A 53092-nucleotide genomic window follows, 5' to 3' on the forward strand; every position below is an offset into this window, starting at 1 on the left:
AGACAGTTGGGGTTTTCATTTTTCCTCTATGTAGCTATCTATTCTTGATTGCTACAGTGAAATCATTTACTAAGTAGTTTAAAATGTGCTCTTTGAAAGGTTTCTTTATAATAACATCCATCCAGCTTTTAGAATTGAAGACTGGGAATAAATTTTTAACCTTGTTATATTTCTTTGCCTTAAAAAATTATCATGTGAATTTTGTATATATTTATATCTTAGTCTTGCACTGTTTTGGACTAATGTGTGTTCCCCAAACAAGGAAGCATGACAAGGTGATTGCCTGTTTTCTGAAGCATTTTTTGGTGTGGGTGGAGGAGGGTAAGCATTGCTTTACCCTTTATTTGGTTGTAGAGTCTATTTGGCTTCTATATATAAATTCAGATTTTTAGGACTCATTTCTATGCAAAATACAATTAATTTTAAAATTAAAAGGCATCTTTTTGTAAGTTCATTGAGATTGATAATACAAATGTTCTAAAGCCTCACCTACGAAAAGGGTTACCATTTTTACTAGTTTCAGGATTTAAAAATTGAGTGAAAGTCACAAGTGAGCAGAAGTAGTGTCTTTATTCTTATTACATGGCATAAAAAATGTACCTCCTTTTAAATACTACCTCGACTCAAATAAAGTAAAATTAATGGATAAAGAAAAGTATTTTTTATAATAGGTAGCAGTGACCTGTTCCAGTTATTACTGAAATTTATCAAATATGGTTCATAAATACTTAGGAATTTAAGTGAGCAAGTATCTAGTGTCCTAAGGTTGCTGCTGCTCACCATTGTTTGATATGCCAAGAATATTCTTTTTTTAGATCTTACCCAAATATTGGAAATTATTCATTCAGCAATTATTTCATTGAGTACCTATTGTGTTCTTAGAGCTTTGGTTACATAAGTCACTGAAATATAATAATTTTTCCTACCTTGGGACATTGTAAAGACTTTGGCATTGCTTTAAGTGAAATGGGAGCCATTGGCCAGTTTTTAACAAAAGAGTCATAAATCTTATTTACATTTTAAAAGGAATTGGAATACTTAGAAATCTGACTTTTAATTATTTGTGCTTGATTAAGTTTTAGGTTTTATATATATATTATTCATTTATATATATATAAAACCTAAAACATATATAATTTAGATAGGGTTCAATCATTTATTTGGATGATAGTCTATCCCCTCCTCTGTTGCTGTCCATTGTAGAGTATTATCTCTGAGCAGTGGAGCCAGTGAGACAGTGAAGATAGTAAAGGCAAGGCTCTGTACGTTCCTCTGAGAAGAAATACAGGAGGAAGAAGAGCTTTCTCTTCTTGGAGATGGGGAAAAGAGTACAGAAAGATATCAATTTAAGATATGTTTCACTGAGGTGTCTATAGCACATCCAGGAAGAGATATCAAACAGTTTAGATAAAATAGAACTGAAGCTCAGCAGAGAAGTCTATTTGGGAGAGAGAAATATTTGAAAATTATCAGTGGAAACTGATATTTTAAATTATCAGTTAAAACGTGTTTATGGATGACGTTACCTTGTTAACTTACCTAACTTAAACATAACTTAAACAGACAAAAAGACTCAAGATGAAACGAAGGGGACATATTAGTATTTAAATGAGTTAGTCCAGGAAGAGAAGCTCAGAAGGGTGTGATTATAAAATACTTGAGATGGTGGGCACATTTATTTGTGAATTGGTCGGGCAGGAAATGATCCAGAAGGGAACGGATAGACTGAACGAAAGAGGAAAGGTTAGGATCCTAGAATGCAGTTAAATAAGATTTAATAGATAATAACAAAATGATAGAATTATAGAGGCTAGATATTAAAACGTAAAACTTCAGAGTTCGAAAAAGGTGTAAATGTTCAATGTATAACCATGAGAATAGGTTATCATTGATTAGGTGATGTTTAAGATCCTTTCCACCTTCAGAAATTTAGGATTCTTAGAATGGAGCATTCATTTTTTTTGTTGTTGTTAAATATAAAAGAAATATTGATACTAGAAATCTTTCTTTTTAATTGACTTTTAACCTTCTCATATTTGATGTTTATTGAGTAGTAAAATTTTATCATTTTTATCATTTTTAAGCATACAGCTTTGGTACAGTATGACTTTCTGTCAATTATCATTCCATTAACTTTATTTAAAATTCCTATAAAACTTCAAACATATTTTGACTCTGATGAAAAGATTCTGTGTTCTCTGACTAATGGAATTAAACTAAAAATAAAAAATGGAAAGATCTCTGGAAAACCCCCAAATATCTAGAAATTAAATAACATACCTTAAAAATAATACATAGGTCAAAGAGGAAGCCACATGGAAAATTAGAAACTATTTTGAATTGAATGAAATATATCAGAATTTGTGGTATGCAGCTAAAGCAATGCTTAGAGGGAAATTTATAACATTAAATGCTTATATTAAAAAAGAGTAAAGTCAGTGACCTCAAGCTCTACATTAAGAAATGGAAGGACTTCCCTGGTGGCGCAGTGGTTAAGAATCCACCTGCCAATGCAGGGGACATGGGTTCGAGCCCTGGTCTGGGAAGATCCCACATGCCGTGGAGCAACTAAGCCCATGCATCACAACTACTGAGCCTGTTCTCTAGAGCCTGCGAGCCACAACTACTGAGCCCGCATGCCATAACTACTGAAACCCACGCACTTGGAGCCCATGCTCCGAAACAAGAGAAGCCATCACAGTGAGAAGCCCACACACCACAGTAAAGAACAGCCCCCACTCGACGCAACTAGAGAAAGTCCGCACGCAGCAATGAAGACCCAATGCAACCAGAAATAAATAAATAATTAATTAAAAATAAATTAAAAAAAAAAGAAATTGGAAAAAGAAGAGCAAATTAAACCAAAGCAGGCAGAATGCAAGCAATAATAAACCTAACAGTAGAATATAAATTAACAAAAATAAACATAACTAGAAATTAATGAAATTGAAAATAAAAACAACAAAGAAAATAAAACTGAAAGTTGGAAGTAGGTTCTTTGAAAGAATCATTAAAAGTGATTGAGAGAAAGAGAGAGAAAAGACAAGCTATCCCAGCCATATACATTAAAAGGTTAATAAGGGAGTGTTATGAATTACTTTGCCAGCTAATTTAACTTAGATGAAATGAACAATTCTGTGAAAAACGCAAAATATCAAATTTCACTCAAGATAAATAAATAACCAGAATAATATTATATCTAACAGAGAAATAGTATTTCTAATTAAAAACCCTCCAGCAAAGAAAACTCCACATCTGAATGGCTTCATCTGTGAATTATATGAAACATTAAAGGAAGACATAATTCAAATTCTGCAGAAACTTTTCCAGAAAATAGATGATGAGGAGTCACTTCCCAACTCATAAGACCTGCATTATTACCCTAATACCAAAACCCAAGCAAAGATATTATAAGAAAAGAAAATTATAGACCAATATGCAATGAACCTAGATGTAAAATCCTAACAAAATATTAGCAAACAGAATCTAGCAATATATAAACAAGATTATACATCATGAACAAATGGTGTATATTCTAGGAATGCAAAGTTGATTTAACATTTGCTAATCAATCAGTGTAATTCACTACATTTATATACTCAAGAAAAATTATTTTATAATCTCACTATATATACAGAAAGAATTTGGCAAAATTCAGCATGCATTGTTGAAAAAATTTTCAGCAAAATTTTCAGAGAATTCTTGTGTTTGCTGAGAATTTTTTTAACCTCATACAGGGTATTTATGAAAAACCTGGAACTAATGTCATACTTAATGGTGAGAATGAATGCTTTCCCCCTAAGGTTGAGAACAAGGCAGAGTTGCCCATTCTTATCATTCCTACTCAACATACTACTAGAGATCCTAGTCAGGTAATATTCAGCAATAAAAAGGAATGAACTGCTAACGCATGCTGTAGGGTGGATGAATCTTAAAGGCATTGTGCATTTGTGAAAGAAGCTGCACTCAAAACTCTGGATGATTCCATTTCATTCTGTGAAAGAGAAAATGAAAGTAACAGAAAACATGATTGCTAGGGGCAGAGAGTAGTGGTAAGAGATTGCCTATAAAGGAACAAGAGAAATTTTTGAATATAAGAACTATTGTCTATCTTGTTTTTGGTGGCAATTACGTAACTATATAGTTGTCAAAATTCACAGATTTCTACAACTAAAAATGGGTGAATATATTCGAAGTTATACTTCAATAAACCTGACTTTCAGAAAAATTTAATTGGATACAGAAGGAAAAAGAATGAAGGGAATGAATATAATATTCTGATTTTTCTTCTCTTGGGAAATCAAGCAGTTGCTTTAACTGAATCTTACAATGACTGATTTTGATGCCAAGACTTTTTTCATTCATTTAAAAATTATTGGGTTGCATGTGCATTTCAGACTGAATTACATATACCAGCAAGTTAATCCTATATACCTCAAAATAATACAAATTATTATGGTAGTCCCTTTGGAATTTTTGTTAGAAATATGGAAATAAGTAAGTTATTCTTGATATTTCTCTTTGAAGATCTAAAGGTTTTTTAAAAAATTATTTGCGAAGATTACACAATAGGAAATTACGTGGTCTTTTTTGTTGTTGTTGTTTTTAAAGGTAAGCAATATAGAAGGGTACAGACAAGTAAAAACGTAAAATTCTCTCATTGATTTCACTCTTTGATTACACTGTTAATCGCTTGGGTTTATATATCTTGAAATTTTTTGCTTGTGTTCTTGTACACATACATTTTGTTTTTAAAATCAACTTAAGCAGACACATACCACGCCTGCTTTACTGAGGCACTTTTCACCTGATGTAATGTTGATATCTTTCTACATCAGTATTCATGTATTTATTCAGGAAATATTTTTATGCTTACGGCTCTGTTCTAGTTGCAAAGGACAGAGCAAGGAACAAAATATGGTCCTTGCCTAAGTGAATTTTATTCAAGTAAGAAGAAGATAATAAACAAGTTGGGGGGAAAATGTCACTATATTGTTAAGTTTCATAAAGATAAATAATGAAGTGTAAAGGGATGAAAAGTGAAGGGACAGAATGAGCAGGATACGCACCTTAGATAGTCGTGGTGTAGGCTTTTATATGTAGACCTACTTTATTCTTTAGATGGTTATTTATTATTTCATAGTATAATTTATTTAACTTATTCTGTTGATGGGCATATGGATTACTTAGTTTTTTTTTGTTATAATCGATACTTTAATGAACATCCTTGTACATATTTTTTTGCTTACATGTACAAGTATTTCTGTACACTAAATTCTTAGAAGGAAAACTGCATTTTAAAATGTCGATTATAGATTCTGCCAAATCTCCAAAATAGGCATTATCTGTCAATGGATAAAAAGTAATACCACATTTTAATTTGTATTTACCTGATTCCCAGTGAAGTTGAGCATATCTATTGGTCATTTGTTATGTCTTGTATAAATTGCCTACTCATATCATTTTGCCCATTGCGGGATTTGCCTTTTTCTTACTGAAATTTTAGGATTTCTCTATAATTCTGTTTATAATATACTCATATTTTATAACATTTTCTCCTAACTTGTCAATTGTCTTACTTTATGGAATCTTTGGATTTTTCATTTTTATACTGTCAAAATCTATCAGTCTTTTCCTTCCTAGCTTCTAGGTTTTGTGTCTTTCCAGAAAAGCCTTCTTATAGTAATTTAGTCTCTTTTATTTTCTTCTACTACTTCTTAGTTTTATTTATGTTTCTAGTAGATTTTAATTCATCTGGAATTTTTAGAATATATATTCTGTGGTTGGGACCTAATTTTTTCAGTTTTGTAACCCTTCTCCCAAAATAATTCATTGAACAATATGTCTTTTTTTCCCACTGACTTGATATACAATCTCTATCATATTTTAAAAGTCCAAAATATATTTGTTCTGGATTTAATACTCCATTGTTTTGATGATTGTCATTTTATGTTTGACATCTGGTAGGGCACCCCTCCCCATTGTCTTTTTCCAAAAAATTTTGGCAATTTCTGTGTATTTTCTCTTCCAGATGAACTTTAGAATCAACATGTCAAGTTCCATTAAAAATCCCTTTGGGATTTTGATTGGAAGTGCATTGAATTTACAGATTAATTTGGGGAGAATTGACATCTTTACACTATTGAATCTTCCCATCCAGGAGCATGGTATGCCTCTCCATTTCTTCAGGTGTTCTTTTATGTCCTTTAGTAAAGTTTTATCGTTTTTTTTCATGTAGGTCTTACATTTTTCTTGTTAGGTTTACTCCTGAGTATTTTTTAGTTTGTTTTTTTTTTTTTTTTCTTTGCCGGGAGCGCCCGGGTGGCCTCGGGCCCTGGCGGGGGGCGGGGGCGGGCTGGGCCGGGCCGGGGCGGGCGCGGGGCGCTGTCCCTTTAAGGCGGGAGGCGCGGGCCGGCCGAGCGCGGCAGTGATTGGCGCCGCGGGATCACTGGCGGCCCGGACCCGGCCTGGGGGAGTCGGCTAGAGCCGGCTGCGCTTTGATAAGGTCTTGGCAACTCGGTAAACACCGGAGCGCCGGGAAATAAAAGTAACCCCTCCGGGCGTCGGAGGCGCCCGTCTGCCCCGGCGAAAGCTGTGCTGTAAAAGGTGGGGGCGGAGGTGCGGCCCCGGCCGAGCGGCTTCCGAGCCGGGTCCCCCGGGGCCGGGGGCAAGGTCGCGCCCAGCCGCGTCACGGGCGCAGGGCGCGGGAGGGGGTCCGGCCCGGCTGAGAGGCGGCCGGGAGGGCGGCCGCTAGCCGGACGGCCCCGGAGTGGGGCGGCCCGGAGCGCGGCGGGTGCGTACCTCCTTTTCAGGACAGTGCGCCGGCTCGCGCCTTTGAACTGCGCAGTGAAATCCACGGCGCAGTTTTTGTTGGAAGCGCCCGGAGGACGTTGGGTGCCCGGAGTGGCTGCTGGAAGCGGGGCCCGTGTCGAAAGCCGTGCCGGGCGGGGGCCGGAGGGGCCGAGGGCGGCCGCGGCGGGGGCGAGGCCCACTCGGATATTCCGCAGAAAGAGGGGCGGCGGGGCGCGCCTCTGCACACTCCCTCGCCGCCGGGTTCCCCGCACTCCCTCCCCGGCCGTGCGACTCCCGCATGTTCTCCGACGCCGGGACCGGCCCGGGGGGGGGGCCCGGGGCCGTGGCGGCGAGCCGATCCGGGGGCCGGGGCCGAGGCCCTGCCCGGGGCGCCCGCGAGGTCTGGGCGCGGAGCGCGCGCGCGGACCCCTGGTGAGTGCGAGGCAGAGGCGGCAGGCGGACCGCGCGCTTCGATGTGCCGGGCGGCCCTTTGAAGTGGGCAGGCCGGCTATTTCGGGGCGCGCTCCGGGCGGGCGCAGAGAGGGGCGGCGGGCGCGGCGCCCGGCGCTCCGGGGGTCTCGGCCGGGGTGGCGGGGGCCCGGGGGAGAGACTTGTGCGAGTGGCCGTCGCGGCGGGGGCGGAGCGGGAGCAGATCCCCTCCCCCGGGGGCGCCGCGCCGGAGCGGTGCTGGATGGGAGTCTGGGTGCGAGTGTGCGCCGGAATGCCTTTGGGAGGTGGGATAAAAGGGTGGCGGCGCCCCCCGCCCCCTCCCCTCCCCTCCCCCCGCCCCCTCTCGCCTCTGTCTCCTCTCCTCCAGTCCTCCCGTCCCAGCCCAGGTCCGCGCAGAGGGTCCCTGAGCGCCGGCCGGGGCTCAGTCTGCGCGCCCGAGCGGCCCGAGCCCGGGGCACCCGCGTCCTCCGCGTCTCTCCTGCCGCCCGGCCCCGCGCCCCCGGCCGCCCCGGCCCCTCGTGCGGAGAGGCCGAGCCTCCGCGCGTCGCCATTGCTGGACCGGCTGCCGCTTTCCGCGCTTCTCCTGCGAGCGCCTCCGACCAGGGCTCGGGGGCTGCGACCGCCCACCGGGGCTCTGGACGCGTCGGGGTGGATTGGGGCCCGGGGGCAGGCCGGGGGGGCTCGGCGGAGATGAGAGCCGGGCCTCGGGCCGCCCTGGTCCTCCAGGTAACGGGGCCGCCCCACCTCCCCTCCGCCCGGGGAACGCGGCGCTACCGGCGGCCTGAGGCCCCGCACGGGGGCCACGCGCGCCCACCCGGAGCCCAGGGTTCCCGCCCCCGGTTCGGGGTCGCGTCCCCCGCCCCGCCGGCCCGCCCCTGCCCTCTCCCGAGTTTGATCCTCCCCTTGCTGAGGAAAGCGGCTGGTTTACTGGTTAGATAAGACTTTTTGCTTTTGGGAAAAAGAGGCTTGAGGTCAGCCGAGTCTGGGATTCCTGGCACAGGCAGTGGTAGCGTGAGACGGTTTCTGATCCGGTTTTGTAGGGTTTGCGGCTCCAGGAGGCGGGGGGCGCGGAGGCGACGGGTCGTGAGGCTTCTCTGCTCCCTGGCAAAGTTGGAAGATCAAAGCCTTGTCTGAGTGAGTGGATTTCTGGTTTGGGGGAGCCCGGAAGACCGAGGTGTAGACTGAGCCGGATTCTTGGCAGGAGGCGGGGACGCAGCGAACGCTTCCATCTGGGTTGCGGGGCGGGGGCTGCAGCCAGGAGTCCGGGCGCCCGTTCCGCCCTGTGCTGGGCGGGCTTTCCTCCTCGGTGGAGGCTCTTCTGAATTTTTAAGGAGTAGGAAGGGGGGGCGCGGGGGGAAGGGGTGGGTGGGGGGAATGGGAACCAGATGCCGGGGCTATTTTGTAGTTTTTGTTGTTATTGTGAATTACATCTTTTCTTCCATTTTGCACTTTATTTTTCAATTGGTTATTGCTACTGTATAGGAAATCTATTGATTTTTGTATGTTGATCTTACCATTTACTTAGTTTTCAATTGAGTCTCTCGAAATTTCTAGAAGATTATTATGTTTTCTGCAAATGATGGCATTTTGTTGTTTCCTTTTTTCAGTATTTCTCTATTTTGTTTTTTTGTTTGTTTTATTTTGTTTTCTGGTCTTGTTGCATTGGTTAGGTTTCCAGATCTGTTCCCTTCTAGTTCTGATTTGGGCATCTTTTCTGATTTACATGGAATGCTTCTAATTTTTAAACTCCTACTTGATATATGCCTTAGATATCTGATAGAATACATTGTCAAGAACAAAAGTGTCCTTCTTGGCTTACCAGGTATTTCCATGGTGATAGATACTGTGTTTTATCATGTGTTTTTGTTGAGATGATACATATTCTTTTCACCTCTAACATTTTAATGTAGTGAATTACATGAATACATTGACCTAATATTGGTAATGGTGTTTCTCATTTTTAGTATTTATTCAGCGAGTATTTGGATACTTGCAATATCGGATATTGCATTGTGCCAGGAACTTTGCCACAAACTGGTGATAGTGCTAAGTCTGAATGGTTCCTCTCTTTTTTATATGGAGAAGAGAGATAATAAGCAAGTACCCAAGGACAAGATAATTTTAGACTGTGGTAGTACTGTGGAGGAAATAAAGAGAATGGTATGGTAGAGAGATGAGGAGAGTACCTCCTTTGGTATTATCATCTGAGAAGGTAAAATATAAACTAAGACCTGAAGAATGATGAAAACATTGGGAAAAACATTCCAGGTAGGGGAAGATCACACATTAATTGGATTTCTTAATGTCTTCTTGATCCCCTTTCCTATATGTGTGTGTGCTCTACTTTTTACACAACTGCTGAATTTTCTAGTGGTGTTTTATTTAAGTTTTTGTTTTATTTAGGGTTTTTTTTCTGTTTAGGTTTGCTAATAGGGTTATTTATGCTTAGGAGCTAGGGAGTTTCACCATCTGATTTCTGGACTTCGTAAATAAGATAGTAATGTTCTGTTCCTTCTGAAAGGACTATCCTTAAGATTTCTTCTATGGATATATTCTATCCCATTTCTACCTTTCCTTGAGGTAATTTTGATGATTTCTTTTCTTAGAAAACCATCCATTTTGTTTAGACTTTAACATTTATTGATGTATAGTTGTGCTCAGTTTTCTCCTTATATTTTTTTCTTTCTCTGATTTTCTGTAATCAGACTTGTCAAAGGCTTGTTTCTTTCTTGTTAGACTTACCCAAGAAGGAATTTTTGGTTGTATTAATTACTTTTGTATCTCTCTGAATTTCTTCATTTCTATATTTATCACTATAAGTTATATTGATATATTTTGATTTGTATTTTCTTTTTGAAGATTTTAAGTATTTTAAACCTTTCTTGTGCTCTTCTGAATACATTTATGCTCTAAATTTTTCTTTAAGGATTGCTATGACCAAATTCCATTGGAAATAATATGCTCACAATTTTAATTTTCTTTTCCTCCATATTCTGAGAGTTCATGAGTAGGCTTTTTTTCTTTTCTTTTTAAATTTTCAAGTACAGTGTTATTCTTTTATTGATAATTTTTAGTTTCTTTTAGCTTAATGGACCAAGAATGTAATTAATTTAAAAAATGTATTAATTAAAAAAAATCTGTTGAGATTTTCCTTTGCTTAAGATATGATCAGGTCTATTTTACTATGAAATATAAGTGTAGTTCCTTAATTCTATTTCTGAAGTGTAGTTTTTTTAAAAATCCTAATCTACATGTCAGTTTTAAAATAAGAGGAATTTTCCCATTCATTTTTTAAAAATTAATAGCTACTTTATTTATTTAATTAATTTATTTATTTATGGCTGTGTTGGGTCTTCGTTTCTGTGCGAGGGCTTTCTCTAGTTGTGGCAAGCGGGGGCCACTCCTCATCGCTGTGCGCGGGCCTTTCACTATCGCGGCCCCTCCCGTTGCAGGGCACAAGCTCCAGACGCATAGGCTCAGTAGTTGTGGCTCACGGGCCCAGTTGCTCCGTGGCATGTGGGATCTTCCCAGACCAGGGCTCGAATCCGTGTTCCCTGAATTAGCAGGCAGATTCTCAACCACTGCGCCACCAGGGAAGTCCCCCATTCACTTTTATATTAACTTGGTCTTTTGGTCTTTGTTCTTTTTCGTAACATTGAAGATTATGGCGAAGATGTATTTTCTTATTATCCCACACCCCACCCCCTTGTCTTTAACTGAATTGGAGTTTTTAAAATTCTATTTCCCTCCCAGTTTGAAAAATATGTTTTCTTCCTGTTCTTCAGCAGGCATTGGACTGAATTAAACACTGTTTGTAACTAGTTGCTCCCTTTCCCTTAACGTAGGCTTTTGACATTATTTCATTCAAACTTGACTTTACTATTTTTTAAATAATTTGAAATTTTAGTAATATATTTGTTTTAATATGCTTTTACTTTTTTAACTTTAAGGAATTATTTATTAACAACTACCTGAAATGTTAATGAAAGATTATATTCTACTAATTTCTTTTCTAACTCCTTAGTCTTACGATTCCAAGGCTGTCCTTTTCTTGGATTCATTTTTGTTGTTAAGGCATACATTCTCTAAATTGAGACATGTTTGTGGTTTTTAAATTTTCAGAGTGCTTACATCTCTAAAAAATTACCTTGTTCCACAGTTTAGACGTTTTAGAAATAATTGTGCTTCGTTTCTTTTCATTGCAAATTGTATTCTAGCATCTAGTTTTGTATTTGAAAAGTCTAATAGCAATCTGATTTTTAATTCTCTTATTAACAGCGCCCCCCTGGAATCTTTCTAGACTCTATATCCTTGGAATTCTCACATTTTACCAGGTCATGACTCTGTGTGTAGGTGTGTAATCTGTATGTGTGTGTGTATATCTGCATGTGCATTTTAATGCCATCTTACAGGAAATTGTTTTATTTTGAGGCTCTTTTTATGATAATTGATGAATAATGATAAATAGCAGAAGTAGGCTAAATTTATAATTAAATTGCATTGTATTATTGATATTGAACTTAAGGAAACCCTTGAAATAATCTATAACTAATTCTGTTAGCAAAAAATCTACTTAAAAACTCTAGATTTGAGAATTCCATACAATTTTTACTTATTTTAAACATTAATAATTTGTTCCCTTTATAAAGTTTATCATTAATGTCAAAAATTTCATATTGTATTGATAATTTAATACTGAGTTGTTGCAGGCAGGTAAGTACTTTGAAGCATAAGAAAAGACGTCATGTCTTGTATTAGCTCTGTGAGAACACTGCTGTGTTTTCCAGTATATCACTGATGCTTAGCACATTCCTAGATCTTAACCAAAATTTATTAGATGGATAGATGGGTATGAATGAAAGAATATAGGTATAAATCAGTGTTTTCTTAATGAATAGACTTTTTTTTTTTAAGGATATTTATTTTACTTTTTTTTTAAAGGAATTCCTTTTATTTTTATTACTTATTTATTTATTTATTTATTTATTTAGTTTTGGCTGTGTTGGGTCTTTGTTTCTGTGCGAGGGCTTTCTCTAGTTGCAGCAAGCGGGGGCCACTCTTCATCGTGGTTCGCGGGCCTCTCACTATCGTGGCCTTTCGTTGCGGAGCACAGGCTCCAGACGCGCAGGCTCAGTAATTGTGGCTCACGGGCCTAGTTGCTCCGAGGCATGTGGGATCTTCCCAGACCAGGGCTCGAACGCGTGTCCCCTGCGTTGGCAGGCAGATTCTCAACCACTGCGCCACCAGGGAAGCCCAGTGAATAGATTTTTGAAAGCTAAATTTATTTTAGTCAGGTTCACTTTAGTTTTATTTGCTTTAATCTCAGGATACCAATACCATAATGTCAGACTATTAATTGATACTCTTTTTACAAGGACTTTAAGTGGGCTTTTATTTGATTTTCTTATTTTATTTTAATGTATACATAAATCAGTATTCAGGGACTCCACTAGTACAGAAAAATTATACCCCAAATGTATTAATTTTGGGATAATTTACTCTTTATTAAGAGTTGCAGTATTTTAACTGAATTTTACCCTATTTAAGACTATATAGAGTGGGATGAATTGGGAGACTGGGATTCACATATATACACTAATATGTATAAAATAGATAACTAATGAGAACCTGCTGTATAATACAGGGAACTCTACTTCACTTTGCTGTGCAGTAGAAACTAATACAACATTGTAAAACAACTATACTCCCCCACGCGCCCCCCCAAAAAAGACTATAAAAAATACAGAGCAAAGAAATTTGTATTAGATTTTAGGACCACGTACAGAAGAAAATAATTATGATGTACAGAAGAAAATAATTATGATGACTATGATGATGACTATTTCTTATAATAATAAATATGTGTTTGTATTCAAAGAGCTAGGAAGAACACATACCATATTTTTCTGGGCTTGTTTGAGAGACGTAGTGTAAGCTATTAAGAATTTATTCAATCAGTGTTATAAAATTATCATAGATTCAAATTAATCTCTTTTTTAATATTTACCTTTCTGTATACAGCCTTTTAATATTATTATCATCTTGAAATTCAGATTACCAGCTTGACATTCAATGATAAGTGGAGGGTGGTTTCCAGAACAACAAGAGCAGTAATAAATTGGTGGATAGTGATAAGATGGGAGGAGGGGGAGTGTTAAAGGTCAAGAAATCCAAATTCTGTAGTTGCTAGCATTCTCGTTTTTTAAAGTATGTTTACTCTTGAAGACTGACCCTTTTTCCTATCCCCACCTTGCATAATCTTTCATTTGATATATTGATCAAATGATTGATAATTCCTAATTGGTTTCTTTGTCTCTGTTGTCCTGTCTATCCAAAACCATCTTTCACGTGGCCTCTATCTTTCTAGAACACTGAGTATTTATTTTAATGCTTAAACCCTTCAGTAAGCTCCCATATAAATTCTGAACTTCTCAGCAAGATACTGAAAGACCCCCATCTTACATCTTACTTAAGCATTATTCTTTTGACTATTTTCATGCAGAATTGTCTTTTCCTTCCTCTGTACAATCACTGTATTAGTATCTATTTTGTACTATTTTCCAATCTTGTTTGATATAGTTAGCTGTTTGTACATAGAGTTGCCTTTCTATATTTATATTTGTGGAAGGCATTGATTATTAAAAAAAATCATTTTGTATTACCATTCTCCTGTGGCTGTCCTGCTGCTTTGCACATAGTATGTAATTGACAGTGAATGTATTCATTAAATTGAATGGAGTTTGTATATATGATGTCTGGTTAATCAGAATATACTGTATCCTTATTCTTTGGAGCGAATACCAGTTTATTACACTACCAAATGGACTGCTCTTCTCTTATATAGCAGTGATAATACATTTGTTCTGAAGAGGAGTTAGTTTGAAATGTTATGCTAATTTTCACAGTTGGTCCAAATGACGCTATATTTCCACATTTTCATGTGACTTTGTGTTTTGAGTATACAAGGATTGGGAATACCATTAATAGCATAAACAACTTCATTCAGCTCTGACCATTGTTAAAAGACCTTGCTTTTTATTGTTAAGCATTTGTGTTAAGTTTATTTTGGGGAGAAAGTAAAAAATACTTGTTTTGAATTTTATTATTTTTTTTATACAGCAGGTTCTTATTAGTTATCTGTTTTACATATATTAGTGTATACATGTCAATCCCAATCTCCCAGTTCATCACACCACCACCCCACCCCCACTTTCCCCCCTTGGTGTCCATACGTTTGTTCTCTACATCTGTGTCTCTATTTCTGCCCTGCAAACCGGTTAAAAAATACTTTGTTAATCGAATAGTATTACCGTTAAATAATTTTTTTAAACAAAAGCAACCTCTGCAGTAAAACATCACCTTTAATCTTTAAAAACTAAAAGGATTTAATGTGCACAAAAGTATAGAGACTAATAAAATAAAGCCTCTATAAATCTCTTTTGCAGATCACCATTATCAAAAATTTGCCACACCACTTTGTTTTAAATTCCTGACAATATTTCTGTATACTACAATATGCATCTCTAAAAGATAAGGGCATTTTCTTACCTAACCAGAGTAATTCCTTTATACTATTTAATGTACAGTTCATATTCAGATTTCTTCATTTTCCTTGAACATTTCAAATAAGGTCTATATTATTTTGATGGTTATGTCTCTGGAATTTCTTTAATTTAGAACAGTTCTTCCCTTTTACTGTCTCTCTCTCTCTTTTAAAACATGTTCTAGATTTTAGTTTAGTCTATGTGCTTCTGTTTAATTCAGTGGTTCCCAGTTTCCCACCCCCAGGGTTTTTTTTTTTTTATTTTTCCTCCAGGGGGACATTTGGCAATGTCTGGAGATATTTTTAGTATCACAACCTGTGATAGGGTTGCTACTGGCATGTAGTGGGTAGAGGCCAGGGATGCTGCTAAACGTCTTGAAGTGTATATATAGGACAGCACCCAACAGCAAAGAATTATCTGGCTCAAAATGTCAGTGGTGCCAAGATTGAGGAGCCCTGATTTAACTTTTTCCTGATATTTGCCTTAATAATTTTTATAAACTGCAAGTTATTTCAGGGAGGCAAGAGTACTTCATAGGAGGTACTGTGTATTTTATGTTGCATAAATCAGGGGCATATAATGTTTAGTTGTCTCACTTTTAGTAATTAAACATTGGGTTCAGGTGTTGACAGCTTTATCCCTTAAATATAGAATTTAAAGTCAGCTTTTCTAGAGCAGAGTCAAACAACAGCCTCTTTTTCTGGTGGAAAGAATATTGAACTTGTTAATTGGATAACTGATCTCTTGGTGTTAGATCTTTAGAAACTTGCTGTCTATATAAGGATCCTGTGATTCTGTTTTCTCATCTGTAGCAATGAATTGAACCTGGTGATTTCTAAGACCCCTGCATTTTGATGGTTCTTTGTATTAGACAAGAATTTGATGCACAAATACCATTTCATAAAATATCCAGCTAGTCAAAACAGCACATCCAAAATAGCTTAGATATAACTTAAATTGTCATGCTTTGAATATTGATAACTTTGACAGATTATTTCCCTTAGGGATGAATAAACTTAGTAAGGACATCCCTTTCCTTCTGTCTCTCCCCTCTTCAGGAAAGTTATTTATACATTTCATTTAAGGAAAATGTTTCAGAATATTTATGTGAATTTCTTATTCAGACCATTTTTAATGTTCCAGAACTTGGCCATTATTCAAAATGAATTTTTTTCTATAGAAATAATATGATAAAAATGAGTTAGGTTTCAATGGGAAAATGCAGTTTAGTTTTTCATCTGAATTTCCTCAACTAAGGATATGTTAAAGAGGTATATGCCCATAACTTAGTTGACATTTGAATAAAGGGTTACTTATGTTTGTATTTTTATAAGACTGCATCCCCTTATATCAGTCTCTCTACTTGTTCTGTAATGTAGCACAAGAATTTTTCCAGGTGGGAAAAGAGGAATTGGTGTCAAAGGAGGAAGTCCTCTTCTGCTTCCTCTTCAGAACTCCTATGGCTCTTTTTTTCCCCTCTCTTCATCTTATGCACTTTCTACCTTGTATTCTTGTTATTGTATACTTTTACTCTCACATTAAAGAAATAAGCTCCTAGGTAGTAGGCTTAATTTTACACATCTCATAGTAGTAAACAGCAATATCTCTTGTACAAAGACCGTTTGTAATAAAAGTGTGTTTAATAAATCAATGAAGATAGCATTTTGCCCTACCTGCTACCTAATATTTGATTTTTCTATATCTATAAAATATACCTTTAAATTTATTTTGTGTAACTACCTCTCCCTTCTCCAAATACACTGCAACCTTTTAGAATCTGAAAGGGAAGGGTCCCCAAACCATCTTTTTATTTATTCAAGAGTTATTTGAGTCCTGACAATGTGATGAGCATAGGTCTAGTTGCTGTATATATATCAGTGCTCCAAACAAAGTGCCTATTTCCATGGAGTTTAGAAAGACAGTAAATATGTATAATAAGTCATGTGAAAAATTCATTAAAAAATTACGCAGAATAAGCATCTAGAGATGGCTGAGAGACTTGCTTAGGTCTCACAGGTAGCAGATGAAGCAGCAATGGTACCTAGGTCTTTAGATCCTAACAGTATCCTTGAAATTAGTTTATTCTTCATTAATCTTAAACTGGGGGGTGGGAGAGAATATAATAGACATCCTTTCCTATTCTTTTCTTTCATCCTAATGTCTTTTTAAAAATCTATATATAGAATTTCATAGTCACTTGAATCTACTGATTTTTAAGTTATCAAGTTTTTCACATATCAAGAATAGTGGGCTTTAAAAATCAATATGAAAACTTTTATGGATGGGAATTCCCTGGCGGTCCAGTGGTTAGGACTCCGGGCTTTCACTGCTGAGGGCACGGGTTGGATCCCTGGTCAGAGATCTAAGATCCCACAAGTTGTGCTCCGCGGCCAAAGAAAAAGAACTTTTATGGAGACGTTTTAAATCAATAAGAAAATATATTTGTTCTGCTCTTAGTATCCCTCATGAAAAGATTGAGATGCATTTTTCTTAGTAAATTTTCACCAAACTTAGTTAAGATACAATGTGGCATAAGGGGACCTTGTGTCAGAAAATCACTTTTGATTGAAATTTAATACCTTCTGTGATCTAACTTGTAGGTTTGACTTTTCCTATAGTAAACCCTGTATTCTAGCATATAGAAATTTTATGCTTATCTACCAGTGCTACACTCCTTCTTCTCTTTTTTTCTTATACCAATTAGTTATTTTGGTCAAAATCCTTTCATAGTCTTTCTGCATGCATTGTCTCCTTTAAACAGTTTTAGTACCTTTGATATGTACTTTTGGTTTGGCACTTTGCACTGCTCTTTGATATCTTTTGTTTTCTAAAACCTTAATCTGAAACATTATTTAATTTTTCACCTGTTCATTTTAACCTGTGTTCATTTTTCCATGATTATTTCCTCTTTTTTTTTTTTTTTTTGTCTTCTCCCATTGGGTTGAAAAATTGTAGGTATTTTAACAGAGAAAATTTCATTGGGATGCAACTTTTTCTCTAGAAAGACTCATTGTCTGGACCATGGTTAAATATAGGAGGACATAGTTTTTACCACTCTATAATATTGAATCACATGTGTCTATGATAACCAAACCATGCTGAAAAGTCCCCTTCCTAATGTATAACACTTACGCTTTCACTACTGCCTTTAAAAATAAAAGTTTTTAAAAAATGATTGTCTCGCGAGCTCGCCAGCCTGCAGGCGGGTCGCTACCGGGCGTGGAGCCGGGCGCCCGGGGCGATGGGTGAGTACAGGAAGCGGCCGAGAGGAAAGCACGGGGCTCCCCCGGCCTCCGCGTGGAGTGAGTGGAAGCACGAAGGAGGGTCTGAGGAGGCCGCCTGCACGGCTCTCTGGCGCGGCCGTTGAGGACTCACCACCCCCCGCCCTCCGCGCGCGCAGTGCGCCCCCCCCCGCCCGGTGCGCCCCGCCGTTCCCGCGCGCGCCGTCCCGGGTGGGACCTGCAGCCGCAGGGCCCAGCTCGTGCCTCCCAGCTCTGCCGCACGCTGCCCTGCTTCGCTGGGCCGGGAGCGCCGTCCGACTGCCGGAACGAGCCTTTCCGGCTGAGGAGGCAGTGCGTTCATTTGGGCGCGCCCCGGGAAGGAAGGTGCCTCCCGGCGCGCATCGAGAGCGGGGCGGGGAGGGGCCGGGCTTTGCCTGCGGCCCGGGAGAGCGGCGTTGGGACCGCGGAAGGGCGCCTGCCCCCTCGGGGTCTGGGATTCCGGGACCCCTGGCTCCGTTGAATGTCCGGGACGGAAGGGGCCTGGTCGACCCCGTCCGCCACCCTCCCCTCCCCCTTACCACAGACCGGGGAAATGGACGCCTGGAGAGCGGAAATCCAGTTATCAAAGTTGCCTCCAGAAGAGAGAACCTAACAGACCTAACAATGGAAGAAATTGAGAAAGTTATCAAAAAGCTACCATCCCCCAAAACACCAGTCCCAGACGGTGTTTCAGGTGAATTCTTTTAACTTTCAAGAAAAAGATAATGATAAGATTTAAATTGTTCACCAGCTTAAAGAAGGAAAAATGACAGATTTCTTTTACAAAGCCAGTGGAACATTGACACCTGAACTTGACATGAAGATAGTACTGAAATTGGAAACTTGGTTAAAAAAATCCTTCCCGAGGAAGATCTTAAGCAGAGTTAACGTGTTTCTTTTGGTATTTCTGATTGGAATAAATTTTTTTTAAGTCCAAAAAAAAAAATTATTGTCTTTTTCTTAACTCCCTCCTATCGTATAGGTATTTAAGGTTAATACATAGCAAAATTTTTGAAAATTTTCAAATATTTACGGAGATTATTTTCAGTGTTCTGTGTCTATTTATATTTGAAATACTAGAAATCTGAAATGTTATTTCATATTAAACTGCATTAGCTTAACGGAAATTTAGAAAGAAGCATATTATTTCCCCCTAAATTTAACATTCAATATTAAATATGTATTGATTAAATATAGGATTTATGCCTGGTTGCTAGACAGGTGACTTTTAAAGAGGGAACAATAGAGTTTCTGATGTTATGTTGGTTAAGAATTTTATTTCCGAAGTTTTAAAATCTTATTTCTGACAGCTAGATACTAGGCGTGAGGGTAATTGTGTTCCAGGTTGTTAGTAACTTTTCTATCTATTTTAGTTATTACAGTTTTAGAAGTACTTTAGACTTGTGAAATAAATTTCACCTGATCATGTTAGTGATTTTTACATAATAATTATCAAATTTTGATCAGCAAACTAAAGAATTATATCTTTATACCTATTGGTAAGTAGCACTATGACAAGGGATGTCAAAACAAAACTTTTCCCCATGTCTTAAGAGTTGCTCTTTTCTAATTCTTTACATTTCTTTTAATTGAGTCTGGTCTATGTTACTGTATCAGTGGGTCTCAGTGTAAGGTCTGCAGCCCTCTCAAGTTCCCAGAAATCATTTCAGGATGTTCAAGAGGTCAAAAATGTTTTCATCCCAATACTAATATGGTATTTGCCTTTTGACTGGGTTGATATTTGCACTGATGATACAAAAGCAATGGTAGGTAAAGCTGCTGGCCTCTTAAGGCCATGGCACCAAATTGTGCTACTATCATTGTAGTTATCACTGCCATATACTCACAGTTAAAAAAATAAAATGAAAGGCCAGTTTCACCTGAAGAATAATCTTGATAGAGCAAGAAATATTAATTTTTTGAAATTTCCACTTTGGAATACATGTCCTTTTAATGTTATTGTGTGACAAAATGGGAAGTACACATAAAGCACTTATGCATATAAAAGTATGGTGGTGTTTGAGGGAAAAGCACTTGGGCTTTTTTGAGATGTGAGGTGAATAGTCCACTTTTTTTTTCATGAAATGTCTTTTTTGCTGGAAAAATATAAAAGACAGACATACTATGCGTGTCAAACTTGGGCATTTGGCAAATGTTCTCAGAAATGATCGAAGTGAGCCTATTCCTTTAAGGGAAACAATCAACAGTATTTGCCACCAATGATAAAATTAAGCTTTCAAGCACAAACTAGAATTTTGGAAATTTTATTTGCCTGGGCTTGACAGTGTTCCAGTACTTAAAAACTTTTGTAATGAAGCCAGTAGTGATATTAATGTTTTGATTATGTGATATTGTAATTTGATTTCAAATACGGTAAATATTAATAAATATAACCCTTATATGAAGTCCTTGGGAGCAGCACAGTACTTTCTAGGTGTATAAAAATGTCCTGAGAACAAAAGCTTTAAGAACAGCTAATTTAGGTCCTCTACCAAAGTCAAAGGTTTCATGTCTAAGTATTAACCTCATAACCTCTCCCATCCACTAGCCTTCCCCCATGAAATTAGAATAGAAAAGAATACATATGATTTCAGTAAGAAAAGAAAATAGACTACATGTGATATGAATAATACATTCTTAAATTATTCTACAAATGTAATTTTCTCCTTTAAACTGTGGGCTTATCTATCCCTTTGAAATTATTCAGGATTGCATTGTATTTATCATTGATTTTGATGTTAAAATATTTTTCTCTTCTCTTCCTTTTTCTTCTGTTTAATTCTCTTCCAAGTTTCCTTTTCTCCTTTCATTCCTCCCCTTCTTCTTTTTTTGGTATTTGTTTGCTAGGTGGAGTCTTTCATTTTGGATCAGGAGGATTTGGAAAATCCAATGCTGGAAACGGCTTCCAAGTTCCTCTTGTCAGGTGCTGCTGATGGTGCAGACCTCAGGACAGTAGATCCAGAAACACAAGCTAGCCTGGAAGCTTTACTAGAAGCTGCAGGTAAGTCTGCAAACTCTACGTATATAATAAGCCTAATTTTCCAAAGTTCTACATAACTCTTAAAAACTCCGGTTATTATCAATGTATGATGTTGTATATTTAGTATAAGACTATTCATAAAGGTTAATGGATTACTTTCTAGAGCATTACATGCAACATTTCATATAAGCATAGTTTCATTACCAGAATAAAATTGACAGGTTGTTGTAAACCTTATAAACAGAGACTTCTTTGTTAATTTTATTTATTTTGTCTGTGCTGGGTCTCCGTTGCTCCGCGTGGGCTTTCTCTAGTTGCGGCGAGCAGGGCTACTGTGTTGCGGTGTGCGGGCTCCTCATTGCGGTGGCTTCTCTTGTTGTGGAGCACGGGCTCTAGGCGCGCGGGCTTCAGTAGTTGTGGCACATGGACTCTAGAGCACAGGCTCAGTAGTTGTGGTGCACGGGCTTAGTTGCTCCGTGGCATGTGGGATCTTCCTGGACCAGGGCTCGAACCTGTGTCCCCTGCATTGGCAGGCGGATTCTTAACCACTGTGCCACCAGGGAAGTCCAAACAGAGACTTCTTATACAGTTAGTTTTCATTAGTCCTGAATTCCATCTTTGCAAATTCACCTACTTTATAAAATGTATTTATACCCCCAAATTATAGTGCTTTCTCAGTCTTTCATAGAAATGCACAGAATGGTGAAAATTTTGGGTTGTTCTGCGTGCATGTTTTCTGCTGAAGTGATGCTCTCTGCCTTCTTGTTTCAGCTCTCATACTGTAAACAAGTGTCCTTTCCATGGTCTACTTAGTGCCACATTTTCCACATTTTTGTGCCTTTTGTTTGTGATTTCAAATGGCCTCCAAGTATAATGCTGAAGTGCTATCTAGTGTTACTAAATGTGAGAAGGCTGTGATGTGCCTTTTGTAGAATATACGTGTATTAGATAAGCCTCTTCAGCATGAGTTATAGTGCTGTTGGCTGTGAGTTCAATGTTAATAAATCAAGTATAATATATTAAATAAGATTGTATTTAAACAAAAACACACATAAAACAAGCTTATGTATTGACTGGTGAATGCAAATGCTGTGGCCAGAGACTTGCAGGCACCTAGCCCTGTATTTCCCCTTGGAGCAGTGGTTCAGTATTCATTAGTTCAGTGTTCCCAGTGACTTTACAGAACATAACTACCATGAATAATAAGAATCGACTGCGTATAATTCCCTCCAATTTTTTGTCACAGATTGTCTTTTAAAACCTTGTAAAGTGAATCATCATTATATTTTTGTAAAGTGGATCATCATTATATTGTGCTCATAAGAAGTGTTTTAATTAGAGTTTATATACATAACCAAGAGTAAGCATCATGATATGTAATATGCCTTAAATATAAGGGAACAGTAACTCTAAATCTCTATGATCATTTAAAATAACCACATTTTCTTAACTTTCCTAAAGTGGACATAAATCTATGGTGAACATTAATTGTTCATGGCTTGAGCACCCTGAACCAATGCTAGATTCTGTACATTCAGTGCATATAAACTGATATTTCATTATAGCATAAAACTGACCTATTGCTGTTTGATAATCCTTTCAATAAATATCTCAGAACACAGCATCTAGATATTTGAAGGACTCATGGTTAAGTTTGATTTCTATCCTGGGTAAAATTCTAGAATGGATTATTAAGGGAATCTTGACCAAATACCGATGAAAACATAGTAGGGGCACACGCAAGGTTCTTTCCTTGAGTATGGAAAATTGTACAGGGTAGCAGTGATATAATTTAGCATTTGCCTGAAATTTGATGTTGCTTTAGGAGTTTACCTGAGAGAAATGAGGATTGTGAAATTATTTGAAACCATGTCATAAGAGGAACAGGGAATGTTTCTCCTGAAGATGAGAAGACTCAAGTTGAATATAAGAAGGATATTTGTTTTCTGTGGTTCGAAGAGGCAGAACCAGGCTTAAAGAGGCTACATGAAGGTAGATTTCAGCTGAAAGGAGCTACTTTTGGAGGTAGAGTTCCTTTTTATAGGATGCTAATAGTTGCTTCATTTTTCTCATTTCTGTGTTTATTCCCTTTTTTTCCCCGTTTTCTTTATAATAGGTAACAATCAATCAAGGTGTCAGTTAAGCTGAGTTCTCATCTGTAGGCTGTAGAAGAAAATCCATTTCCAGGTTTATTATTGTTGGCAGCAGAATTTAATTCCTTGGAATTGTGGGACTGGGATCCTGATATTCGTACAGACTGTCAGCTGAAACTGCTCTCACCTCTTTGAGGTCGCCCACATTCCCCCCATCTTCACATCAGCATGGCATGTGGAATCCTTGTGCTTTGAATCTCTGATTTCCTTTTCTCCAACCAGCCAAAGAAATCTCTTTGGTCTTCCTGCGGTCATGTGATAAGGTCAGGTCCACCCAGATAGCCTTCTTATCTTCAGGTCAACTATGCCATATAGCATAACCTAATCATGGGGATAAAATCTATCCAATTCACAGTCCCAAAGATTATATAGAGTGTGTACACCAGAGCTGGGTCATCTTGGGAACATTTTAGAATTCCTAGTTTACCAGTGATTGGACAGAAGCCTCTCCATTTCTTTGAGAACCCCCAAATGTCAATATCTTTAAGTCTTTTCTCTGTGGCTGTTTAATTTCTTGAGAGACACATCTGCCTGTTTCTGTCTAGTGAATTATAAATGCTGGCTGCCAGCATTTGGGGAGCTGAGAGTAGAAAAGGGGCTAAGGATCTCACTGTTTATCATGCATACGTTCACTTAATCCTCATTTTCAATTTAGTATTATCTCTTCCTCATCTATAGCCAATATCTTCTAGCCCAGGGTCTTTCTGGCTTAGTCTCTTTAGAGAATAATTATCTGGCTGTGCAGTTTGGGATGGAGTCTTAAATGTCTGACTGCTCCTCACAGGTGTTCAGCCAGTCTCTCTGTTTTCCAACCCAAGCCTCACCCTGAACCTGGAACCTGTATATAACTCCTGAGTCCTATTGGGCTGATCACTTTGTTTCTCACTGATTTCTATGTTTCTGCTTATTCTGTTCTACTAAGTCAGTTAATCTCCTCTTTACTATGTCTTCATGAATATTAGCATTGATTTATAAATTTCTTCTAGTTTTATCAAAGATGGAGTTCCTGTTGTATTTTAGTTCTCCTTTGAGTAAGTTCTGAGAAGAAAAAGGGGGGAAATAATTGTCTTAAAATCATCTTGAAATCAGAAATCTAGGTAATCATTTAATACACCTTTTCTCTGAAATTATATGGTTCTGTTCAATTGATTAAATGTCATAACTTGGAAAGAATAATTTGGTCATCGTGTATCTTTTCTGTTATTGATCTTCACTGATTAATATCTAATAATTGAATAAGACCAGTAAAAAAGATCACCATAATCCAGAGTAGCTAGATAAATTCATTTCCAATCACTGTTTATTTATTTGAAAGGTTACTATGTATTTCTTAGGTTACTTCCTAGTTATTTTTACTAAAATAGTTATCTTTACTTATGAAGATATGAGAAGTTCATAAAAATTTAATATGGAATATTTTATTTTAAATGTTATTTTTTTTTTAAAACAGGGATTACTTTCTTCTGATCCGGACGTATCCTCTTGTTTAGTTCTTTTTTGTCACTGACAAATAGTTGTTATATAGCCCATCTGAGTTGGCTAAAATATTGGAGCTAATTCTCTCATGTGAGAATGCATCTGTGATATTGGTCTCAATAATGTTAGGATACTTAACTAACCACAGATATCTTATTGAATAAATACTACTATAGCACGTTCAGACTACAGTTGGCTTTTAATATTAGTGACACAAATTATGCATGCAGTAGGTATCAGTCTTACCAGATTAAGACTGTTTTTATCCTTTGTACATCTTGATTGTAGCAGACACTAAATTTGACTGCTCTGAACATTTGTTATATCTAAATATCTAAAATCAGAAATGCTTTTTGCCATATTTATTCCATAAGATGTAATATTTCATATCTTGGATTTGTCAGAAGGAAAAGCAAACGCGTATAAAGTTTTTTTTTTTTTAATATTCGTCTCACAAATGACTTTTATTTATTTATTTATTGGCTGTGCTGGGTCTTCGTTTCTGTACGAGGGGTTTCTCTAGTTGCGGCGAGCGGGGGCCACTCTTCATCGCGGTGCGCGGGCCTCTCACTATTGCGGCCTCTCTTGTTGCGGAGCACAGGCTCCAGACGCGCAGGCTCAGTAGTTGTGGCTCACGGGCCTAGTCGCTCCGCGGCATGTGGGATCTTCCCAAACCAGGACTCGAACCCGTGACCCCTGCATTGGCAGGCAGATTCTCAACCACTGTGCCACCAGGGAAGCCCCAAGTTTTTTTAAAATAAACTTCAAACACAAACTTATATGATATTATTGAGTCCTTCCACTATTAAAAGAAATCTGTACAGATATGTCTCTTATCACTTGGGAGATCTTTTTGGTCTTTGTCTTAGTTAAATAGTTTGTTTTAAAACCTCTAATAGTGTTTCTTAAACCTTAATTGGGTTTGAATCACTTGGGGATCTTTTTTAAAAATGCAGGTTATTGATCAGTGAATTTTAGGGTCTCAGATTCTGCATTTCTAACAAGCTCCCAAGTGACAGTAATGCTTCTGTCAGTAGTTCATGAACCACATGTTGAGTAGTGGGGTTCTGTAATATCCATTATAACATTAGATGTTTTATCTTCAAGTTAGAGCAAAGGTTCTTAATCCTGGCTGTGCATCAGAATCTCCTTAGAGCCTTTAAAGTATGTAGATCCCTAGGCCTTCCTTTTACTTACTGAATTCTATCTTTAGATATAGGAGAGTTCAGCGTCTGTACTTTTGAAAGGCTCCACTGATGGGCAGCCTGGATTAAGCAGCACTGAGTTTAGAATAATAAAGGTTAGAGATCAGCTTGCTTTATAGTGATATGTAGAATAGCAACAAGTTGTGTTTCATGTACATGGTAACTAACCATTTCTGCTTCTGAAATTAAAAAAAAATGTGTCTATTCTGCATATTTTTTAGATATGGTGTTTTTAGACATGATTTTGGGTGTATGTAGTAAATTGTAGTCGTAATTTGAAGCAAATAGGTACTCATAGATAGGTGATCTTTTCTATAACCTATAATGTCTTATATGGCCATTTTTTGGTCACAAGTGGTAGTAGCCCAACTAAACATTCTTAAACGAAAATGGGCATTTACCAAAGGTATAGGGATGGTGCTGGCTTCTGGCACTACTAGTGTCAATGAGTCAAATATAACTTGATCAGAACTGTCTCCTTCCTATTTCTCTGCTCTCCTCTCCTCTATGTTGACTTATTTTGGGTAGTCTTTTTCTCTTTGTGGTGATAAAAGTGACCAAATAGCTCATGACTCACAATTTAGCAACCTTTGAGCATAGGTTCTTCTTGCAAACGTACGGCAGAAGTCTGAGTGAGGACACCCGATTGTCCCAGCATAGACCAACGACCCATTTCTAGAAGCAGAGAGTCACAGAGTTGAGCACTTATGGGCCACATGGAAGGAATAAGACTACTAGAAAACTGGAGAACAGGGATTTCCCAGAAGATTCTGGCCAGGCAATATATATGTCCAGTGTATCATTTGGAGTTTAACATAAATAGAGTTAAGTAACTTGAATTTTGCTTTGTTTCTCCTTTTGGGTATATCTGAATTGGTGTGAAAATAATAGAATAAGAATAGGCAAATTATCTATGGCTGATGGTAAAGCCTTTGCAGATCCTGAAGTGCTTCGGAGGTTGACATCATCTGTTAGTTGTGCGTTGGATGAAGCTGCTGCTGCGCTTCCCCGTATGAGAGCTGAAAGCACAGCAAACGCAGGGCAGTCGGACAAGTAAGTGTGTTTCCACTGTGATCAGTATAAAAACATTTTCTTAAAAATAATTAAAATAGCTAACATTTACTGAGCATGTATTTTGTGCCTGGCACTATGCTAACCACTTTACCTGTGATATCTTACTTATACTCACGAAAAGCCTTAGGCATGGATTTTGTTTTTATTCCCATTTTACTCATGAACAGCTGAAAAGAAGTAACTTAAGATTGAATAGGTAACAAGTAGCAGAGGCAGGACACCAGTGTCTGTCTGACTACAAGGCTGACTCCTTAGCCAATATGTTATAAAAGACCTTTTGCTTATTTAGATTTTGTTTTCTTTTAATGTTTTGGTGACAAAGTAAATGATTTCTAATTAGTCATGCCATTTTCTTCTTCATGTGCATAGTTCTGACCATTTTAAAGGGCAGGGTTTTTATTTGTTGATTTGTTTTATGAATGTTCAAAAACGTCAAAGATCTAGTTTCCGTAACTTGAATGTAAGTGGGTTCCAGGGATGTTATTTTTATTTGTCCTATAATTCCTTTTATATAATATTTCACGTTTAATAAGAACTCAGTAAATATTTTCTGACTTGGCCTTTAAAGTTTTTCTGATGATGTTATGCAATAAAAAACAATCACACCATGTTGTATATAAAACAATTATGGATAGTATAATGAAAAATACAATGCCAAGGAAGCAGCTGGAAGAGAACCATTAATACATGTTACTGTCGTCACCCTTCAGAGGCTTCTTTTTTTTTCCTTTAACTGAAAAGAAGCCATTAAGCCATTTTATTTACAGTTGACTCTTGAACAACACAGGTCTGAATTGCACAGGTCCACTTATACACAGGTTTTTTTTCTTTCTTTTCTTCTTTCTTCTTTTTTTTTTCTTTTGTCCACGCCACGTGGCTTGTGGATCTCACTTTCCCGACCAGGGATTAAACCCAGGCCATGGCAGTGAAAGCCGAATCCTAACCACTAGACTACCAGGGAACTCCCAGCACAGGTTTTTTTTAGTGGTGAATACTACATTGCTGCACAGTCTGTGGTTGGTTGAATCCATGGATGCAGAAACGTGGATATAGAGATATGGAGGAACTGCATTTATGGAGGGCAGACTGATTAAGTTATTTGCAGATTTTCAGCTGAGTGGAGTGTGGTTACCCCTAACCCCCGTGTCGTTCAAGGGTCAACTGTATTTTAGCAGTTCCCTTTAAATAGTTGAAAAAATGAGAATACTCTTCTATATATGAGTTTAGAGAATAAAAATAGCACTCAAGAATTGTCTTTTATATAATAGTGTTTTTATGCAACATCTTTTAGTATTAACAAGAGTGTGAATTTGCTGTTTCTCTGAACTCTGTGTTTGTCTTCATTCATCTAAGTTTTCCGTTTTTATTAATTTATTTTATCATCCTTCTCATAGATTGACTCTCCTTCTTTAGTTAACTTCCAGTTCTATTCCTTAGTTAACGTTCAGTTTTTCTAGCCTACGATATTATTGATATTCTCCAGATATTTTTTCATGTGCCTTCTGGGACTGGCAAGACACCTTGAAGAGTATATTAAAGCTAGTTCAAGCAGGAAATAGAATAGAAAAATAAAGAGTCATAGATTCTTTGGCACTGACACTACTAAAAGTGATCAGCAAAACACTAGACCATGTTTGTGACAGTCATATTTGTTCAGCAAAGCTTGAGAAACAGTGGTGCGCAGTGGGTGTTATGTGCCAGGTTTTACATTAGTTAAGTGTGGTGTCATGTGCCAGATTTAACATACCCTTTGCTCAGAAGTTGTGAAGTTCAACTGTTGCTAGAGTAGTTCCTGAAAGGCTCTTTTAAAGCTAACACACCTAAGGAAATTGAATGAAAGTTCAAATGGGAAAATAAAGGAGGATGTGTGCCTGAGGGGGAGAGAGAGAATGAGAGACCACCCGAAAGGGAGAAAAAGTATGTTCTTCTACATGAAATGTCTTGTGGGAGGGATTTGTCCTGAACTTACTTAAAGGTGATAGAGAACATTGAGTCTAGAGACTCATTGCCTATAAAATGGGAAATTAAGAGACAAACTTATTAAGTGCTATTTGAGACTTTCACTTTGGCAGGGGACAGTACAGTTAACAGGTAGACAAAATATATAGTGTGGCATACAGTGATAATGATTATGGGCAGAAGAAATTGAATGGGGAAGTGCTAAGGCAGTGTTTGGGGTCAGGGATCATGTTGCATTTTTAAGAGGGTAGTCAGGGAAACCCTCCTTTAAAGGGTGGCTTTTTAGCAAAGACCTGAAATAGATAAGGCAGTGAGCTGCGCCTGAGAGAAGCTTTTTTGTCAGAGGGATAGCAGATACATAAATCTTGGAGTTGCAGCTTAATTAGCATTTTTGATGAAAAACGGGAAAGCCAATTTGGCTAAAGCGGAAAGAGTAAGTGAGAATAGTAGGTGATGAAACCAGAGAAGTAAAAGGAGGAGTTTGAGATCCTACCACTGGACAGGTCTTACAAGGATTCTGACTTTTACTGTGGGTAAGGTTAAAGGCCAGTGGAGGATTCTGAGCAGAGGAGTGACAGGTCTACTTCCTTTTAAGCAAGATCTCTCTGGCTCCTTCACTGAAAAGAGCCTGAAGGAGAGCAAGGGTAAAAGCAGGGAGACTGCTTAGGAGACTTCGCCATAATCTTGGCTAAGGATGATGGTCTTAAAACTGGGTGGTAGTGATAATATGGGTGTAGAAAACAGGTTATCCATGGATGATGGCTTTAGTACCTGAAGTGACAGGGCCACGTTTTAAGAGGAGGTTGTAAGAATTGAGGTATATTTGAAATAAAGAGAATATTAATGAAGAGACTTGGATTTAGTGTTTTTCTAAGAATGACTTGTAGCCGCAAGTGAAGGAATCTTTAGAAATGTCCATAGTTGAAATTCTTTTGGAAGATTTACAGGGCAAATGCTTTACTCTAAATATAACTTTCTGTTGTTCCACCACTTTTTCCACTCTCCTTTTGCTTGAATTAAGCCTTTTCCTTACCTGGATATTTTTCATACTTCCCCAAAACATGATGGCATAAGTAAATACTTCAAAAAAAGAATCTCCTTCTCAGTTATTCATAGATTAGTCAAAATTACATGCTCACAACTTTCCTATCTGATTTCCCTTTACTTGATTGAAGAACTCAGATAGGTGTTTATAATTAGTAAAAGTTTTACCCATTTCATTAAATCTTATAAAATTGTTCTAGTGACTAAACAAACAGAAGTGTAATTATAACTTGTATTTCCTTCATGTGATTTTTCTATACAATTTTATATTTTAAAATTTTGGATTTTTCCCCTACTTATAGTAAATTAGACTTTATCTTTCAGTTACATGACTGAAAACATTTTGTAATGTGGATAATTTTAATTCAGTGACTTTTATATGTAGATTTTAAAAACTCAGTGAACTGAATCATTTTATTTTCTTTTTGTTATGAGTCATATTGAAATAATGATTCTTTTTAGCACTACTGTCCAGATTAATTTCAAAAATCAACACTTATGCTGGGCAATATTTTATATTCTTATATCCTGATATTACAATATTCTTCCCCCAATAGCCGCAGTTTGGCAGAAGCCTGTTCAGAAGGAGATGTAAATGCTGTGCGAAAGTTACTCATTGAAGGGCGAAGTGTAAATGAACACACTGAGGAAGGGGAGAGCCTCCTTTGTTTAGCTCGTTCTGCTGGATATTATGAGCTTGCACAGGTTTGTATTATCAAAATAAAGCTCACAGTTTTTTGATTGTTTTGTGTTAATTTGGACTGTGTATTAAGGAAATAATAAAATAAAATCAACCATCAGGCTCATTTCAAGAAATAGTTTTGTTAGATACATTTTTTTTGTTTATTGGTTCTTTTGCTTATTGGCTCTGTAGTATGACTAGGTAGGTGTTAACATAAATATATGTTCAAAAAATTTTGATGAAAATACCGTTTTCTAATATCCTTTCAACTTTTTCTTTCATAAGGTTTTGTTGGCAATGCATGCCAATGTGGAAGATAGGGGGATCAAAGGTGACATTCCACCTTTAATGGCTGCTGCTAATGGAGGACATGTTAAAATTGTGAAGTTGCTGCTACCTCATAAAGCTGATGTCAATGCACAGTCTTCAACAGGTTATGCATACTTCTTTTTCAGTTTTTAAATATTAACACCCTCTGATAGTAATTAATTCACATGAAAGTGATCATTAGTGATGCTTTTGCTGTTATCAATGCTGCACATTTGTATATATCTGTGCATTAGGCTTAAAGTACATAGAATGTATTTTGAATGAAATTTCTCCTGTTTTGTGTATGAGTGCTATTAACTGGCCTTGGTTCTTTTCTATTAAACACTGGCCCAGTTAAAAGGACCATCCTCTTGGAAGTGGAGAGGATGGTCTCCACCTCTCAAACCCAAGTTTCGTATTTATCAGGGGAAAATGGAAGGGAAGGTAGGGCGAATAAGAAGGGGATATGCAACAGAAGGCAGGTCTGTCATTGCCTAGTGTTAATAAATTGCGGCCTATAGAAAAAGAAAGTATTATGAAAACATTGTGTTACACAAGAGACAATGTTAACCTAAATCAGTTTTTTTTTCCTTTCAAATTTGGGCATAGATGGATTTGTGTAAAAGCTCTAAAATATATGAAAATATATTTTGTGTACTTCCTTCATGCAAGATTTTTAAATTTATTAAATATTTTAAATCATTTTAAAGGTCTGCATGTTCTGGTTTGAGGGGGTTTTAGGAATTCTTATTTTACCCAGAAGTTAACTTTTTTTCCCCTGTAACATGGGAGATTTTTATCATTATGAGGGAATGTTTTTGAAATTATTTTAACTTTGGCCACCAGTTAACTGATGTGTAAAGTTGTAGTGAAAACAGTACGTGATTAAAAGTAACGGTATGAGGTATATCTATATATGATGAATAATTATAATCCAAAGAAAAAATATAGCTTGGGAAACATTTCTCTGATTAAAGTTAGAATCAGTGTAACTTTTTCCTCATGTGGGAAGTTAGTTTCAGAATTGCTCAGTGCTTTTATAACTCTACAATTGTGATAAGTGTATCTGATTTTCCACATGTGTTTGACCCTGATTTTTAAATGGAAAGAATAGGGAGTTGATTTCAGTAAGATAAAATGTAATGAAGAAAAGAATTATATACATAAGTGTAATAGCTAAATTTATTAAGATTATAGTCTCTCATTTCAGTTTTGTCTTTGATACTAGATAAACCTCTGTTTTATTTTGGTATTTTATGTTGATGTCTTTGTTTTTCTTCATTCAAATAGGCAATACAGCACTTACATATGCTTGTGCTGGAGGTTATGTAGATGTTGTAAAGGTGCTCTTGGAATCCGGTGCTAGTACTGAGGACCGTAATGAAAATGGTCATACTCCTCTTATGGAAGCTGGAAGTGCTGGACATGTGGAAGTAGCCAGATTGCTGCTAGAAAATGGGGCTGGCATTAATACGCATTCCAATGAATTTAAAGAGAGTGCCCTTACGTTAGCTTGTTACAAAGGTACAGTAAAGAACTTGTTTTTTTAAACAAAGTTTTTAAACTCATGCAATGACAGTTACTTCATGTAGAATGGTTAGTCACTTAAAATAAAAAATAAAATATGGTAATAGTACATTATAAATAAGTGTTTAAAGTGTTTTAGAATTTAAAAGTTTAATATATAAACTTTATATATTAAACTTATAAAATATACACTCAATATTATAAATATTGTCAATGAAAAATGACTGTTGATCCAGTTGTTTTATTAGAAACAGTTATTTAATTTTAATATGCACTGTATTTTTTAATGATTTTGCTTGTCAGAGTATCTTGCTTGGTTTACACAAAAGAATCCAGAAGTATTTCGCCTGTAAATGTAAAGTAAATGCAATAAAAGCTAGAATGAGGGGCTTCCCTGGCAGTCCAGTGGTTAAGACTCCGCGCTTCCACTGCAGGGGGCGTGGGTTAGATCCCTGGTAGGGGAACTAAGATCCCACGTGCCGCGCGATACGGCCAGTAAAGAAGGAAAGAAATAGAAGCTAGAGTGATTTATTAACAAGAAGGTGCTTAAGCTATTTCTCATGATACCAAGAAGAAAGGAAGAAAATTGAAGAGAAAGGAGGATATACGAAAAGAAAAATAAAGAGTGGTGTGGAGGGAGTTTGTATTCCAAAGAACAATTTTAGAGTATCATCAACACGTTTAATAAAGTTAGAAGGAAGAGCTGGTAGAAATTGAGAATACCTACCAATATATAGCTGTACAAAGGGGGTACATAGTGTTCTAAATGATGTCAATCAACCTGAAAATATTGATAATAGAGTCAAATATCTTCTTTTGGGGGGGGCAAGATAATTGTCTGGAAAGATACTTGGTCTTCAGCTAGTTAATCTAGATTCTAGATTCTAAAAAGACAGCCACAGAGCCAGCCGTTTTTCGGAATCAACCTTTTTGACAGATAAATTGCTATAAACTAAGAAACTTTTTGAAAAGAAAATTTCATGAAATTTTATACCTGCATAGCCATTCACTTCAATGTTTTCTACCATCTGCAGCTGTGTCATGATTGTATCATAAAATAAGTGATACATTTTTGACCCAGAGGCATCAAGAAAAAGCTCTTGCAAGGCAAGGTACAAAAGTGAAGGAGGCACTCACTCTCAATGGCTGAATCTTCACGTACACTAGCTTGTGAGTGAATGTCTCCTGAAATTTTGCACCCAGGGCTTTGATTCCTTCCCCCTTGTGTTGGCCCTCCTGTTGTTTTGTTTCATTCTATCAGTACTTCAGAGTGGCCAGGGTTTTGTTAGGTCTTTTGGAATCACTTCACTTAAAAAACATGGCTAAAATACTCCTTAGCCACATAAATGACTAAAATTTAAGTTAAATGTAAAAATGTGCTCTAAAGGACTTTTGATTATCTTGTGTTACAGATAATTCAGATTAAGGGTACTTAGGAAGCACACCTGAGATCTCTTACTTCTCCAGTTGTGTTTAGTAGTTACACAGAGGTTGATCTTCATTGGGAGGGGAGGAATTAAGCCTTGGGACAGCCTCTCCAGGGCAGGCTGATTGGGTGGCTCTGTCTCACCTTTCCATCAAATACTTTTGAAACCGGAACTAGCTCCATTTTGCTACTGAGACCCAGCTGGCCAATGAGCTTTGACATGGGGCTATGTATAACTACTCTTCCCTCTGTCCTATGCTTGTAGCCCCACCATGCTGAGGTTGGGGCTTGTAGGCTTTCGTTAGAGAAACTGGATATAGAACTGAGCTGGTGGAGAACATCTCTACTGCTTCCAAGGATCCATGGACACTCTTACTTTCCTCTATTTCTGGTGACGTCTCTTAGGATACAGATTGACAAGGAGGAGATGGGGAAGGGATAGAATTCAGGCTGAGACTAAGCACTGATGTGGATCTTTGGGAAGGGAGAATGACAGAGAGGAAGGAGAGATCGTTTGTTAACAAAAACAAGGCGTGGCAGGTGCTACACTTATTCACCGGAGTTAATTTGAACTGTTCATGATTCTGCCATCCACTCCTTCCTCCATTCCCAGTTGACTGAAAATTGACTGCAGCTCATTCCGGTTGAAGTTGGAAAAAAATTAGTCACTTTTCTACTGTTTCTTACATAGTATCTGAAGTCCTTTATAAAATATAATTTATGTTCATTGTAACTACTCACAAGGTAATCTTTATCTGAACTGAAGCATATGGTTTATTTGAAACTCCATAAATATATGTGTGTGTGTATATGTATATATATGTATGTGTATATATATATTTATATCTAAATAAATGAATAAATATAAATGGTGTTGTTTCAAGAATATTTTTATATACACGGTTTCCAACTTACAAGCAGGTTGTTCCTAAAATGTCTGTGAGTTAGTTATTGAAACTTAAAGCTCATTTCCTCATAGAAATAACTTCAGTGATGATTATCATCCCAGGCTACTAGGTCACAAAATCTAATTTAGTCTATAGTATAAGTAAAATAACTATGGCATGCCTGGGCCCTAAAAAGGTTGTAGAGGGGATATTCTGGGTGTTGCATTTTAGGGCCACCTTTGCTCACCTACAGCAAGGATTTTAGTAATAGCAGTTTCTAGGGTAACAGGGTAAGGAGTAGAACAGCACAGTTCACTTGTATAATTTGTGTTGGGCAGTTGAGGGTGGCTTGTAGCTGACTTTAGTATTATGGTAATAAATGTATTGCTATAAGTGAAATATAACTTTCCAAAATATTGTAATTTTATTTTTGGGGAATAATAAAATATTTTTAAGTAATCTTATAAACTTTTGGTTTAGGACATCTAGAGATGGTGCGATTTCTTTTGGAAGCAGGCGCAGATCAAGAGCATAAAACAGATGAAATGCACACTGCTTTATTGGAGGCTTGCATGGTAAGATTGGTGAAATACATACATGAAATATATTTATATATTAGGTAGAGACAGAGCCAGTGTATAGTGAGTGAGTGCCGTTTCCTTGGGTTCAAAGATTCTGTTTATCACGACTTGTGGATCAGAACCTCAGCTATCTGAGTTATAAGAGCCAGTTGTGCAATATTAACTTCTATCAGAGGTGCTTTCTGAAGCTTTGTAGCACTACCTTCATTTTCTGGTTTTATGTAATTGGCACAAAAAGTGACTTTTTAAAAGATGGATCAAGGATATTAAAAATGAGAACATAATCCACAGAGTATGCACATAATACTACTAAGTAAAACATGTTCATCAAACCCGTAATGTAAAATTTATGAAAAATTTGAAATTAGAATATTATTTGCATTACATAATTCCCCCTCTGTCATTCTCCTTTCCCAAGGATCCCTTTCCAAAGATTCTCCCTTCCCAAATATCCTCTATCGTGGTCTTTTCTCAGCCCTGAATTCCTCTTTTTAAGAACTATTTTTAAAATTTGTACTTGAGAATGCGTAATTATAGTACTCTTAAACTTTTGTATCTCAGTCTATGACTTGTGGCACAGAAATGAATCAGAATAACATTATAGACAGATTTATGAGAAAAACACACCAAAGATAAAACAGACCCCAAATTAATTTTAAGTTTCTTGTCTCAACTTCCCTTCAGAGAATGATTATTGAAAGGATGTTAAATTTTAATTACTAATTAAAAAAAAATTAAGTAGCCATTTAAGACTTGAGTTATTTTTTGTTTTTCTTATTGCCATACCAGTGTTTGCTTTAGTAACTTATTCTTTTGATTAAACAAGTTTTCTGGGAGGGTTTTGAGTTCCCCATCTGTGAAAATAATATCCTTCTCTAGTGTTGTTGTGAGGATTAAATGACATAATGTGTGTAAGGAACTTAAAACATCCTTGCCACCCCCATTAGAGAAACAAACTATATGTAAATTAAAAAATTAAAGTGGAATATTCTGTAGACCTACTCTGCATGCAATGGAAGTGTTATAAGTAGATGAAAGATACTAGTAGGGGCCATACGTTTGGAGACTTGCTAAGAGAATGAGGTTTTAAACTGGACTTTAAAGGAAATGTAGGAGTTGACTACTTATGGAGGGAGAAAATTCTGACCTAAAGGAACAGCAAAGTAACCACAGTGATAAGACTTTAAAGTTGTGTAATATGGCAAGTACCAAGGCAAAAATGGGCATGACATGTTCAAAAGAAGATGAAATGTCTGTGAGGTAATACAGAAGGAAAAATTGTATCAAAGGAAGAAAGAATGGAAAAGTGAGCCTTGGGGTTGCCAGTATTTAGGGAAACTGTGAGAAAGGGAGACCGGTAAAGAAGACGGAAGATATTAAGAGAGAACTTCTTTTTCTTTTTCTTAATTTTCCCTGGCATTTGATTATCGAGCAACAAAGGAATTACCATGTACATATTGTGTTCCCTTTTCCCTAACACATCATGCTCAATTCCCCCACTCCTCTAAAAAGTATTGGATTTTTCTTTTTCTACCTAGCCAAAACTTTGCTTATCCTTAAGGTTTCTATGAAAATCGTGCTTTCCCTTTCTAAACTTTATGCTTTTAGCATTTAAGCTTATACTATGCAGTGTTGATGTTATCTCACAGTAATCTCTTATTTTATGTGCTTACTGGTTTTTTTTTTTTCTGATGGTTAATAAGCTTTTTGATTGAAGGTATTTTTCTACATATTTTATATCCTCAATTGCTATTTACTACTAGAGTAAACTGTAGATATGTCTTAATTAATGCTTGCTTACTCACCTGTTAAATGTAGATTTATTAATTCTTATTTGAATTGAGATCAGTAAACTTCATTGTATAGCAATTGAGAAGTATTTTTAAAGACTTTTTAATGGTGCTGATTCAGTTTTTTTACTTGCATTGTAATCAGGATGGCCACACTGAAGTAGCTAGGTTACTTCTTGACAGTGGTGCCCAAGTGAACATGCCTGCTGATTCGTTTGAATCACCATTGACGTTGGCTGCATGTGGTGGGCACGTGGAACTTGCGGCTTTACTTATTGAAAGAGGAGCTAGCCTGGAAGAGGTCAATGATGAAGGTTATACACCATTGATGGAAGCTGCTCGTGAAGGACATGAAGAAATGGTGGCATTACTTTTAGGCCAAGGTAACCAATACCAATCAAGACACTAACGCATAAATGTGTAAAATGTAAGATTATGATTTTATAAAATTGAATTTATTTCATTTTTCTATTAGATTTGTAATGAGGTGCTATCACAAAAACTAAAGATGAAATATTTTCTTTGAAAACAGCTCTCATACTGTACTCAATAAAATCAGATGGACTTCTTTAGTATTTAAGAGCTTTCAAGCCATTTTGTGCTGTGTTAATAAAAATAGAAAGAAGTGGGGGTGGGATAGGGTTGTAGGTTATGTGGGGGCATGTATGAGATTCAGCATTTCTGCAGCTAATATATTGAGAGAATGCCTCGTAGGGCAGAATACGTATTAATAAATATTTTCTAGATGTTTCTAGTGTTTCATAAAGTACGCTATGGGAAATCTTGCCATAAGGACTAACTTGATGAGAATGCAAGAATGCATGTATAAGAAGCTGTCAAGGAGCTCGGTACACAGTGGGCTTCTCTTTTGGGGAAAGTGAAACAGTTACTTGACTGTATTAAGATACCTTAAGTTTAGAAGTAATCTCGCATCTCTATCCATATTGGTAGCCTGGTTTTATGTCTCTTTTACTAATAAAGGTTTTGTTTGTACAAATTTAAGAGGAATGGCACATTTTTCAAAAACCTTTTACTGAGAGGTAATATTGACTAGAATTTTAAAAGCATAGTTTTCGGAGCAGACTTCTTCGATTTGAATCACAAATCCACTGCTTGCCGATTTTGTAACTTTAGGCAAGTTTCTAACCTTCTGAGCCTCAATTTTGTTGTCTGTAGGGTTGTTGTGAGAGTTTATAGATGTGTATGAAGCTTTTCGAACACTGTTTGTCATATAGTGCCTGTTAAGTGTTAACTGTGGTGATGGTGGTAGTAGTGATGATGATAATGTTGTTGTGACCTTGGGCAAGTTAGTTAATCTCAATTTCCATAGCTGTAAAGATGGAGCTAACAAAAATATGTAAAATGCTTTAAATATTGCCTGACAAATAACAGCATATTAAATATTATATATTATCATTTTCATCAACATCTTTATCATCATTATTTTGAATCTTTCTAACGAGGGAATGTGGTTTCTTTTCTAAGGCCTTAAATCACATGACTTGTACCTTCTGGCTGAATAAATCTTATTCCAGCAGTGTACATCAAATATGGACTAGTGGATGTGGTGTTGATAGTTTTATTTTTAACTGCCTCCTAGAATAGGAGAGAGGTACTTCATCATTTAGTAAATTAATATAAATGTTCATTTTTGAAGTATAGTTTACTAGGAAATAATCATGTTTTGCTTATCTCTGGAATAAGTTAATGACTTTCTTTAAATAATTAGAATCTTTATTTTAGGAGCAAATATCAATGCACAGGCAGAGGAAACTCAAGAAACTGCCTTGACTTTGGCTTGCTGTGGAGGCTTTCTGGAAGTGGCAGACTTTCTAATTAAGGCAGGAGCTCATATAGAACTAGGGTGTTCTACCCCTTTAATGGAAGCTGCTCAAGAGGGTCATTTGGACTTAGTTAAATACTTATTAGCCGCAGGTAGGCATTTTTGCATTTGGGAGTTTTTTTACATGATTTCTTTAAGTAAAAATATTACAATGCAGATAGCTTTTTTTTGATGTATGATGCACTGAATGTGTATAGAAAAATCATGTGATAAATTTTTTAGTGTATTCTGAATAATTTACCTTATTGCTGTTTGAAATATCTGCAGTTTTAAGTTTAAGCAGTAATCTACTTCTAATTTTTTTTTCTTTTTTGCTTTTAAAGATGCTGACAATATTCTCTATTTCTAGAAATGGATAAGGCTGTTTTGTCTAATTTGAGGAGATATGGCTTATCTAGAAGAAATTTCAGTATCCACATTTGTGTCTTATGATTCTTTTATTAAGGCTGTGTATCTAACACTACTGCAGGAGCTAATGTTCATGCAACAACAGCAACAGGGGATACAGCACTAACATACGCCTGTGAAAATGGTCATACTGATGTAGCAGATGTCTTACTTCAGGCAGGAGCAGATCTGGTAAGCTATGTCACTTTCTAAATCTTAATATTTAAAGCTAAGGCAAGAAATTAATTGAAAGGAGATTATAGACAAAAGGTATTTCTTTACTTCTAATTTTATGTTGGCCTTTTTGCCATTCTTTATCTCATTTAGTCATATTTTTTTCCTATGCTGTTTGGTGTCCATTCTTATTTTCCTTGTTAGCAGGACTATCCAATGTACTACCCCTTTTCCCCTACAAAAAAGGGAAAATTTTGTGTTTGATATGTTAATAATTAATCGTAATAATTAATACAAATTTTCTCTTAAGTACTTAGCTATTTTTAGAAGCTTTTCTGATTTGTCATAAAAAGGCAAATATGGCTTAGAGGCGGCATTTCACTGTCGTTTAGGAAATAAATTGTACCTATACCATTCAAAGCATTATTAAATAAAGGAGTTAAAAAGATAAGTATTCAGTAAATAATATTTTTCCCTCAAATAACTTTTTATTTAGTGAGAAGGATAAAATACTGAGGTCATTTTTAAAAATATTTATTTATTTATTTGGGGCCGCGTTGGGTCGGGCTTTCTCTAGTTGCGGTGAGCGGGGGCTACTCTTCGTTGCGGTGCGCGGGCTTCTCATTGCAGTGGTTTCTCTTGTTGTGGAGCATGGGCTCTAGGTGCATGGGCTTCAGTAGTTGTGGCACTCAGGCTCAGTAGTTGTGGCGCACGGGCTTAGTTGCTCCACGGCATGTGGGATCTTCCCGGACCAGGGCTGGATCCCGTGTCCCCTGCATTGGCAGGCGGATTGTTAGCCGCTGCGCCACCAGGGAAGTCCCTACTGAGGTCATTTTAAGGTAGATTACAAAGAGATGTCATAGGGAAAGGACAGACAGTCAAAAAGCTCAGAAGAGGTGAAGACGTCATCTGAGATGTTATGTTTGGGGCTGGGTAAGGTTTAGAAAGGTAGATACTGTGCTCTTGTTACAAAAGAGATACTCCAGTTGGAAGAAATAGTATGAGTACAGCCTGAGAGGTAGGGAAGAATAAAGCAATTGTGTGTGGGGAAAATAGTCATTCTTCCAGTTTAGCCTGTGAGGGAGTAAGAAAGGTAGGTTTTAGTTAAAACATAAGCACCCGTGTGTTCATGGGGCTGAGATTAATAAGTAAATGTGTTTTCCTGTAGAAGTTCATAGTTTATGACAGAAACTCACATGCAGGCAGAAACAGGCTCCTCAATTAACTGGTTTCTTAACTTAAAATTTACTTAACTTCTCTTTCCTCATTTATGAAAGGAGAGGGTTAAATTAGATTACTGTTGTGGCCTCCTTCAGCTCTGTCTGCGTTGGTACAACGCTTGGAGAACTTATGACGCACATTATATTCTAGCTAGTCATGCGCATATTCCTCTTATTAGGTTTTGAGCTTCTTCAGCTTAGGAACTAAATTTCCAGTGTTTACTACAGTGACTGTGAAACATACAGCAATGTAATCTTGCTTAGTGAATTGCAATGAAAACAACTTAGTGTATGACTTAAGAGAAAAATCATCAGATGTAAGTGTAAAAAATATTGACATATAAAATGCTTTATAAAAGGTGTTTTTTTCTCCAACCTTTATACTGTAAGATCTGAAAATTTTTCCTATGCTGATATTCTGAACTGCAAAAATGCAGCTGGTTCTCCATCCTTTTGAAACCCAGAAATCTCTAGTAATGTCTTATAATTGATGGTATTAAATATCACTAGCCTTGTTATTTTTATGTACGGTAAAATGGAGATAATGGGAAGTCTGTAAAGGCAGAGAGTGATATACTTAGAGAAATTCATACATGTAGGATACAAACTTATGAAAAGAAAATCACTTGTAGTGGATTAGGATAATGTTGATTGTTTGGAGAGGGCTGTGCTAGAGTGCCATTCATTGTTCAAGTTCCACAGTCCTTTTTGTAGAGAGGAGGAAAAATTACCCAGATGGATTTAGATGAGGGTGTAACAATCACATGAATATAACCCCAGTTCTTAATTTATCTATATTTCCATAGAACATGTTTCTAATTTGAGATTGTTTAAATTAAAGAATATATTCCTTGATTTACTTCAAAGCATGTTATTTAATATATTTAGATTCTGAAATTTGTTCAGTTCTCTTCCTTTTGATTTTCATGAAAAAGAAAAATTGTTCATTAGAAATTAAATATCAAGTTAAGTCTGTGTTTTTTAAACAGGAGCATGAATCTGAAGGTGGAAGAACTCCTTTAATGAAAGCTGCAAGAGCTGGTCATGTTTGTACCGTTCAGTTCCTAATTAGTAAAGGTAGGTTTGTGTAAGGCAGTAATTTTTTTCCACAGGTATCTATCCCCTGCCCTTGCGTATTAAGAGATTTACAGGTAAAGGACATTTTGGAGGTGTCACGTGTTAGAGGGATGCTACTGAGATTTTTGTGAGTGGGTAGTTGATAAACATCCTGCAACACATAGAACCATTCCAAACTGTGAGGAGTTCTGATACCGAATACCACCCTTGTTAAAAACCATTTCAATACAGAAAAATTTCTCTATGTAAAAAACTTTGAGGGTTTAGATACCTTGAAGTCTTTTCTGTTCGTGTAATAATATATCTTGAAACCTGGATTTTTATGTTGTTTCTGCCACTGATTAATTTGAGGGCAAGTCACTTTTCTTCTTTATATTTCCTTGGGCCTAAGTTTCCTTCTTTGTAAAATATAGAGAGGTGGTCATAAATATAGCACCCCCCAAAAAAATCAAAATTGAAATGGAACAAATATGCCAAAAATGCATTTTGATTCATGGTCATTTATTCTACTTTGAATACCAAAATCCTTAATAGCAAAAGTAGCATATTATTACTTCCTTTAAATGACTTTTTAGGTATTCACTGTATAAGTTCAAGTTGAAAGTTTTTCATGAACTTAAGTATAGAAGATTAGAGATTTCATTATATTCTTAAGTATAGGAGATTAAAGATTTTACTTTTGATTCAACATTAGTAAAAGTGAGACTGTGTAGACCATATACAATTAAAAAGGCAACATGTGCCATTTCCTTCTTACCAAAAATACTAAAGTTTGAAATCATTTGTAGGTAAAGAAAATAAATCAGAAATAACTTACTGGTCAAATTATTTTAGGCAATTTGAACGCTTCCTTGTGTTATATGTTTATAAATAAGACATAGTATTCTCAAGAATGAAATTATTTTCAGTTATTATCTTCTCTCTTCTTTGGTTAATTTTAATGAATCTGATTCCAGTTTCTTCCTGGTATTTTACTTCCATTTCCCACATGCATAGCACAGTGCTCCAAATCAGGGATGAATTCATATTAAGGGGAAAATGTACCTGTTTTCATTCTCAGATATTTCCCAATGAAAAAAGATTATACTACTATTACTTACTAGTTTTTGTTAATTCCTTCCATATTTGGCCCATAGAGGGCAGTGTGGTTTATTTTTTATTGGTTTTCAGTCATCTTTCCCACTGAAGATATTAAAATGTAGATAAAATTTTATATTTTACTTTTTTAAAACAGTGATTATATTAGGAATAATATATACTTTTATCATTATCTTTTAATGGTACATACTGAAACATTTATGGATGAAATTATATCATGTTTGTCTGGGATTTGTTTTAGAATAATTCAAGATGGGAGAGGAGAATGGATGTGGGTATATGGGAAATGAGATTGGCCATGTTTATGATCATTGAAGCTGGGTAATGGGTATGTGGGGCTTCATTATACTGTTCTCTCTACTCTTCGATTTTGAAGTTTACCATAATTTAAGAAACAACACTCCATTAACATGATTTTTCATGCCTTGTCTGTTTTAGGAGCAAATGTGAATAGAACCACAGCTAACAATGACCATACTGTACTGTCCCTGGCTTGTGCAGCGGGTCATCTGGCAGTGGTGGAACTACTTTTGGCTCATGGGGCAGATCCTACTCACCGTTTAAAAGTATGTAACTCAAATGTTTCAGGTAGCATTGTGAATTAATCTTCACTCTTGAGCATAACAAATTATTATCTGTAAGTTCCACTTGTATATTGGCATTCGAAATGTGTTCATTTTCTTCTGTTTTTAGAGGAAAGTGTTCTTTACTAAACCTAAAACTTTAATGTGTCTGGGGCCTGTTGGCTGTATCTTCCTTATGTTTCTGTAAATTAACTTTAAAAAAAAATTTTTTCCCCTTCCATATTCACTCTTTTAGGATGGCTCGACTATGTTGACAGAAGCAGCAAAAGGTGGTCATACAAGCGTTGTTTGCTATCTTTTGGACTATCCTAATAACTTGCTTTCAGCCCCTCCACCAGATGTCACTCAGTTAATGCCCCCATCCCACGATTTAAATAGGGTAAGCTTCTAAACTAAAGCATTTTATGTTATATCATCTTTTTCCCTTTTTCGGTCATAGTTCAAGATTAAACTAGATTGTTTTTTGTTATAATATGTAGTTCTTTTTATAGATAACATACTTGATATGGTTAATGAACATCTGGTGTAATATTCAGATTCTAGATTGATATGATTTTGCTTTGCTTTCTTACTGTGGCCAGAATAATCTTTTGATTTCAAAGTTCATTAAAAAAATGTCATGGAGGGAATTCCCTGGTGTCCAGTGATTGGGACTCAGCGCTTTCACTGCTGGGTCCCGGGTTCAATCCTTGGTCGGGGAACTAAGATCCCATCCCGCAAGCTGTGCGGCATGGCCGAAAAAAAAAGTCATGGAAAATAATTTGATACCAGCACATTTTAAGTAAATATGTCACCTGAGATTGTCATATGAAAAAATATTTTGAATGGATCTTTGTAACTTATTCTTCATTTAAAGCAAATTATATAATGGAAGGTGTAGGAAAAGCAGATATAGAATCAGTTTCATTTGTCTTAGGCTCCTCGTGTACCGGTTCAAGCACTGCCCATGGTTGTCCCACCTCAGGAGCCTGACAAACCACCTGCCAGTGTTGCCACTACTCTTCCCATCAGGAATAAAGGTCAGTTATACTTCTAAAGACTTACAAGTTGTCCAAGTAAAAATGATAAGATTGCAAAAAAACCCAAAAACTAGCCATTTAAAATTATTATTCCACAAAAATTGAATTTTACTAGGTCGGCATAATTGAAGATTTTTTTTTTTAACAATGAAAAAAGCATGTTATTGGGAGAGAACATAGTTAAGAACACTAATTTGTGCTGGAATCAGAAGTATTAGCAGTAGAAATTCAGATGCTCATCTTTGATGCAATTCTGATTATCCATGATTTCCTCTAATAACTAGTCATTTCTATTCATGTTAAAATGTTAGGCTGCGTATAATTGGGTGACATTTTTGTAAATTACTAAAATTTCTGTAGTGAGATGAGGCATAAGATTAATAAGCTAGGTCAAAATTAAATTTTATTTTAGAATAACTGGTTTTAATGTAGATTTTATATCTGGAATACCTTTTCTCAACCAAGAATTCAAAGTTACTTCAGATATAGTTGTTTGTTGCTCTAGGACTCTGAGGTCCATATTTGATTTGTGGAAGTTACATCATGCGTGTTCATAAGTTATGTCCCAAAAGATTACAGCTACCAGTTTGAATCAGTTTTTCCTTTTAGAAAGTTTTACCTGAGGAACCAATGTGTTTTTAAGTTTTTGGTTTTTGGCTACCTATATTATGTTACCAACAAGAATACTAAGTATTTCCACCAGTTCTTTTCAATCACCACTACCAATCTAGAGCCTTGGCCCCTTTTTCAGTTGGTATAGCAAGCAAATGATTGCTATACCGATAGCCAGATATGTTTATTCACCTGGCTGTCAGAAGATACAGTGGATGTCATAGTTCAGCATCTTTTCTTCCAGGGAAACTGAATCCCAGTTCTCTACTGGCCAGGTAGCTTTGTGAATATGTGAATTTCTATCTTAACCTTTATCAGTCTTGAAGATGGTAGGCCCCAACAAAGACATATATTTTAGTTAGATTTTAATTTCCTGGTACTTCTCAGTGGTTTGAGTACTCTTTGTGTGCATGTGTGTGTGTTTAAAAGGCACAGACTATTAAATGTAGAAAAACCTTGACTTAGAGGTTTAAGTTTTCCCTACATCTTAATAATTTAGCATTATTTTTCTGTTCTTATAAGTTTTTACATCTTTATGACCAGATGAGGTATCTATCTACACATAGCCTTAGATTTTACTTTAATTGTACCACTTAGATATCACAAACCTGCATCCCTCTATTGTCTAATTTTAACCATGTGATATTTTTAAAATTCTGAAATTAATTTCCCAAAGATTACTCTATGCACATAAAATACATACATTTTATATTTATGATAAAGAAGGTGGATTTGTTTTTAACTCCTTAACAGCGCATTTTCACCTTCTGTGGACATAATAACTTGGTGCATAACTGTTGGCACTAAACCTCCCAACAGTAACTCTGTCATGAGGATGCCATTCATGGGCACTTCTGAGGGGGTTTCTTTTTCACACAGCTGCTTCCAAACAAAAGTCCAGCAGCCATTTGCCAGCAAACAGCCAGGATGTACAGGGTTACATCACCAATCAGTCTCCAGAGAGCATTGTAGAAGAGGCTCAGGGCAAGTTAACAGAACTGGAACAGAGAATAAAAGAAGCCATAGGAAAGAATGCACAGCTGCAGTCCTTGGAACTGGCTCACGCTGACCAACTTACCAAGGAGAAGATCGAGGAGCTGAGCAAAACAAGGGAGGAACAAATTCAGAAGAAACAAAAGATTTTGGAGGAACTACAGAAAGTAGAACGAGAATTACAACTGAAAACTCAGCAGCAGCTAAAAAAGCAGTATCTAGAGGTTAAAGCTCAAAGAATTCAACTTCAGCAGCAGCAGCAACAGTCTTGCCAACATCTGGGACTGCTAACTCCTGTTGGGGTTGGAGAACAGCTTTCCGAGGGAGACTATGCACGGTTACAGCAAGTGGATCCCGTTCTGCTTAAAGATGAACCCCAGCAAACTGCTGCTCAGATGGGTTTTGCACCAGTCCAGCCTCTGGCCATGCCTCAAGCTTTGCCTCTGGCGGCAGGTCCCTTGCCTCCAGGGTCCATCGCAAATCTTACAGAACTGCAAGGAATGATAGTTGGACAGCCAGTACTGGGCCAAGCACAGTTGGCAGGGCTGGGGCAAGGAATTCTGACAGAAACACAACAAGGGTTAATGGTAGCCAGCCCTGCTCAGACCCTCAATGACACGCTGGATGACATCGTGGCAGGTGGGTTATATTGTTATGAGCAGGTATCAAATATGATTTGCTTAAGGCGAGTAAGAGTGTGCCAGAATTTTTTGCCGTTACCCAACTTGAGAACTATTTTTGGACTCTTGGACCATGTATATCTTTAGAAATATTAGTTCAATCTCAGACGTTCTCAGATGGATACAGGTCAAATGAAAGATTAGCTCATTCAATGCAAGTGGCTGAAGCTTCCTGACTTAGGTGGGTAGGCTGGGAATCTAGGTTTTTCAGTAGTCAGGTTGATGTTTGATTTTTTTGTTTGTTTTTGTTTTTGTTTTTTCCCTTTAAGTTCAGAATACTGATAGAATTTTGGCTTTTTTGCTTGTGTATTCACACCAATAAACCGGGAAACTGATAGAAGTTGAAGTGCAAAACTAGTAGGATATATCGGAAAGCTTATTTGTGAACAGAAATACTTTATATTGTAATGGATCAGACTTCAAACCTGATGGATATTTAAAAGAAACAAAAAACGTAAATACTTTTACAACAATAATAAAGTACCAAACCAAATAAGGTTTGATTATACTGTATGTCAGTGATTTATCCCCTGTGAATGTTAATGTGTAGTTTCTTTCTAATTGTATTATGAGAAGGTGTGGTCCCCTGATAGTATCATAAGTGATATATCTTTAAATGGGTAGGCAGAGAAATTTTTTTCCATTTTAATTAGTTTCATTGGCAAAAAGAAATATTTTAGGGGTTGTTTTGATGGTTCTAGTTTTGGGTACTTAGTTTTTGTGAGTTCTGTAACAAAGTAGTAGAATGAGATTTTACAGGATTATAAGCCATAAGAATACTGTACTGAAAAGAATAATTTTCTTCATTTAAAAAAAAGTAAAGAAAAAAAAAACCAGAAAAAGAAGGAACAGGGGAAAACAAAGGGAGTAAATAGGTGAATTTTGATAATTTTCATCTGCTCTCTTCCCCCCTTTTAATTCTTTGGTCTGTACTTAAAGGTTGATTGAATTTTCTCTTATTTTGAAACTATGTTTAAGTAGCACTATATATTATGATGAGATTATACATAATTTAACTTTAATCTTTTAAAAGAATAAAAGAAAATGAAATTGCATAGTGTTGAGATATTTAGCTAACATTCAGAAACTAAGAAACTAGCTAATGAGACAGATTTTGTACTTAGAAATTGCTCTAAAGTTTCCCAGTCCTCTTTTAGTATCACCTCAACAATAGTATGTGGAATGAAAGTCTCTGCTAATCTTAGAGGGTACAGTAACTACATCGGAAAAAATGCTATTAATTGTTAGTAAGAACTATAAAGCTTCTTATATTAAGAAGTATACATTTGTCCTATAGATTTGAAAGTTACTACTAATCACCATTAGTGGGTTATAATAATTGGGAATGTAATTTTAAAAACAGTAGATATCCAAAAAAAAAAAAAACAGTAGATATCTTATGAAAATTGAAGCACAGTAGCTCCAAATGCCAAATTTGATATTACTTTCATGGCCATTAATCTAGATCATAATGGTGTTCTTTATATTATGTCAATTGAACTACCAAAGAATGTGTAGAATTAAGTGTTATTTATTCAGTTAAATGAAGAATGGACATTCCATACCAATGAATATTTAAAAAATTTTGATATGCTATCAGAATTTACCTGATGTTCTTGGGCATAGTTATCAATAATGATTTGTCAGTTGTATAATTTTTATGCTGATCAGAATTATCGGAGGTTTGTAAAGTAGTTTTTCTGTTGATTTGTTTACCAAACAAAAACAATTAAATTCTCCCTATGTGTTCCAGGTGTTTTCATATAAAATTATCTTTTAAAGCTTATAACTGTTTAGGAAATATGACAGATACTTGTCATATTATAAAAATACTTTACCTGTTTATTCTCATTTATATGGGGAGAGGAGAGATGGCCAGAAGAAAGAACAGGATGAAAAACATCCAACTACCTCCCTGCAACCCATTCCTGCATCATGCATGTGTACTGGCACAAACATACACATATACACTCACTTCCACAGCCTTTAAACTTCTGCTGTGGTAGTACTTGTTATTTCAGTTGACTAATGACCATTTCCATTTCTTTCTTTGGGTTTTTTAATATCTTACAACTTCATTAGGCTCAGTCTTCCTTCTCTCCTTCAGCATAATCTCTGTTCTTTATTCCTTAGTCCCCACAACACATGACGGTGATCACTGAGGACAGAAATGATTAACTTATTGTATTGCCTGGAGAGTTTCCAGGCTAAAGTGCAGGAAGAGGGTACCCAAACAGAGCCTGGCATTCTCCCTGAGTTGAAAGGAGAGTTTGGAGAAGTGAAGGTGGCTAGAATTCATGGGGTAGACTACTGGAGAGGAAGGCACTACATACAGAGAGTACTCCAGAGATCTGCAGAGGGCTCCCCTTGAGTCTTCAGCTGAGTTCTGATCAACACACGTGCATAAGAAAAATTACTGGAGGCCAGGGAAAGACTACCAGAAGGGACTGAACAACACCTAGAACTTACACAGAACTGGGAATAGTTTGGTTCCCACAGCCAGAGCAGAAAGACCCTCAAAACACACAGAATATCAAGAAAAATCCTCAGCCATTAGGCCAAATTAGCTACTCTGGACCCATCTAACAAAGCTGAAAAACAAGTGTTGAAATGAAAAAATTATTTCCAAGTAACTTAACTGCATTCGAGGAACAAAGCCCCTAAAAGTTTAAAGGAACCAAAAAATATAATATACAATGTATTTTGAAAGACAAACACAATTATAATTGAGACATGACACTGTTTATATACAGTTTACTTCTGACTTATGCCAGTGATAGTGACCAATAATAGATTTAACCAGTGGTCACACTCTATCATAGTTTAAATACTTATTTAGTGAACTAAGTCCTCATGCTTTTAGTACTCTAAGCTTGTGCTACACAAAAAAGGTAACTACTAGCTACATGTGGCTATTAGTACTTGAAATATGGCTAGTGTGACTGAGGAACTAAATTTTAAATTTTATTCACTTTTAATTAATTTAAGTTTAAAATGTGATACTCGATTTGGTTATTGGAAACCTTTCCTGTATGTCTGGAGCAAATTGAGTAATGAAATCTACTTTTTAGCCATACATTTAATCAAATCTAAATGCAAAACAAGTATTTCCAATTAAGTCCAAGTTGAGATATATTTTAAATAGGGTGGCAAACCATCTGGATTTTCCCAGGATGGAAGGGATTACTGGGATGAGAGACTTTTGGTGCTAGAGTCAGGAAAGTCCTGGGAAAACCAGGATGATCTGACCACTCTCACCTGTAACTGTAACATACACACTGAATTTTGAAGACTTTTAGTATGAAATAAAAATGTACAATACCTTAGTAACTTTTTAGTTTTGATTACATGTTTAAACAATATTATGGATATATTAGGTTAAATAAAATATTCTTTAAATGAATTCCTATTTCTTTTTGCTTTTTATTAAAATAAATTTATTTATTTATTATGGCTGCGTTGGGTCTTCATCGCTGTGCGCGGGATTTCTCTAGTTGCGGTGAGCAGGGGCTACTCTTCGTTGCTGTGCGCGGGCTTCTCATTGCGGTGGCTTCTCTTGTTGCAGAGCACGGGCTCTAGGCACGCGGGCTTCAGCAGTTGTGGTGCATCGGCTCAGTAGTTGTGACTCGCGGGCTCTAGAGCACAGGCTCAGTTGTTGTGGCACACGGGCTTCGATGCTCCGCGGCATGTGGGATCTTCCCGGACCAGGGCTCGAACCTGTGTCTCCTGCATTGGCAGGCGGATTTTTAACCACTGAGCCACCAGGGAGGTCCCTCTTTTTGCTTTTTTGAATGTGGCTACCAGAAAACATAAGATTATATGAGTCTTGCATTATTTTTTTATTGCATAGCTCTGTCTAAGCCATCTTCCCGCTTTTACATATTCACCTCTATTACAGCATTTATCACCAATCTTCCTTACGTTAATATTACTTATGTGTCTATCACCCTCAGGGGACTATAAATTCCTGGAAGGTAATGAACATGTCTTATTTATGTTTGCATTCTCTACCCCTTAGTGATGTCTTGCCTAGGAAACAATAAATGATAGTTAAGTTGAATGAATGACAGTAGCTGTAAGGGTCATAGAATAAAAGACTATCACTAATAAAACAAAGGATTACATATATGAAATATATATTTACTGTGTTATATAATATTATATTTATTTCAGGTTTATAAGGAAGGAATTATTACGTCTGATTTCAGAGAAAAGGAGACAAAGGTCAGAGAAATAACCTTCCGATGGTCACACATGCTAACAACTGGTAAAGACTGGTGTAAAAAAACCCAAGAGGATCATGGATAACAAAATGCTGCTTACCCTCTTACATCAGAGAGCAGCCCTAAGGCACAGCTGACTGAGGTGAACAGAATGCTAAGTCTATCTGTATTATGTGCTCTCTATGTTAGTGTATAGACAATCAGTAGAAGAGTAATCTTTATGATGAAGAGTCAACTTTATGATGAAGTTTATCAGGTTTCTAGAAGTCTTCTAGGGGTTAAAGAGTAATTTAGGAAACTGGTGCCAATCGTAATAGAGAATGAAGAGACAAACAAAACTTGGAAAAGGTAAGCATGGAAAATTTTAGAGGATCAGTAAAATTTGGGTTTTTTCCACATTATAAAACATCGATTCAATTGACATTTATTAAGCACCTTTTATATTCAAAGTACTCTGCTAGATACTCTAGGGCTGACAAATTAGGTAAATATAGTCTCTGCTCACTAGGAGTTTACAGGTTACTGTACCGGGCAAATTTAGGTTGAAACTAAGAGAGAAATACGAACAATGTGAGAGTTGAAGGAAAAGATATTTAAAGCTGAAGAAGAGGGGGAGGTTAGTCAAATTCCCTGGGCAACGTGAAAGTAGGTAACTTCACTATATTTCTGCATTAAGGTGAAATTAAAGCAACTAATATTTTACAACAATCTTTTTAAGACAATAATGAAAGAATTTAAAGATTCTGAAGTGAGACTTTCACCGCCCCCCCCCAAATACATACTACACATTCCCAAAATGGTAAGAAATATCCTGATTTGCAATATATTAAGAAACAACTTAACTGAAGTAGGAGTTTGGGTTAAAATTCACTACTGATAAGATACAGGTAGTTTTGAATTAAAGAAAACAGGTGTTTTGAATATTTCTAATCAAGGAAATGAAATGTAGGTGATGACTTTCTAGAAGGCAAAGTAACACTAAAGTTATGTTATTATACTGGTTACCAAGTCACATTCTTGGTCATATATCTAAGAGAAACCTGGAAAGGAAAAAGATGCCCAGAGCTTTGTTAAGAGCTTTCCAGGTTTATATTCTAAAGAAAATTTCCATTTAGCTCACAATATCATAAAATATACCATTCTGTATCATAACATGTTATGATGATTCAGGCTTATAAAAAATGATAAAATTATATTCAATGTAAAAATATTCTGTAAATTACCAGTATGACTATTCAATTTTACAAGATAAAAAAAAACAAGCAAGAATCATAAGACAAATGCAATATTAAAGGAAAAGGTAACTTTGAATGAGCTAGAATATAAGTGAAAAAAACATATCTGAACTATAAAAAAGGAAGTATATCTATTAATTTCATTTAAAGTAATTAAATAAATTACTTTGAAAACTATTAGGATTTAAAGGGCTGAATATTTTTAGACCTCCTTAGTCCCAAATATCTCATTCTCTAACCATGTTAGGGGTCATATATAAGATTAAAAAGGATGGCACTTCAGGGCATTCAATAAATGAGAAAAATCAGTAAGATAGTAAATAACCTATTTAAAACACTTCATATAAACAAGTAGAATGCATGCATTTTAAAGTAGAATGCTATAATGGCAGAGTATTTCATATTACTATTATGAGTTAAATAAGTTTTTTCCTGGTCTCCCTAATTTCTCATTAAATCGTGGTGAAACTGTTTTCCACATTGCAAAAACAGAAGAAAAGAGAAATACCAATGATATTTATACCATTAAAGGTAAAACATAATTTTACATACTCTACAATTTCAGTCTTGATATGTAGGTTAAATTTAACATCTACCTTCTTTAACAGATAATGGAGGGCTTCCCTGGTGGCACAGTGGTTGAGAATCCGCCTGCCAATCCGGGGGACACGGGTTCGAGCCCTGGTCTGGGAAGATCCCACATGCCGTGGAGCAACTAGGCCCGTGAGCCACAACTACTGAGCCTGCGCGTCTGGAACCTGTGCTCCGCAACAAGAGAGGCCGCGACAGTGAGAGACCCGCGCACTGC

The 53092-nt window shown here is 36.7% G+C and overlaps 1 protein-coding gene across 1 annotated transcript; it reads left to right on the forward strand.

Annotated features, from left to right (window-relative positions):
- Positions 1–5705: 5705 nt before the first annotated feature.
- On the forward strand, positions 5706–46913 carry LOC309636468 (ankyrin repeat domain-containing protein 17-like; the record flags this gene model as incomplete). The annotated part of the gene is made up of 15 exons (XM_082409610.1): positions 5706–6167; positions 20894–21047; positions 26461–26913; positions 30495–30642; positions 30905–31052; positions 32219–32452; positions 35249–35343; positions 37285–37522; positions 38883–39074; positions 39428–39561; positions 41753–41840; positions 43377–43504; positions 43758–43901; positions 44439–44541; positions 46033–46913. Exons 3-15 carry the CDS (start codon positions 26774–26776, stop codon positions 46911–46913), a joined length of 2673 nt encoding a protein of 890 aa, XP_082265736.1. The 5' UTR covers positions 5706–6167; positions 20894–21047; positions 26461–26773.
- Between the last annotated feature and the right edge of the window lie 6179 nt (positions 46914–53092).

This window comes from Balaenoptera physalus, assembly GCF_965194825.1.
Source record: "Balaenoptera physalus genome assembly, chromosome: 10".
Classification (NCBI taxonomy): domain Eukaryota; kingdom Metazoa; phylum Chordata; class Mammalia; order Artiodactyla; family Balaenopteridae; genus Balaenoptera; species Balaenoptera physalus.